This window comes from Rhinoderma darwinii, unplaced genomic scaffold (genome assembly GCF_050947455.1).
Source record: "Rhinoderma darwinii isolate aRhiDar2 unplaced genomic scaffold, aRhiDar2.hap1 Scaffold_960, whole genome shotgun sequence".
Classification (NCBI taxonomy): Eukaryota; Metazoa; Chordata; class Amphibia; order Anura; family Rhinodermatidae; genus Rhinoderma; species Rhinoderma darwinii.
The window spans coordinates 54172-122675 of NW_027464535.1; the positions used below are offsets into that span (position 1 = coordinate 54172).

The 68504-nt window shown below is 49.1% G+C and overlaps 1 protein-coding gene across 4 annotated transcripts; it reads right to left on the bottom strand.

The window, feature by feature from the left end:
- Positions 1 to 10327: 10327 nt before the first annotated feature.
- On the bottom strand, positions 10328 to 48872 carry SRCAP (Snf2 related CREBBP activator protein). Of its 4 annotated transcripts, none has more exons than XM_075849557.1 (32): positions 48701 to 48872; positions 35311 to 35511; positions 35042 to 35227; positions 34541 to 34681; positions 34202 to 34421; positions 33759 to 33970; positions 31403 to 31502; positions 30997 to 31086; positions 24397 to 24504; positions 24119 to 24306; positions 23690 to 23867; positions 23475 to 23611; positions 23187 to 23356; positions 22919 to 23111; positions 22703 to 22839; positions 22403 to 22589; positions 22139 to 22308; positions 21030 to 21202; positions 20796 to 20948; positions 20545 to 20709; positions 20247 to 20471; positions 19953 to 20120; positions 17439 to 19876; positions 17125 to 17339; positions 16842 to 17044; positions 16046 to 16215; positions 15482 to 15678; positions 15232 to 15346; positions 14507 to 14632; positions 13834 to 13995; positions 13675 to 13758; positions 10328 to 13596 (listed from the first exon to the last, which is right to left on the bottom strand). In XM_075849557.1, the coding sequence occupies exons 1-32, from the start codon at positions 48731 to 48733 to the stop codon at positions 10885 to 10887; spliced, it is 9957 nt and encodes a 3318-aa protein (XP_075705672.1). In that variant the 5' UTR covers positions 48734 to 48872; the 3' UTR covers positions 10328 to 10884. The 4 variants fall into 4 exon arrangements, with proteins under 4 accessions (XP_075705672.1, XP_075705671.1, XP_075705670.1 ...); XM_075849556.1 differs by having other exon boundaries at positions 19953 to 20117; positions 33759 to 33973; XM_075849555.1 differs by having other exon boundaries at positions 33759 to 33973.
- Positions 48873 to 68504: the final 19632 nt, after the last annotated feature.

Here is a 68504-nt window from a genome sequence, read left to right on the forward strand (position 1 = left end):
TACCCCACACTGGGAGTCAGATACGACCTGTGCGCAATCTTATACCCCACACTGGGAGTCAGATACGACCTGTGCGCAATCTTATACCCCACACTGGGAGTCAGATACGACCTGTGCGCAATCTTCTACCCCACACCGGGAGTCAGATACGACCTGTGCGCAATCTGAAGTCACATTTCCAGGAAGCGGCAGAGGGCAGAAGTTTATGGGCCTGCTCCAGAGCCGCCAGTATCGTGGTGGGAGTCAGATCGTCACTCCGCCATTTAGTTAGAGGAGTCTGAGATTGTGAGTAATCAGGGGAAACATGAAGGAATTGGTCGTTTCTAGATATTTGGCCCTTCGGGGAGTTGGGACTGGAGAATTTTAGGAGATAATAAGGATTCCATTCCAGGTCTGGCAGTTGTGGTAAAACCTTTTTATAGAACTGTCGACATGAAGAAAACTGAAGTGATCGACGGGTAACTCGGGATATTTACAGCGGAGTCTGAAAGTGTAAGAGCCCGACGGTCGTCCTGATGTACCAGCTGTTTTAGGGAGGTGATTCCCAACGTGTGCCACCTGTGGAAGATTACCCGCGGATTACCTTCCTGATAATGATTAGTGGTAGTGGAGAGATAACAGAGGAGAAAGCTGGTGATGAAGCCTGATCTGCCAGGCTTTCCACGTGGTGACAAGTAGTGGGTTATCTCTCGTCTCCGCAGATAATCCCTCATATGGAAGGTGCAGGAGTCCCGACAAAGCCCGTCCAGAAAATAATCCGGGGTCCAGATGGTACGAGGTATGATGAGAGGCGCTGCCCAGCCAGACCGAGACATAACGGAACAAGGCCGCCAGGTCATACTGCCTAATGTCGGGGAAATTAATGCCCCATTGGCTCTTGGTTGTTGTAGAATCTGGTAGGCAATGCGGGATCCCCCCCCCCCCCCACACACGAATGTCCTGTATAAATAGTTAATGCGTTTTTCATCTTTTGGGGTGAGATATATTGGGAGGGTGTGGGGAATATACAGGAGACGAGGGAACTCCGTCATGTAAAGTAGATTGGCCTTCCCGAGGTATGAAGGGTGAAATGTCTCCAATCTGAGTCACTTCTAATTCCTCCATATAACGCACTATAATAAGTCTGGGGAGTTTATCAGGGGGTCTGGAGATTTAGACTCCTAAATATTTGATCGCCTGAATGTTCCATTTAAATGGAAAGGCGGCCGCCCAAAGGGGTCTAGAAGGCCCTCGCAACAACAGTGCCTCTGTCTTGTCTCCATTCAGATAGTATCCCGATAATCGGCCCACCCGCTCCAGTTCTTTAAGAAGGGGGTTTAGTGCCCGCAACTACCAACAGGATGTCATCCGCAAAAGCGGCTACTTTTAGCTCTAGGTCCCGGATAATAAAGCCCTGAAGAGTTGAGGTTTTGGAAAGGTGACACAATAAGGGATCTATGGAAAGATTAAACAGAAGGGGGAAGAGGGCATCCCTGCTTGGTGCCTCTAAAAATATCTATAGCGTAGAGTTATGCCCATTGACCGCCACACAGGTCACCGCCCCCACATGAAGGGACTGGATGAATTTGGTTAAAATAGAACCCATCCCCATACGGACCAGCACCTCATCCAAAAAAACGGCCATGCCACATATCAAACGCTTTCTCGGTGTCGAGACTCATTAACAGTCACCGGCTGCGAGGGATCCTGCGCAGCGACCGTAGCGGCTATGGGAGATCTGATATTTTTTTATGCAAGTCCTACCTCGTGTAAAACCCGTCTGAGCATCAGACAAAAGATCAGGAAGGAGCATTGCGACCCATCCGCCAGTATTCTGGCCAGCAGCTTGTAGTCGTGGTTGAGTAACCAGAGAGGACGATATGATTGAGTCAGGGAAAGATCTTTATGTGGTTTGGGTAAAAGCACTGTGCGCGATTCCATGAAACGGTCAATGGGCATGGAATGCAAAAACGCGTCATTATATAAATTAGTCAAAACGGGGATCAGCTGAGGCGCCAATATTTTATAGTATTCCAATGAAAATCCGTCTTCCCATTAGAGGATGTCGCAATAGCTCGCCGCACCTCATCCTCCTGTATCTCTGCATTCAATAAGGCTTGATGCTCTACAGAGAGTGGGGGGGGGGGGGGGGGGGGCAATTCAACCGTGTCCAGAAAGGAGTTAATGTCTGGGGGAGAGGCCGGGGCCGCCCTATAAAGATCCTCATAATAATCAGTAAAAATGTTTGCTATTTCTGTTGGGTCAGTAGAGACAATGCCTGTAAGGGGACTACGTAGGGACAATATAGGCTTGTAGGGGTGCTTTTGTTTTGCGAGGGTCGCGAGTAGTTTGCCGGTTTTATTCCCCCATCTATAAAACCTGTTATCCGTGGATCTAACCTGCCAATGTGATTCAGTGCGGATAAAAGCGTCTAACAAATGTTTTGCAGTTTGGTCAATCTGTTGGTTGGGCGAGGTGGAATCATCTATATGGGTTCTTTGGGCCACTAGTAGATCCTTGTATAGGGCATCAAAACGGCTTTCCGTATTCTCCGCTTATGAGACAGATATCCTGTAATATGCCCTTTCATCACTGCCTTGGACGTCGCCCACAGGAGCGGTACATTGTCCACATGGGGGGGGGAGTTCTCATCCAGATAGTGGCCCCAGTGCAGGCAGGGATATTGTTTGAATTCCTCGGATTCTGCCAAGTAAGCGGGAAACCGGCAGATTCTAGTTTTTGGTGAGGAGTGTGAGATCGATAGGGTCATAGTGATCGGGGCCTGGTCCGACATGGTGATGGAGTGAATCCGGGAGGAAGAGTGGGAGTCGAACAGGGACGTTGATATTATGAAATAATCTATGCGTGAGAATGAATTATGAGCAGCCGACTGACGTGTATTCCCGCGCTCCCTCATCCAGCGCCCTCCAGGGATCACAGACACTGAGCGAATCCATGAAGAGAGCAAGAGAGGAGGCGGCAGCCAGAGACTGAGGGGTAGGAGGGGACCTATCCATGGCGGGACATTGCACCAGGTTGAAATGACCCCCGATAATTAGGCTATGTCTAGGGAGACCCAATATTAGTTGAAGAATTTCTGGATAAAATTCCTGCTGGTCATGATTGGGAGCATAGAGATTGAGCAACAAATAAGGGGCATCAGCTGTCTATACATGTAAGATGAGGTCTCTACCCTGCATGTCGCTGATAGAACTCTCCAGTGTGTGGCGCAAGCCCTTTCTAAAAAGGATCGCCCCCCCCCCCCCCAGAAGAGGAAGAATGCGAAGCTGAGTAACAATCAGACAACCCGGGGGCCATCAATCTGCTCTGAGTGCCCGATCTCCAATGAGTCTCCTGCAAGAAGAGAATATCAGGTGAGAGCCGTTTAAAGGACGGGTGTCGCGGGAATTTTTTTTTTTTTATATCCATTTGCTTTTAGTATGTTATTAAAATACATTTTATTTATTTGTGTGTGTTTTACTTTTTTCCTTCTTTTTCTTCCCTATGGGGGCTGCCATTTTTTTTTTCATCTCTGTAGGTGTTGATTAACGGCACATACAGACATGGAATACGGCACATACAGGGACGGAACACGGCACATACAGGGACGGAACACGGCACATACAGGGACGGAACACGGCACATACAGGGACGGAACACGGCACATACAGAGACGGAACACGGCACATACAGAGACGGAACACGGCACATACAGAGACGGAACACGGCACATACAGGGACGGAACACGGCACATACAGGGACGGAACACGGCACATACAGGGACGGAACACGGCACATACAGGGATGGAACACGGCACATACAGGGATGGAACACGGCACATACAGAGACGGAATACGGCACATACAGAGACGGAATACGGCACATACAACCCCATAGAGAACGTGAACGGGAGCCGTTCCATTCTCTGCAGTGTACGCCGTCTGTGTGGGAACAGCGCATGCACCGCTCCCACACAGTCCAAAAGGAAGGTCTTCAGCCGAGCAACATCCGGCGCCATTTTCATGTGGATCGGAAGCCGCGGCCAGACAGTAAGATGACTACTTGCGGTCGCGGCTTCCGGACATGTGTTCAGACGCAAGGACTAGGAGCGGCGGCAGCGGCAGGTAAGTTATGTCTGTGTATGTTCGTGTTCTACTGTGTGATTACCACTGTATGTAAACCTACTACACTGTGCAGTCGCTCAAAAAATGGCGGCACACAGTGTAGGAGGTTTGAACATTCGACCCCCTCCTTTCTCCTGGAACTAGCCAGGATAAAAGGAGGGGGGATTGTGTGAGGACACTAGAGCGAGTGTGTTTTCTCAAATTTTGCAGCATAAAGCAATGAGGTTTCTTTACCACATGCCAATGCTGCAATTTTGGGAATTGCTCCCTCTAGTGGCTAACACATGGAAATTTTATAAATTAGAATCTAATTTATAATATTTCCTGACTTGTGAAAAAATGTAAAAAATTAGAACAATGTGTAATCATGTATATAATAACTATTTAACTAAAAAAATAATAATAATAATTTCTAGCGACACATTCCCTATGAGGTGATTCAGCACCTTCTTACTCTTCAAGGGCGTATTCAGGCCGTCCACATCCAGGAGAGGAATCGGATATGCGGAGAAGTGTGATATGTGTCAGGAAGGTGCGTATGTGGGGTACTCATCCCGTGTCACGGAGTTGGATCCAGGTCAGATTATTAAACATCCGGCTGCACCCCGCAGTCCCAGGAAAGCCGCGGTCCCAGCCTAATCCCAGTGGTGTGTGTAGCGGCAAGGACCAGGCCCCGTCATCTGCAAGAGAAAGGAGTTTAGCACAAGCGAGAATGGTAAACACAAAACAAACATGTAAACAACGTCGATGGCGAACCCGGGAGCGGGTAACAGGATATTTCCCATCAAAGAGGTAGAACGGCTACGAGTAACAATCGTTAAACTAGAAGAACATAAAGCGCGTCCATATACCAAGTGCGCGAGCATTCCTCGTACAAAGATGTGAATCATCCAGCGCCATTTTCCTCCAAGTGAAGTCGTCTTCTGGCCTGCACAGGATCCTCAGAGAAGAGCGGGCTCATACACTTCTATTGAGTCCGTCGTCCGCTACATTGATTTCTGGGAAAAAGCAGAACAGAAACGTAGCGGCGGAGCGCTCACACGATCACTTCTGCCGATTTGTTCTAGCGATTGGTGGGGGTCTCAGTGCTCGGACCCCCCCAATCAAAACTTCTGACATGTTACTATGACGCAAGAAGTTCGTTGAACGTTTAGTTACACTTTAACACTCTATGAAAGCCGCCGACCAATCGAACGGTCTCTAAGCCCCGGGGTTTAATGCACTTCATAGAGACCGATTCTACATTTCATCTTCCCAACAAATACCAGATTCCTCTCATCGCCTCTCAAGACCCTTCTACGTGGGCCAATGATCGGGTGAATGAGCATTTATATGATTATTGTTCTGTGTAAACAATCATTCATCGCGGATGACATTTGGTCGTTACTTGGCCGCACAACGCCCCATGTAAACTGACAGATGTGCTGCCGACATGACGAGCGATCATAGCGACTCATCCACATTTTACCATCATTGCTGTTTGAAGAGAACAAGTGATATTGTTGATCGGCGCGGATTTTAATGTGGGAAATACAGACGATATCTTCCCGTGTAAAACCACCTTTACTTTTAGAGGATCAGTGGACACCCCGGTCATGTCCTGAAACTTTCCTACCAAAACACGCTAGACAGACGGCTCCTCCTCATTATGGTCTGAACAGGTTGAACCCAGGATGAATGTGAACAGTTCTGTAGAAATCAGGCGGAATTAGAACATATATTGGAAGATCCTTCTCCGTGATCTACAGGATACCCCACCGCCTAGACCTGCGATTACTTACCGGAGGGATAGACGCCTGGTGAGAAAACATCACGAGTCACTCCAAGCAACAGGCACACGGCTTGATAAGAAACGCTTTCGATGTGGTAGGTGCAGGACCCGTAGAACGAGACGCAACGTGACGGACATGTGCAATACATTGTAATTCATTATACATAAAGGAACACCCCGCTCGCCACACATTCCAGAGCTCCATCAGGGTAACTGGGACCATCTCAGCTTTGGAGGTGTTGAATTTGTGCAGGAACTGGGAGTTGAGGCAATTGGGACAAAATGATTCTTCAAATAGATCAAAATGGATTTCCCAGATGGACTTGAAACCTTGACATTTGCTGGTTGTGGCGACCTCTGCCCGCTACACACATGATCTGTACCCGGTCAGTAATACCGAATTATCAACACATATGGTGGTCCTTGTCAATCACATAACCGACCCTCTATGGACATCACGATACGCACCAGATTGGCTTTTACCTGGAGTAGAACATCATTTTAAATATGCGCTGTTTGGTATTCTCTTTACATACCTGGATGCCGTCCGGTAACTTACTGATGGATTTTAGCATTATCTATATATATATATATATATATATATATATACACACACACAACTAATAACTATATACAGTGAACAGCGCCCCCTAGTGATTAGTATTCATGCTGCATCGGGCTGGGGGGTGCCAAGGATGCAATGTAATGGGGATCACTTTACAGGGCACATGTTTTAGGAGGAGTGCTCTGTAGAGGGACATTAGAGGCTGAAACCTTATAGAACATATAGAAGCTTTACATGCGGCCATATATTGCTTTACAGGCTGCATTAGATAAAGAGACCCATCACCTGCAAACTCCAGTACACGGCTCGGCCAGCACATCAGAGGTTAATCCGGGCAGATCATGTTTGACAAATAAATACAACTTACTGGACATTAGTGGAGGCGCGCGCGCGCGGGTGTCCGAACACGGATGGAAACATTGCAATCGGCTGAGGTTTATCCGATATGTGATGACGCGACGTGTGTGTGTGTGTCTGTGTTTAGGGCCTGTTCACATCACCATTCATTTCCATTGAGGGATTCCGTCGGAGGTTTCTGTCGCGTTAGTCCCTCAACGGAAAGGCACATGGACACCACAGCTTCCGTTTCCCTCACAATTGAGATCGATGGTGACGGAAACATTGCTAAAGGTTTCGGTTTTTCACCGTTGTGATGGGTTTCCGCTGTTATGACACAACCAATAGTCGACTGTGCTATTAATTCCGTCAAAAACGACAGATCCGTCACAACGGTGATGTGAACGCGGCCGGGTGACATTTTATTGTTTACGGTCCCTGTAATGGAGATTGCGCAGTTTCAGTTTTAAACGTTTCCATTAAGAGGTTCGATTTTAGGGACATGGTTCTTTCAGTGATTACAATATATATCGGAGTGTCCTACAGTATTATTTATGTTCTCGGTTATTTATTTTTTTATTTCTTAACGAACATTTTCTCCTAAAACAGGCCCGGTCTGTAACTGCCCATAATCAAAACCAATACAAGCCAAGGACATGTCAGAGATGAGATTACGAAGAGAGGGGGAGAAGAGACAGAGGGGGGGGGGGGGGGATAATCCAATACTCTTAAGTAGAGATCACTCCTCCGCTGTCATTATTATCACAGGCAGGATTACACTGACAGGTAACACCTATATATAGATAACACAGGATCCACCATTCATAATAGACTGATCCTTCCTGTTCTGTAGAGATCACTTCTCAGTACAGCAGTCATTATCACAGGCAGGATTACACTGACAGGTAACACCTATATATAGATAACACAGGATCCACCATTTATAATAGACTGATCCTTCCTGTCTGTAGAGATCACTTCTCAGCATCATCTCATTATGATCACAGGCAGGATTACACTGACAGGTAACACCTATATATAGATAACACAGGATCCACCATTCATAATAGACTGATCCTTCCTGTTCTGTAGAGATCACTTCTCAGCTGTCATTATCACAGGCAGGATTACACTGACAGGTAACACCTATATATAGATAACACAGGATCCACCATTCATAATAGACTGATCCTTCCTGTTCTGTAGAGATCACTTCTCAGTACAGCAGTCATTATCACAGGCAGGATTACACTGACAGGTAACACCTATATATAGATAACACAGGATCCACCATTTATAATAGACTGATCCTTCCTGTTCTGTAGAGATCACTTCTCAGCATCATCTCATTATGATCACAGGCAGGATTACACTGACAGGTAACACCTATATATAGATAACACAGGATCCACCATTCATAATAGACTGATCCTTCCTGTTCTGTAGAGATCACTTCTCAGCTGTCATTATCACAGGCAGGATTACACTGACAGGTAACACCTATATATAGATAACACAGGATCCACCATTCATAATAGACTGATCCTTCCTGTTCTGTAGAGATCACTTCTCAGCTGTCATTATCACAGGCAGGATTACACTGACAGGTAACACCTATATATAGATAACACAGGATCCACCATTCATAATAGACTGATCCTTCCTGTTCTGTAGAGATCACTTCTCAGCTGTCATTATCACAGGCAGGATTACACTGACAGGTAACACCTATATATAGATAACACAGGATCCACCATTCATAATAGACTGATCCTTCCTGTTCTGTAGAGATCACTTCTCAGCTGTCATTATCACAGGCAGGATTACACTGACAGGTAACACCTATATATAGATAACACAGAATCCACCATTCATAATAGACTGATCCTTCCTGTTCTGTAGAGATCACTTCTCAGCAGTCATTATCATCACAGGCAGGATTACACTGACAGGTAACACCTATATATAGATAACACAGAATCCACCATTCATAATAGACTGATCCTTCCTGTTCTGTACAGATCACTTCTCAGCTGTCATTATCACAGGCAGGATTACACTGACAGGTAACACCTATATATAGATAACACAGGATCCACCATTCATAATAGACTGATCCTTCCTGTTCTGTAGAGATCACTTCTCAGCTGTCATTATCACAGGCAGGATTACACTGACAGGTAACACCTATATATAGATAACACAGAATCCACCATTCATAATAGACTGATCCTTCCTGTTCTGTAGAGATCACTTCTCAGCTGTCATTATGATCACAGGCAGGATTACACTGACAGGTAACACCTATATATAGATAACACAGAATCCACCATTCATAATAGACTGATCCTTCCTGTTCTGTAGAGATCACTTCTCAGCTGTCATTATGATCACAGGCAGGATTACACTGACAGGTAACACCTATATATAGATAACACAGAATCCACCATTCATAATAGACTGATCCTTCCTGTCTGTAGAGATCACTTCTCAGCATCATCTCATTATGATCACAGGCAGGATTACACTGACAGGTAACACCTATATATAGATAACACAGAATCCACCATTCATAATAGACTGATCCTTCCTGTCTGTAGAGATCACTTCTCAGCATCATCTCATTATGATCACAGGCAGGATTACACTGACAGGTAACACCTATATATAGATAACACAGAATCCACCATTCATAATAGACTGATCGTTCCTGTCTGTAGAGATCACTTCTCAGCATCATCTCATTATCACAGGCAGGATTATACTGACAGGTAACACCTACATATAGAGAACACATTCATTATAGGCTGATCTGCTACATACACTGTGACCTCCCTGCCCTCTCCAGGACATCACTGTGTAATCACAGACTGACCAGCTACATACACAGACTTCGCTGCCCTCATACTATAGTGAACCTTTAAGTTCCGTTAAGGTAGAAGCTTGAGTGATCCAAGTATTGTGGCCATAGTTCAGACGGTAAAACATAGGTGGATTATAAGCGTCAGAATCAGGCCCAACCTGCTACAAAGAACGTGCACGCAATCCATCATTTACAGAAAGGTTATTTAGCATTAAGGTTAAGGCCAGTGAAATGGCAGCGCAGAGTAAAATGAAGCAGCCAAGGACAGCAATAGGATGGGCAAATAGATTCTATCATGAAGGAAACCGTCTGCTGCTACAAACCAGCAGACAATGCTCAGCGCTGGGTCGTACAGCAACCAGACCCCCAGGAGCGTCTCATGTCCTTCCTAGGATGTTACAACTAATGCTGCTCCAACTGCAAGACACCCGACCTGATGTTACATAAGCCACAGAGGAGCAGAGAACAGGATTGGTTGTATTTTGTAAACGGCAATCCATTTTTCTACTTAAACTCTTGAGTTGCGTTGCGTGGACAAAGCTCTAAACCCATCCACTGCCGTCCAGGTAATACCCTGGTGGCCACGAATAACTTTACAGTGATGACATCACAGCACACCCGACACCACTCACATCACTTACACGCTGCGCCAAATGAGAGCTCTGAGCAAGGAAGGCGGCGAGGACATTTGGGAGAGGAAGGCGACACAACAACTTTATTCCAATGATACAACAGTCAAAAATATAGAATTTCATGTGCATTGCTAGTTCTAGGAATCAGACCAGACTGTGCTAAAATAATAGTAAAATGATACAAACAGTTCATGATAGATTCCCTCTAGCAAGATACAGACGCCATCCAATGGTGTTGCCGCTCGCCCTGACAGAGGGGCCTCGTCACACACAACGCACTTTACTCAACACTTTATTTTCATGAAAGAAATACAGGAACTTCTGTAGAAACAAGTCCAGAGCCCACGACATGCCCGGCCCCCGGGGACCCCTGTCTAATACTGCCCAGAACACAGGTCAGAACACAGAATTTGATCCCCGCAATGAAATGTAGGCCCGTCCTCCCCATCCTCTTTGCATAGATTGTGATTCTCAGTACCGGAGCTGCAGTTACACAGACAACACTTTGCCGGTCCCAAAACTTTTTGGGGCTCTTTTTCCTGTTCCCCAAGTTGTATGTCAAGGAGGCTTCTCACCAAAGAAAACACATTGGCCACTCCCGAGTGCAGTCAGTCACGTTTTGGCCTTTCTGCCTCTGTGGCTATTTGGAGAATTAAGGAGAGGGGAACGTGAGGAGCGGGTGTTACTGGCAGGGTTGGCAGTGAGGGAGCTGCGCAGAACACGCTCCGCAGGAGGACAAGGACGCTTTCTGCTCTCGCTGGAGCTGCCGTGTGGCGAGGAGGGCGGGCTGGGAGGACTCGCACTAGCAGGCTTCCGTTTTTTATTGAGAGGTTTCCCCTCGATAGGAGCACCACGGGGAGAACGTCCACGGGGAGATTTGGAAGATATAGCAGGAGGCACCTGGCTTGTGGTCTGTAGTCTAGTCCTGGCACTACGTGTCAGAGGGATTCTTACAGTGACCTCCTCATCGGAGGAGTCGTCCGTGTCTGCGAGGGAAGAGCTCTGCTCCCGCATGTCCAAGGTTTCAGCCTTAAGTGGTTTGCATTTTCTCTGTAGAGAAGTCCTCGTGACTTGGGGACTGGGGGATCTTTCTGGAGAACTGTCTAGCGTGTCATTTAGGAACACGGGACTGGAGTTGACTTTGAGCACAGGACGAGGCTTGGGTGGGCGGCCACGTTTCCGCTTTGGTGGGGACACCGGCTCCTCAACACCACTGCTGCTTGTACCCTCAGCGGGCACCACCGGAATGTTGGAAGATTCACTGGGAATGATGAGATCAGCAGAGGGACCGAGCGCCGCCGAGGATGCCGAGTCAGTAAGTTTGTGATCAAATTTACCGTGAGCAGAGATTGAAGACGAGTTTCCCTGCTTTGTATCCAACTTTGAAATCTCAGGTGCAGAGTCTCTGTGAAGAACCATGGAGGATGTGAGTGAAGCAACATCAATGGGGTCTACACACTTTTTGGAGGATAATGAGGGCACAAATAGGGGCTCTTCACGTGTTTTGAGGGATGCTGGTGAAGCAACACAGGGAGGTGCTTCAAGTCTTTTGGGCGACGCAGGGGAACCAACAATAGGAGACACTTCACGCTTTTTCGGGGGTCGTCCCCTCTTCCTTTTCTCAATAGGGGATCCACTTTCACTGTCAGAGTTCACCTTAAAAGGAAAATTTGGACTGCCATGTCTTTGGACTCCTGCAGAAGTTACTAAATCCCTTGTGGCTCCTTGTAGAGCAGTGTCCAGGTCAGGAGATGTGTGAGGAGAGGCGTCTACAAGGGTCACATCAACAGGGACACTGGTTGGGGACATGTCTGCTCTTGATTTGGGGGGCCTTCCTCTCTTTCGCTTTGGTGGAGGACTCCCCGTCTCAGAAGTCTCTTCAGATATGCGATCATGGGAAGGGCTATGAAGCTCAGGTGTAGGATTCTGACAGTCCTTCTCAGTGACTGGCTGAGGCCCCCTTCCTTTGATTTGGCGACGGGGAGTGGGAAGCCGTTCTTCTACCACAGTAACGAGACGTCCTGGCAGCCGTCTCAGCACTTTTGCTGTGGGTGAGGCCTCTGTAGCCCCAGCAAGTGTAATCTCAGAGTCTGCAAAGACTTTCCTGCGAGGTGTGCGGGGCAGTGCAGGTTCTTCTGGCTCCGCTCCCACAGGGCTGCCCGGCACCGCTCCCACAGGGCTGACCGGCTCCGCTCCCACAGGGCTGACCGGCTCCGCTCCCACAGGGCTGCCTGGAACCAGCTCTCCTCCCACAGGGCGGACCGGCTCCACACCCACAGGGCTGCCTGGAACCGCCTCCGCTCCCACAGGGCTGCCTGGAACCGCCTCCGCTCCCACAGGGCTGCCTGGAACCGCCTCCGCTCCCACAGGGCTGCCTGGAACCGCCTCCGCTCCCACAGGGCTGCCTGGAACCGCCTCCGCTCCCACAGGGCTGCCTGGAACCGCCTCCGCTCCCACAGGGCTGCCTGGAACCGCCTCCGCTCCCACAGGGCTGCCTGGAACCGCCTCCGCTCCCACAGGGCTGCCTGGAACCGCCTCCGCTCCCACAGGGCTGCCTGGAACCGCCTCCGCTCCCACAGGGCTGCCTGGAACCGCCTCCGCTCCCACAGGGCTGCCTGGAACCGCCTCCGCTCCCACAGGGCTGCCTGGAACCGCCTCCGCTCCCACAGGGCTGCCTGGAACCGCCTCCGCTCCCACAGGGCTGCCTGGAACCGCCTCCGCTCCCACAGGGCTGCCTGGAACCGCCTCCGCTCCCACAGGGCTGCCTGGAACCGTCTCCGCTCCCACAGGGCTGCCGGGAACCGCCTCCGCTCCCACAGGGCTGCCGGGAACCGCCTCCGCTCCCACAGGGCTGCCTGGAACCGGCTCCGTACCTGCTACATTTTCCGTCACGATTACCTCAGCATCTTCCTTCTCAGGTTCAAAATCGACAACAGTGTCCTTCTCAGACAAACTACTAGGAGGCAATGAAGGGGTTAGTGCGCCCATTGTAAGAGTCAGGTTGGTCATGGTCTCTGCACTTGGGCAGACCGCCTCTGGTTCTGGAGTCGCTGGATTGCTCCGGTCATGCACTTCCTCCTCTTTCTGGGATGGGGGTGCAGTGTCTGGAATGGTCGGGCTCTCCGCCAGGTCCACACTTTCAGTTGGTCGGCTTCCTCTTAGTCTTTCACTCATGCGAACCCCAACACGTTCATGGGTTCTGTTGGGCACCGGAGTTTTCACTTTACGATTTCTCCGGGTATCTTCATCCCATTTCTCTTCGGTGATCAGTCCCACCTCATCTTTAGCAAGGAAAAGGTCTTTTCGGGCGGCTTCTACCTGCTCCTAAGGAGAAAATAGTCAAACATTAGAATAAGAGGGGTTGGGAGATTTGGCCAGCGAGGATGTGGTGCCGTTACTTACCTCTGCCTGCTTCAGCTCCTCTTTACTGACTTCTTCTATTGAAGCTTCCAGATAGTACATGGCGTACCTCTCAATAGGCGTCAGCTGGCGGGGAGACATCCATGTGTTAATACTGTGGTCATATATTTATCATTTCCTTGCTGCCAGGGTCAGACTCACCTGTTCCACCAAAGCCGATATCTCCTGCTCGGCACGGCTCTGCTCCTCTTCTTCTGGCTCCAAAGGAACATTTTCATTAAACTCTGCAAGATCTGCGACCTGTTCTGCCCGAACCAAAGAAGCAGCCAGAGTGTCCTCCTCATCCTCGGCACCACACAAAGCCTGCAGAAAGGCACGGACACAAGAGAGTAGTAAGAGCGTGTCAGACGGCGGCCGCGGCCCACTCTACACGAGACACTACAAGGCGCGCGGTCTCTGCGGTGAACTCTCTAATACACAGCGGGGCAGATTCACCATTGATTTATCAAGCAGAATATCTGGCCAATCCCCAACCAGAGTCCAACTTGAATTTCTTATACTATTACTGGAAAAATGACAGCTGCCGTCATGATAGAAATGTATGGGGACGAGTGATCGGAGTAACGAGCGATCGTCCCCATACTAGATCCTTGTGAAAGGAGCAAATGAGCGCCGATCTACCAGCTGTCTCATTGGCCGGCGCTCGTTCACATGGCCCAGGAGGGGATGTGTCACAGGACATTTTGGGGTAAGCGAGCCTTTTAGTCAAAGTTACCGGACTTGTCTCCCTGAAGCCCCATCTCCTGCTACGTGGCATTGTGTTTTATCAGATGATGTTACACGGAGGATGAGGGGAGACGACGGCCCTATTTACCTGCTCCAGTATGTGGGCTTGTCGGGATGTGGCCCCGTCTTCTGTACTAGGGTCTGGGGACGCATTGCGGACTTCAGCTTCTTTGCGAGGCGCATCTTCCATGTCAAACAGCTCCCTGATGGTGTGCTAAAGAAAGAAAACATGGCGATCTACCAGGTCCAATCCAAGCAGCAGTCAAACGAATGGAATGCAGAGCAGTGGACACTTGTGGGTCCCTATGAATCCCATCCAACTGTATATACGGCATGAATAAGCGCAGGGAGAATGAGAGAAACCAGAAGAAAGACACAAAAGGCGGCAATAGATTCTACACCAAGTGTACACAGTGGTGGAAAGCATCTGACCTCCCACGCACGCCCCATCTGACCTCCCACGCACGCCCCATCTGACCTCCCACGCACGCCCCATCTGACCTCCCACGCACGCCCCATCTGACCTCCCACGCACGCCTCATCTGACCTCCCACGCACGCCCCATCTGACCTCCCACCCACGCCCCATCTGACCTCCCACGCACGCCCCATCTGACCTCCCACGCACGCCTCATCTGACCTCCCACCCACGCCCCATCTGACCTCCCACCCACGCCCCATCTGACCTCCCACCCACGCCCCATCTGACCTCCCACGCACGCCTCATCTGACCTCCCACCCACGCCCCATCTGACCTCCCACCCACGCCCCATCTGACCTCCCACGCAGTCTGGCTGGTCAGTCATGGCGTTACCTGTTTGAAGTAGGCGGTGGTGAAGTTTCCACCCTCGATGGCCATGTCTCCCAACAAACGCTTTTGCTGGGCTTTCTTCAGAATGTTTTCTTCCACCGTTCGCTCACTGACCAGCCTGCAAAAAGAAGGGATGTGGAAACAGACGCAAATTACAGACAGCAACCAAGTAAGACAACAGATGTCACGACTGAGGAGCGGATGAAAGGCGGGAAGGTAAAGGACACAAGGGGGACAAGACGGCATGACACACCTATATATGTGGACGTCCCGGGTCTGCCCAATGCGGTGACAGCGGTCCTGAGCCTGTGCATCCATTGTGGGATTCCAGTCACTGTCATAAAAGATTACAGTATCGGCCCCTGTGAGGTTCACTCCTACCCCCCCACTGCGTGTAGAAAGAATGAAGCAGAAAATACGCCTGTCCATGTTGAACCGTTCCATAAGCACCTAGAAACAGAAGGAAAAAGGTGTCGGCGGAGGCCCCCGGTATCAGAGGAGGCCCCCGGTATCGGCGGAGGCCCCCAGCCCCCGGTATCGGCGGAGGCCCCCAGCCCCGGTGTCGGCGGAGGCCCCCAGCCCCGGTGTCGGCGGAGGCCCCCAGCCCCGGTGTCGGCCCCCGGTGTCGGCCCCCAGCCCCGGTGTCGGCGGAGGCCCCCAGCCCCGGTGTCGGCGGAGGCCCCCAGCCCCGGTGTCGGCCCCCAGCCCCGGAGTCGGCGGAGGCCCCCAGCCCCGGTGTCGGCGGCACTGCTCTCCTTATATTCACCACATCCTTGCTCCCCACTATAGATGACTACTCTAGCTCTGGCTTCATTACCTGTCTCTGCTCCACACGTGTGGATCCATCGAGGCGCAGATAAATATGTCCATGATAATTCAGGAACTGCTCCAGCACGTCCAACATTCGTGTCATCTGAGTGAATAGGAGAACACGATGGCCGCCAGATTTCAGCTGACGCAGCAGACGGTCCAAGGTTTGTAGTTTTCCTGCATACAATGATATGTATTGTGAGGACTCCTATTTGGGGAGAAGAGTCTCCGACGCTGGAGCCTCGGCTGAGCGGGATGTAAGGGGGTCCTCGCGGGAAACGTTAGTGTCTGGGGTCACACAAGATTAATATCTGGACAGTAGGATAGAACTCTGCTCTCCCCATAACGATTGCCGCCGGTCATTGTCTTATAGAGATCATTCAGATCTATGGACCACACAACTAGAAATGGATATTGCTGGGAATAATTCCTCCGTCTCTACATTTAACCACTTCCCGCACTTTGAGGTAACAGGAGGGCAGTGTCGTGCGGGGTCACAGGCGGAGGACGGTCCATACCCTGCAGGTTACAGCGGACACGCCGCTCCAAGATAACATGGGTGAATGTTAGAAAAAAAAAGCACAGAAGCCCTCAAACCGCTATAATGGAAAAATGAAATATAAATGTTATGTCCTTGGAAGCCACGGAAAAAAAAAAAAGCTGCCTGGTCCTTAATCACCGGTGTGTGTGCTGCAGCATGTGGTGTGTGCGGGGTCATCTATTTTACCTCTGGAGTGGGCCGACCCTCCACAGAATCCTTACACCCCTGTATATAGGATCACACGGGGGGGGGACACACTTACCACAGTCATACTGTATGAGACGAAGATCAGGGAACTGGGTCCTCATATTGGAGATGATGCGATGAAGGCAGCGGGTGTGCGGGGTCAGCTCCTGGGACAACGTATCTTTAAAGACTTGCTCTTCCAGGACCAGGGAGGGTGGAGGGTGAGAGGTGTGGAGAGTAATCTGCGGGGCCTCCACAGGAGGCATAGCAAATATAAACCTAGGAAGACCAAACCCATGCATATGAGGAACACGGCCCCATCGCTGACAAGCGTTCCCCTACTGCCCCTCGCTACCCACCTCTCAATGACGGGCGCCAGCTGCTCCAGGCGCTGCTCTGCGGTGAAGCTGCATCTAGTGACAGCGCAGGTCTGCTGGCGGGCCGGCTGCACGGAGCACACACGCAGCACCTCCGTCCCGTAGACTGGAGCCAGGGCGCTTCTCCTCTCATTCAGATGAAAGATCCTTTCCAGTCGCTCCAGTTTCTGTTTTCTACGTCGTTCCTCTAGCGGCTCCTGCCCAGACATCACAGTCAGTAATTACATGTCCGCTACAGCACAACCAGCGCCACGTCCCACCCCACCAGCCACTACATGCAGGAGGGTTTCACTCACCAAGTAAAAAGGAGAGCGAGGTGGAGGCGGCAGCTGGCGTCGCGGCTTCACACACGTAGATAGCGCAGCATTGTACGATGGCCGAGGATCATCTCCTGTTGTGTTGTCAGACTCTGACGCCGAGCCCAAGGTCACACTAAGTGATGGGGGGTCGGCCACAGAGAGGGACAGGGACGGCTCCTGGGCACTGGCTGATAGACGGGCAGAGCTGGCAGGTGGGGGCTTAGTGTATGTTGTGGTGGAGGCCGCCTGCACACACGCAGCAGAGGGAGCTGCAGTAACGGCCCCCGGAGAGGATGACAATGGGACAGGCTTAGCGGACACAGTGGGAAGAAGCGCGGTGGCGGCCGGTGACTGCAGCATCGGAGCAGTAAGTAGAGGGACGTGAGAATGAGCAGAAACGCCTAATGAAGGGGAAGAAGCCGTCAGTGTCAGGGGAGCAGAAAATGAGATGACCAGGGGATGGGTGGCTGAAGGAGGGGGCAGCAGTGAGGTGGGGTCTAAAGGCTGGGCACAGGCAGACATAGAGGACAAGTCGGGGGCTGGAGACGGCACCAGTAACAAGGAGGCTGGATCAAAGGAGGACGCCGGCAGAGAGGACGTAGCAAGAGGGGTGGAGGCCGGGAACAGGGGTGAAGGCATAGGGGTGGAGGCCGGGAACAGGGGTGAAGGCATAGGGGTGGAGGCCGGGAACAGGGGTGAAGGCATAGGGGTGGAGGCCGGCATTGAGGGCATGGGCACTGGAGCAGATGCTGGCATCATTGGGGACTGTGTGGACAATGAAAAAGAGGATTGTGGAGCTGGAATCCTGAGAGACAAACAGGTCAGAGGAGCCGGAGATAAGCCAGAAATGAGCGGCTGCACAGAGGACACCAGAGGAGAGACATCTGCCGGCTCCAAAGCAGGGAACACGCTGACCGCCGGGGGCAATAGAGCCTGGGCGTCAGCTGACAACATGGCGTGGGCATCAGATGGCAGCGTCGTGATCATGTCCGGCAGAGGAGGAGAGGTAAAGGACAGTGGAGATGAAGCTACTGAACTGACAGAACCGCAAGTGGTAAATGTCAGCGAGGTGACGGGCGCAGAATGCCTCAACGATGCCAGGGCGATGGGAGCCGGCAGGAGGATGGAGTGTGAGGACGCCGGGTAACAGGATGGTCCAGTAGTTGCCAACAAAGGAAGGGGAGATGCCGGAGGGACGGAGAGCACACGGGAGGACGGGGAGGCTGCCGGAGGCGCGGATGGAGCATTAATTATAGGGACCTTCGCAGATGCTGCCAGGAGAGGAATGGAGCCCGAGGCCGCCATCAACGGACATGACGCTACAGAGGGCAGTTTAAGAGACGTATTAAGTACCATAGGCGGCAATGAATCCGACGCAGAGGCTTCTAGAAGAGGCACGGGGGCAGGATCGGGGGACAGGATAAAAGGCTGGTTAACAGGCGTCTCCAGCATAGAGGCTGCGGCTGACACAGGGGCCGCCGGGACAGATGACAAGGGGAGGGGGGAGCCTGTAGGAGTGGATAAATGACCAGGCCCTGATACAGACATTATAGGGGATGGCATAGACACAACTGCCCGTGGATTCTGGGATGGAGCGTCAACAGACAGAGAAGCGGGCAATGAGCTCAGGGTGGGGGAGGAGACGGGTAGAGGGGCAGTGAATGGCACAGGTGCTGCCAATAAGGGTAGAGGGGCAGCCACTGAGGCTGCCGGGAAGGCGCTGGCACTGGGAGGAGTGTACAGGACAGGAGTGGGACCACCGTTGTTTGCCGTCAGAGGGGAGAGAGTCAGTAGAGAGAGCGGACTGGTCAGGAAACGAGTCGGGATAGGATAAGGGCTGGACACGGTGGCAGGTGCAGAGTTTGCTAGAAGGGCAGGCACTAAGCTCAGGTTGTACGTGGGGGTGGCAGGGGCCATTTTCGTCATGCTGGAAGTTGGAGAAGGAGAGTTTTGGGTGAGATTAACATAGAGGGTAGTGTCTGCAGAGGTGGTGGGGGCTGTGACACACTGCGACGCCTGCCCAGCTGTGGGCTCTGACCTCAGAGGCACATTACCATTGTGTACATAGTGCGTGTCCAGGCTGCCGCCGCTGCCATCTGGATTGTGCACTGCTTTTAGGAGAGCAGCACTCAGAGCGGTGTCCGGACATGCAGCGTGCGCGGAGGTGCAGTTGGAGATGGTGAAGTTTTGGGCGGGGGCAGGAGAGCAGGTGAGAAGAGCAGGAGGTTGTGTGAGTCTGGGAGACGAGTGGTGGTTTGTCAGCTGCACAGCTGCAGAGGTGGTCAGCAGCCGCAGGGCCACACCAGACACCGGGGGCTCCTCTGCCATAGGCTGAGCAGGATTGGGAGACGAGAGCCGTGCAGTCAGCGCTGGACTGGACATCATCAGTAGCGGGCTGGTTGTCAGAGTCAGGGTGGAGGTGGAAACGACTGGAGCTGCACAAAAACACAAATCCCAGTCAGGCTTCAGTTACTCCCGGATCTGACAGCAGAACGTGCGTCCGCTACATACCTGCTCGCTGCTCGCCGGTCCCTTCTCGGACAGCAGAATGATCAGCGGAGGGACCGGGAACAACTCTGAGAAGAGGGCGCACGGGTGCAGTGGCCGGCTGGCACTGAGGAGATGCCGGGATCTCTCTGCTGGACTGTCTCACCACAATCTTTACCATGCCCGCGGCTGCTGCGAAGACAAAAGAGCAAGACCTGATACAACCGGAACCATCCCCCCCCCCTCCTCCGCAGGACAACAGCGCTGCCATTTCATTATAAAGGAAGATCTATTATGTGTAGCCCAGCAGTCACTTACCCTGCCCAGGAGACACTGCCGGGAGACTGGCGCTGTTCAGAAGCGTGTGCTGGAGAGACTGCACCGACAATGCCTGGACCCCGGCGTTACTGTGTACCAGCTGAGGCATGGGCTGAGCGGGTGATGCTGCCACCTGCTGTGCCAGGGCCTGGATCAGAGCGAGCTGGGCCGGCTGGCTGAGCAGATGATGTTGTCCACCAGAGGAGACAAGGTGAAGCACGTTCCCTGTAACAGACAAGTCAGAACCTGCAGAGCCACAACACAGAGTGGGCGGAGCCGCAAACACCTGTAAGCTTACCCAGCATTGGCCGAGGTTGACCCACTCCGAGAGGCCGCACCTGAGTGCCACTTAACGTGAGTTTGGCGCCCTGAAGCTGCAGTGTGAGTGGTTTTGTGACCGACTGACTTTGTAGGGGACGTCCACCAAGAGATGCCAACTGTGCCAGGCTGATGACTTCTCCAGCTAAGAAACAAACACAAGATAATGATTACTAAGCCGATAAGTAGGTCAGGAGCGCACCCGCAGCAGAAGCGGTCACAGCTACTCACAAGGCAGCCGCGCCTGCATGTCAGGGGTTAAGATGAGCCTCTGTGGGGCGCTGCACATGGGCGGAACGGTCTGCACGGGAATCGCCTTCCCTGCCCCGTTGGACATTGGAGTCCCAGATGTTGTAGGTGGACATGACTGGACAGGGAGCGGAGCTGTAAGTATTAAATGAACTCGTGGTCAGTAACAGTGAGCCAATGTATAACATAGAGAAGCCCAGGCGTAGCTGGTCTCACCCCTCAGGGCTGGCGCAGGTGGAGCGGACACAGTACAAGGACTCGACGTCAGTGGTGGAGGAGCAGCTGTCTGGGGTGTGGGGGAGGGGAGCACGTCCGGACACTTCTGAACAGGCCGAGAATTGTTGACTACGACTACAGAGCGTGGATCCGGCTTAACAGGCTGCAGCATTCTAGAGGGGAGAGAAACATGTCAGCAGACCACAGAGGAGGGGAGAGAAACCTGTCAGCAGACCACAGAAGAGGGGAGAGAAACATGTCAGCAGACCACAGAAGAGGGGAGAGAAACATGTCAGCAGACCATAGAAGAGGGGAGAGAAACATGTCAGCAGACCACAGAGGAGGGGAGAGAAACCTGTCAGCAGACCACAGAGGAGGGGAAAGAAACCTGTCAGCAGACCACAGAGGAGGGGAGAGAAACATGTCAGCAGACCACAGAGGTGGGGAGAGAAACAGGTCAGCAGACCACAGAAGAGGGGAGAGGAACATGTCAGCAGACCACAGAGGAGGGGAGAGAAACCTGTCAGCAGACCACAGAGGAGGGGAAAGAAACCTGTCAGCAGACCACAGAGGAGGGGAGAGAAACATGTCAGCAGACCACAGAGGTGGGGAGAGAAACAGGTCAGCAGACCACAGAAGAGGGGAGAGGAACATGTCAGCAGACCACAGAGGAGGGGAGAGAAACATGTCAGCAGACCATAGAAGAGGGGAGAGAAACATGTCAGCAGACCACAGAGGAGGGGAGAGAAACATGTCAGCAGACCACAGAGGAGGGGAGAGAAACCTGTCAGCAGACCACAGAGGGGAGAGAAACCTGTCAGCAGACCACAGAGGAGGGGAGAGAAACCTGTCAGCAGACCACAGAGGAGGGGAGAGAAACATGTCAGCAGACCACAGAGGAGGGGAGAGAAACATGTCAGCAGACCACAGAAGAGGGGAGAGAAACATGTCAGCAGACCACAGAGGAGGGGAGAGAAACTTGTCAGCAGACCACAGAGGAGGGGAGAGAAACCTGTCAGCAGACCACAGAGGAGGGGAGAGAAACATGTCAGCAGACCACAGAGGAGGGGAAATACATGAGGAACATTACACAGGTGAGCTCCACACACCTGTTCACCTTCATCTTGAGCGGCCGAGGTCTAGGAGGCGGCTCTGGGGACTCCACAATCTCTTGGATCAGGGAGCGCGACTGCTTGTACTGGGGCAGGAAAACATCCCGCTCGTACCGACTGACTCGCCCCTCCATGTTAATGAGGTCAAACATAGACATGTCCAGATTCTGAGGATACAGAGGGAGAGAGGCCGTTGTAGCCCCCACAAATCTGCCACAATTGATACCACATCAGTCCCCGTCCCCTAGGCCCTGTACCTGCCTCGAGTGGGGGGCGCTGCAGAGCATGAAGTACCAAGGAAGGGACCGTGTAGCAGATGCCTCTGGTGATGAAGGGCGAGTGGATGGGACGAGGGTCAAATAGATTGGGGTGATTACAGACCTTGCGGAGCTGCATGAGAATGTTAATCACACTCATGAAGTGGCCGCTCGCCAGAGTCTCCCGTGTCCTACAATCAAAAACGCAGGAACAATCCATTACTGATGAAGGGGACACATGGAAGAGAACATTAGTAATTCCTCCAGGTGAGGGGACAGGTTAAGGATCCGCTCGATTACTTACGCGGCCTGTGACATGAAGTCATCATACAGAAAGCGCTGACGCATGGACAGTCGGCAGTAGATGACGTGCTCGTATTTTTTGGGCATCTGCTTTTCCACATCCACCTTAATCCTGCGCAGGAGGAACGGCCTTAACACCTGTGGAGAACATGGGGAGCTCAGCACACAAGGTCACATCCCGAGAAGAGCAAACGTCAGCTCCTGCGGGCTCCCAAACCTTGTGAAGTCTGCGCACCAGACCCTCGTTGTACTCCTGACTGCCCTCAATCATGCCGGTCAAGGGATTCGAGAACCATTCCTTAAACTCTCGGTGAGACTGGAAGACGTGCGGCATCAGGAAATGCATGAGCGACCACAGCTCCATCAGGGAGTTCTGCAGGGGGGTCCCGGTGAGCAGCAGCCGCCTCTGACTGGGGAGAACAGAGATCTTAGAATAAAGAGTCAGGAGCGACTCTTACCTTGCACCGCGTTCACACACATCTCACCTGTTGAAGTTCAGGAGACTCTGCCAGCGCTGAGACTTAAAGTTCTTGATGTTTTGAGCCTCATCCAGGATCAGATACTTCCAGTTCTTCCTGCGGAAGGCCTGGTGATCTTGAAGAACGAGCTTGTAGGAGGTGATGCACACATGGAAAGCGTTGGCTTTGGTCCACCCCTAGAAATGTAAACCAGGCTGTAAGCGCGGCTGACCGACTACGCGCAGCGCGGCTGACCGACTACGCGCAGCGCGGCTGACCGACTACGCGCAGCGCGGCCCCAAACCAGGCACCCACCTGTCTTTTAAGTTTTCGTTCTTTCTGGGAGCCGTAATATGTCAGTATTTTAAAACTGGGACACCAACGTTTCAGCTCCATTTCCCAGTTCAAAATGACGCTGGTGGGAACGATAATCAGATGAGGACCCCAATTACCTATAAAACACAATAAAGAGATGTGCGGGGTGCTGGGAAACAAACTGCAAGACCCCAGCGATGCCCCAGGACACCCACCGCGTTCACAGGCCAGGTGAGCCAGGAGGGAGATGGTCTGAATGGTTTTCCCAAGTCCCATCTCATCGGCCAGAATCCCATTCAGCTTCTTCTCATACATGGTCACCAGCCACTCCAGGCCGATATGCTGGTACTCCCGGAGGTCCCCGCGCAGCAGAAATGGAACCGCCGTCTTCACCTGGAAGAAAAGGCAAATACAGGTCACAATGACAACGGAGGCCGAAGAAGAAACGGTAAATACAGGTCACAATGACAACGGAGGCCGAAGAAGAAACGGTAAATACAGGTCACAATGATGACGGACGGCAGGGCACATGAGGAGCGCCAGAGGTTCAGAATGAATGAAGCTGCAGCACTGCCCCCTCCAGGACGGAGGAACACACGGGCTGGCTCAGCAGTATAATGATCCCACATTCCCCGGAGCGATACCTGAGTGGTCGCCAGCGTATATCCCTTTGGTTGCAGAGATTCGGCCGTCGCTGCGATATCTGTGATCTCTTTCTTGGTTTCGGGAGGCTCGTGCTGCAGGCGGTCACTTCCAGGGTCATCCTCATCCAGTTTGACAAGAAACTCCACTCCGTCAGATTCACAGTCAGAGGAGTCACAACCCGAAGAGTCTAAAAGTAAGAGATGACAAGATAAACCCTCCTCAGACACCCCGTCTTCTCACACGGCGGTCCCTCCACGTCCGGCACGGAGCCGCTCACCATAGTCCTCCTGAGTCCCCGCACTCTCATGCTCGCTCTGACTAGCATTCTCCTGCTCTGATGGCAGCACAGAGTATTTCAGTAGTAGTTCATCTAAGGACATCTCCCCTGTAGAAATTACATAGTTACTTAGATTGAATAGATAAAAAGAAATATAAAAGAGGTCTCCATCTTGTTCAGCTCTTCTCAGGCCAATAATACGTCATGAACAGCTGTAATATTTATAAACCCAGTCATTACACCGGCAACTTATATTAAGGTTATAGTATCTGTCCTTACATTGTGGTCCAAGAGTCCGTAGTGTGACCGCTCTTACCGTAAACCCTCCCTCCACATGTAGAGTCCATAGTGTTACTGCTCTTACTGTAAACCCTCCCTCCACATGTAGAGACCATAATGTTACTGCTCTTACTGTAAACCCTTCCTCCACATGTAGAGACCATAGTGTGACTGCTCTTACTGTAAACCCTCCCTCCACATGTAGAGACCATAGTGTGACTGCTCTTACTGTAAACCCTTCCTCCACATGTAGAGTCCATAGTGTGACTGCTCTTACTGTAAACCCTTCCTCCACATGTAGAGTCCAGTGTGACCGCTCTTACTGTAAACCCTCCCTCCACATGTAGAGTCCATAGTGTTACTGCTCTTACTGTAAACCCTCCCTCCACATGTAGAGACCATAGTGTGACTGCTCTTACTGTAAACCCTTCCTCCACATGTAGAGTCCATAGTGTGACTGCTCTTACTGTAAACCCTCCCTCCACATGTAGAGTCCATAGTGTGACTGCTCTTACCGTAAACCCTCCCTCCACATGTAGAGTCCATAGTGTGACCGCTCTTACTGTAAACCCTCCCTCCACATGTAGAGTCCATAGTGTGACTGCTCTTACTGTAAACCCTCCCTCCACATGTAGAGTCCATAGTGTGACTGCTTACTGTAAACCCTTCCTCCACATGTAGAGTCCATAGTGTGACCGCTCTTACTGTAAACCCTCCCTCCACATGTAGAGTCCATAGTGTTACTGCTCTTACTGTAAACCCTTCCTCCACATGTAGAGTCCGTAGTGTGACTGCTCTTACTGTAAACCCTCCCTCCACATGTAGAGTCCATAGTGTGACTGCTCTTACTGTAAACCCTCCCTCCACATGTAGAGACCATAGTGTTACTGCTCTTACTGTAAACCCTCCCTCCACATGTAGAGTCCGTAGTGTGACTGCTCTTACTGTAAACCCTCCCTCCACATGTAGAGTCCATAGTGTTACTGCTCTTACTGTAAACCCTCCCTCCACATGTAGAGTCCATAGTGTGACTGCTCTTACTGTAAACCCTCCCTCCACATGTAGAGTCCATAGTGTTACTGCTCTTACCGTAAACCCTCCCTCCACATGTAGAGTCCATAGTGTGACTGCTCTTACCGTAAACCCTCCCTCCACATGTAGAGTCCATAGTGTTACTGCTCTTACTGTAAACCCTCCCTCCACATGTAGAGTCCATAGTGTGACTGCTCTTACTGTAAACCCTCCCTCCACATGTAGAGTCCATAGTGTTACTGCTCTTACCGTAAACCCTCCCTCCACATGTAGAGTCCATAGTGTTACTGCTCTTACTGTAAACCCTCCCTCCACATGTAGAGTCCATAGTGTGACCGCTCTTACTGTAAACCCTTCCTCCACATGTAGAGTCCGTAGTGTGACTGCTCTTACTGTAAACCCTCCCTCCACATGTAGAGTCCATAGTGTTACTGCTCTTACTGTAAACCCTCCCTCCACATGTAGAGTCCATAGTGTGACTGCTCTTACTGTAAACCCTCCCTCCACATGTAGAGTCCATAGTGTGACTGCTCTTACCGTAAACCCTCCCTCCACATGTAGAGTCCATAGTGTTACTGCTCTTACTGTAAACCCTTCCTCCACATGTAGAGTCCATAGTGTTACTGCTCTTACTGTAAACCCTCCCTCCACATGTAGAGTCCATAGTGTGACCGCTCTTACTGTAAACCCTCCCTCCACATGTAGAGTCCATACTGTGACCGCTCTTACTGTAAACCCTCCCTCCACATGTAGAGACCATAGTGTTACTGCTCTTACTGTAAACCCTCCCTCCACATGTAGAGACCATAGTGTTACTGCTCTTACTGTAAACCCTTCCTCCACATGTAGAGTCCATAGTGTTACTGCTCTTACTGTAAACCCTCCCTCCACATGTAGAGTCCATAGTGTGACCGCTCTTACTGTAAACCCTCCCTCCACATGTAGAGTCCGTAGTGTGACTGCTCTTACTGTAAACCCTCCCTCCACATGTAGAGTCCATAGTGTGACTGCTCTTACTGTAAACCCTCCCTCCACATGTAGAGTCCATAGTGTGACCGCTCTTACTGTAAACCCTCCCTCCACATGTAGAGTCCATAGTGTGACCGCTCTTACTGTAAACCCTCCCTCCACATGTAGAGTCCGTAGTGTGACTGCTCTTACTGTAAACCCTCCCTCCACATGTAGAGTCCATAGTGTTACTGCTCTTACTGTAAACCCTCCCTCCACATGTAGAGTCCATAGTGTGACTGCTCTTACCGTAAACCCTCCCTCCACATGTAGAGTCCATAGTGTGACTGCTCTTACCGTAAACCCTCCCTCCACATGTAGAGTCCATAGTGTTACTGCTCTTACCGTAAACCCTCCCTCCACATGTAGAGTCCATAGTGTGACCGCTCTTACTGTAAACCCTCCCTCCACATGTAGTCCATAGTGTGACCGCTCTTACTGTAAACCCTCCCTCCCTCCACATGTAGAGTCCATAGTGTGACTGCTCTTACCGTAAACCCTCCCTCCACATGTAGAGTCCATAATGTTACTGCTCTTACTGTAAACCCTTCCTCCACATGTAGAGTCCATAGTGTTACTGCTCTTACTGTAAACCCTCCCTCCACATGTAGAGACCATAGTGTGACTGCTCTTACTGTAAACCCTTCCTCCACATGTAGAGTCCATAGTGTGACTGCTCTTACTGTAAACCCTCCCTCCACATGTAGAGTCCATAGTGTGACTGCTCTTACCGTAAACCCTCCCTCCACATGTAGAGTCCATAGTGTGACTGCTTACTGTAAACCCTTCCTCCACATGTAGAGTCCATAGTGTGACTGCTCTTACTGTAAACCCTCCCTCCACATGTAGAGTCCATAGTGTGACTGCTCTTACTGTAAACCCTCCCTCCACATGTAGAGACCATAGTGTTACTGCTCTTACTGTAAACCCTCCCTCCACATGTAGAGTCCGTAGTGTGACTGCTCTTACTGTAAACCCTCCCTCCACATGTAGAGTCCATAGTGTTACTGCTCTTACTGTAAACCCTCCCTCCACATGTAGAGTCCATAGTGTGACTGCTCTTACTGTAAACCCTCCCTCCACATGTAGAGTCCATAGTGTTACTGCTCTTACCGTAAACCCTCCCTCCACATGTAGAGTCCATAGTGTGACTGCTCTTACCGTAAACCCTCCCTCCACATGTAGAGTCCATAGTGTTACTGCTCTTACCGTAAACCCTCCCTCCACATGTAGAGTCCATAGTGTGACTGCTCTTACTGTAAACCCTCCCTCCACATGTAGAGTCCATAGTGTTACTGCTCTTACCGTAAACCCTCCCTCCACATGTAGAGTCCATAGTGTGACTGCTCTTACCGTAAACCCTCCCTCCACATGTAGAGTCCATAGTGTTACTGCTCTTACTGTAAACCCTCCCTCCACATGTAGAGTCCATAGTGTGACCGCTCTTACTGTAAACCCTTCCTCCACATGTAGAGTCCGTAGTGTGACTGCTCTTACTGTAAACCCTCCCTCCACATGTAGAGTCCATAGTGTTACTGCTCTTACTGTAAACCCTCCCTCCACATGTAGAGTCCATAGTGTGACTGCTCTTACTGTAAACCCTCCCTCCACATGTAGAGTCCATAGTGTGACTGCTCTTACCGTAAACCCTCCCTCCACATGTAGAGTCCATAGTGTTACTGCTCTTACTGTAAACCCTTCCTCCACATGTAGAGTCCATAGTGTTACTGCTCTTACTGTAAACCCTCCCTCCACATGTAGAGTCCATAGTGTGACCGCTCTTACTGTAAACCCTCCCTCCACATGTAGAGTCCATAGTGTGACCGCTCTTACTGTAAACCCTCCCTCCACATGTAGAGTCCATAGTGTGACTGCTCTTACTGTAAACCCTCCCTCCACATGTAGAGACCATAGTGTTACTGCTCTTACTGTAAACCCTCCCTCCACATGTAGAGACCATAGTGTTACTGCTCTTACTGTAAACCCTTCCTCCACATGTAGAGTCCATAGTGTTACTGCTCTTACTGTAAACCCTCCCTCCACATGTAGAGTCCATAGTGTGACCGCTCTTACTGTAAACCCTCCCTCCACATGTAGAGTCCGTAGTGTGACTGCTCTTACTGTAAACCCTCCCTCCACATGTAGAGTCCGTAGTGTGACTGCTCTTACTGTAAACCCTCCCTCCACATGTAGAGTCCATAGTGTTACTGCTCTTACTGTAAACCCTCCCTCCACATGTAGAGTCCATAGTGTGACTGCTCTTACTGTAAACCCTCCCTCCACATGTAGAGTCCATAGTGTGACTGCTCTTACCGTAAACCCTCCCTCCACATGTAGAGTCCATAGTGTTACTGCTCTTACTGTAAACCCTTCCTCCACATGTAGAGTCCATAGTGTTACTGCTCTTACTGTAAACCCTCCCTCCACATGTAGAGTCCATAGTGTGACCGCTCTTACTGTAAACCCTCCCTCCACATGTAGAGTCCATAGTGTGACCGCTCTTACTGTAAACCCTCCCTCCACATGTAGAGTCCATAGTGTGACTGCTCTTACTGTAAACCCTCCCTCCACATGTAGAGACCATAGTGTTACTGCTCTTACTGTAAACCCTCCCTCCACATGTAGAGACCATAGTGTTACTGCTCTTACTGTAAACCCTTACTCCACATGTAGAGTCCATAGTGTTACTGCTCTTACTGTAAACCCTCCCTCCACATGTAGAGTCCATAGTGTGACCGCTCTTACTGTAAACCCTCTCTCCACATGTAGAGTCCGTAGTGTGACTGCTCTTACTGTAAACCCTCCCTCCACATGTAGAGTCCGTAGTGTGACTGCTCTTACTGTAAACCCTCCCTCCACATGTAGAGTCCATAGTGTTACTGCTCTTACTGTAAACCCTTCCTCCACATGTAGTCCATAGTGTGACCGCTCTTACTGTAAACCCTCCCTCCCTCCACATGTAGAGTCCATAGTGTGACTGCTCTTACCGTAAACCCTCCCTCCACATGTAGAGTCCATAGTGTGACTGCTCTTACTGTAAACCCTCCCTCCACATGTAGAGTCCATAGTGTTACTGCTCTTACTGTAAACCCTTCCTCCACATGTAGAGTCCGTAGTGTTACTGCTCTTACTGTAAACCCTCCCTCCACATGTAGAGTCCGTAGTGTGACTGCTCTTACTGTAAACCCTCCCTCCACATGTAGAGTCCATAGTGTTACTGCTCTTACTGTAAACCCTTCCTCCACATGTAGAGTCCAGTGTGACCGCTCTTACTGTAAACCCTCCCTCCACATGTAGAGCCCATAGTGTGACTGCTCTTACTGTAAACCCTTCCGTCCGCTGGTCCTTTGTACAGTCCGTGTGCCGGCTCTTTGTACTGACCACATATACATGTTAATAGGATCACCTCTGAGCTGATGTTTCTAATCTTTCATTGTAAGAGCCCAAAACTGAATCCCAATATTCTAGATGAGGTCTTACAAGGGATTTATAGAGGGGCAACATTACATATAATGGGGGCGATCTTAGTTTACAGCAGTTAATGTGTCTCGTTACAGAGCCTGAAATCCTACTTGGCTTTGCATCAGCTGCTTGACCTTGAGTAGCGGCTGCTCAGCTATCTGTAACAAGGCCTTCGCTTGTCCTGCTCAGTTGTCTCCCTTATAATCAGAGGTGGTAATAAGGCCTGTCCGGTCTCATGTATACTTCTATGTGTGAGACCGGACGCTGTACTGAGAGGCGCCGCAGCGCTACAGAAGTGTGCGGGGGGGGGGGGGGGGCAGGAGAGCCAATGAGAAAGCTTCTTACTCGCAGCCAATGGTCTGCTTGGTCAGGGCGCAGGGTAAGAGCCGGCTGTGGACTCCAGTCATGTTCTGCTTTTTTCCTTGTGTTGTCTCATGGTTTTTATTACTAAAGAGAAACTTTACGTCATCGACATTTATCTTTTCTGTCTATTTTTGAGGCATTTACAGAAAAACTCCCATGAAATGTTTGATTTCTTTGCCCGTTTGTAATGGGCATCTTGTGATATTTATTTCCCCACCGAGCGTCCATCTTTCAATACATGGGCTCCGTTTGGCCTCCCGCGCAGTCACGTGATCTGTAAGACGACTCGACGATTCACACAGCGTCTCATGTATGGGCCGGGAGCCAGTTTGTCCATGTAAGTCTATGGCACTCACATAGAGAGACCGGCTTCTCTACCAGTAGGGACAGGAGAATTGTGTAGGCGGGGGGTCCCCGTATACAGAGCTCAGCCATGACACTGATGGGCACACGTACCTTCTGTAGCCAGCTGGGAGAGCTCCTTGGCATGATCCTGCCGTCCCGCCATCTCCTCCTCTGCTGCAATGGTGTCCTCCTCATCCTCCGCTGCACACAGACAACGTACACTCAGCACTTACACCAATGTTACAACACACAGAACAAGTCGTTCCATCACATATTACACCCCATTACATGAAGGCACATCTCGTGGCACAGCTCGTGGCACAGCTCGGAGAGATACAGAAAGGAAAGTATTAAAAGTTGTGTTCCCTGAACTAGACCTGGCACAGTAGTGTTAATGGTGAGGTCTGACGGCTGACACGGGGAACCAGCGGTGCCCATTGTGTGGCTGCTCCCCCTCCATTGACATGACTGGGACATCGGGAGACTGCAGCCATTTTACAGCTTGCTTGGCGCTCACCTTCATCCTCATTGGCTGTGAACTCATCATCTTCCTCCTCCACCTTTTCTTCTGCCTCCTCTTCCTCCTCATCTGTGTCTTCATTACTGGAAACTGGATCCTTAAAAAGAAAATGAATCAATCAACAGGCCGCCTACAGGTCTCGGAGCTGCCACTCACCCCTAACCGATCCTATGAAAGCCGATACTGCTGCCATGTGCTGTACAAGTGGGGGACACTGCACAGTAACTGCGAACTCCAGTAAATCAGGGGCAAATGTGAACACACAAAAGGAGTAGAAAGACAGATGCTACAACAGAGAGGAGAGCGCACACACAGTGATAGGAACACGAGGAGAGAGAGAGAGGAGAGCGCGCACACAGTGATAGGAACACGAGGAGAGAGAGAGAGGAGAGCGCGCACACAGTGATAGGAACACGAGGAGAGAGGAGACTGCGCACACAGTGATAGGAACACGAGGAGAGAGAGAGAGGAGAGCGCGCACACAGTGATAGGAACACGAGGAGAGAGAGAGAGGAGAGCGCGCACACAGTGATAGGAACACGAGGAGAGAGGAGACTGCGCACACAGTGACATGACACGAGGAGAGAGAGTAGAGCGCGCACAGTGATAGGAACACGATGAAAACGCGCACACAGTGATAGGAACACGAGGAGAGCGCGCACAGTGATAGGAACACGATGAAAACGCGCCCACAGTGATAGGAACACGAGGAGAGCGCGCACAGTGATAGGAACACGAGGAGAGCGCGCACACAGTGATAGGAACACGAGGAAAACACGCACACAGTGATAGGAACACGAGGAGAGCGCGCACACAGTGATAGGAACACGAGGAGAGAGGAGACTGCGCACACAGTGACATGACACGAGGAGAGAGAGAGTAGAGCGCGCACAGTGATAGGAACACGAGGAAAACGCGCACACAGTGATAGGAACACGAGGAGAGCGCGCACACAGTGATAGGAACACGAGGAGAGCGCGCACACAGTGATAGGAACACGAGGAGAGCGCGCACAGTGATAGGAACACGAGGAGAGCGCGCACACAGTGACATGGCACGAGGAGAGAGAGGAGACTGCGCACACAGTGACATGACACGAGGAGAGAGCGCACACAGTGACATGACACGAGGAGAGAGGAGAGCGCGCACACAGTGACATGACACGAGGAGAGAGCGCACACAGTGACATGACACGAGGAGAGAGCGCACACAGTGACATGACACGAGGAAAGAGAGGAGAGCGCGCACACAGTGACATGACACGAGGCGAGAGAGGAGAGCGCGCACACAGTGACATGGCACGAGGAGAGCGCGCACACAGTGACATGGCACGAGGAGAGAGAGGAGACCGCGCACACAGTGACATGACACGAGGAGAGAGAGGAGACCGCGCACACAGTGACATGACACGAGGAGAGAGAGGAGAGCGCGCACACAGTGACATGACACGAGGAGAGCGCGCACACAGTGACATGACACGAGGAGAGAGAGGAGAGCGCGCACACAGTGACATGACACGAGGAGAGCGCGCACACCGTGACATGACACGAGGAGAGCGCGCACACAGTGACATGACATGAAGCGAGAGAGGAGAGCGCGCACACAGTGATAGGACACAAGGAGAGAGAGGAGAGCGCGCACACAGTGATAGGACACAAGGAGAGAGGGGAGAGCGCGCACACAGTAACATGACACGAGGAGAAGGAAAGGAGAGAGAGTGTGTAGAGGGGGCACACCGTGACAATTTTTGAAGAACATTTGTGAGGTCAGACACTGATGTTGGGGGAGGGCGCTGGGCTCGTAATCTCCGTTCTTGTTCATTATAAAGGTGTTGGATGGGTTTGAGGTCAGGACTATGTGCGGCCATTCAAGTTCTTCCACCCAAAACTCCCCCGACCAACCAAGTCTTTATGGACCTTGTGCACTGGGGTACAGTTATGAGGAACTGCGTGGCGAGGGGCTGCACTTTATACACCTGTGGCAATGGGACTTAATAAAACACCAGCATTTAATAATTAAGAGGAGGGGGCGAATACTTTTCTCCATATAGTGTATATGTCCAGAGGAACAGAAGACACGTGAGGATCGCAGACCGCATTTCACCAGAACCACCTGATACCTGCAGTGTACAGCATGGTGGTGGAGATATTCTGTCCTTACTTTTTCACCTCTCCACCGCCTCTGATGTAGATAAGATGTTCTTCCTATATGTAAGTACATCGGCCGCCTCGTTCAGATCAACCCTCTAAAGCCATTTTTAACTGCAACTTTAGTTGTCTCAAAGAGGTTTGACTGACAGAATCTCTGCTCCCCACATGACAGAACATGGTGGTACTACCTGGAGCACACGTACCTGATTGGGAGAGTCATCCTGCAGGACCTGCGGGGGGAGGTTCTGCAGCAGCTCGTCCAGGGGAAGCTCGCTCTCCTGTTTGAGAAGCTCCAGCTCCAGACGATGCGCCTCAGCATCATTCCCCTCCTGCTGCTCCTCTATCTCGATGGTCTCCTCATCGTCGTCCTCCTCATCTTCAGCTTCACGAGGGAGAAAGTCACCATCTCCTGCCGCTGCTTTAAGACAGAGTAAAATAGTTGGTCAGCCCTCCAGACCCCCCAATCACAGGACATGTCCCTCTCAATGCGTCTCAGCAATCACCATAACGGACACCGACACGACAGAGAGAACTTTCTATGGCACCAGCTACCAAATCCAAGCCTACAGTGCCGGGCAGGGACCTGTGTTATCAGTGCGTTGTGTTGTCCCTTGGTAGATAAACTGGGACCACTCGCTCCGCTCACCTTTCTGGCAGATGGACGGGGCTGGACTGGTCCTGAGGGAGCCGCCCTGAGACGATCCAACACACGAGGAGCTGGTCTTGCTGACAGGAATGGCTTCACTTAGACTCTGGCTGAGCAGGTCGGAATATTTCTCTGTCTGGCCAACAATAAAGTCCAGCTGCAGGTCCAGAGCCTTCTTCCTCTTCTCCTCCAGACGGGACTGTTGCTTAAACTGCACCACCTGAAACACAGAGGCTGCTTAGCCAAGGCGTGGACCAGGTCTGGCGGGGATGGCAACGCTAGTCAGCGACCGCGGGGAACACGAGCAGAGTAATGATGAGCACATGAGCAGATCCCCACCTTCTCCACGTTACTCCAGAACTGCCGCACTTCCTTGGCAATGGAGGTAGCGATGCGCCTCAGCTTGGCCTGTTCTTCTCTGCGGGCCCGCTCCTCCTTCTGCTTCAACTCCTCATGGTGACGAACCACCATTCTTACAACCTGCAGCAGACACACCGTTATAAAAGAGTAGACAAGAGAGAGCCAAAATCTGCCATTATATTACCCTGGGATGTGGAGCGGCAGCAGTCGCCAGGCACATGACTAACATGCGGAGGCCGTAGTGGCGGTAATCCGAAATCCTCGCTGCATGTCCCTCCCTGTGTGTCAGCAATCACCAGAAGGGACACTGACACGACACAGAGAACTTTCTATGGCACCAGCTACCAAATCCAAGCCTACAGTGCCGGGCAGGGACCTGTGTTATCAGTGCGTTGTCCTGCCAGTCCCACCCACGACTGTCTACCACCAGCCAGGAGAGCTGGAGCAATGATGTTACAAATGGCCCTCCTGGTCACTCACCTTCCTGGCCACGTTTCTCTTCCAGCGCCGCTCTTGCCCAAAGTCCGCCGACAGCCATTGCATCTCCTCACACAAATAGTCCCAATGGACTTTCGGACGAGTGGGTTCTGGAAACTTGGAAAGACGACGCGGGGTCCAAAAGCCCTCCTTACGTAGCTCTGCTATTCTGTTCTCTATCTCGGCTTCCTGCTCGACAAATGGAGAAAGAATAATTAACAGTAATAGTGACAGCTGGTGACAGCGGCGTGGCGGGCGGTCACTGCACTCACGTGTTTCGCCTGCTCTGCAATCTCTGTGTGATTGTCCCATTTCTGTCCCGCTGAACCGTCCTGCTGGTTCCCATCCAGTCCATCATCGGTGGGGGAGCCGGGGCATATATCCCCGATGTCACCGGAAAGGTCAAACGGAGACAGCTCCCCGCTTGAGTCCGGAGAATTCGGGGGGTTGACGCTAGTCAATACGTCCGATGCCTGTAGGAGAGAGGGGCACTCAGAAGGGGGGACATCCATTTGTCACAATTCTCACTGTGTCCCCGATTTTTCTGACTTCCTCTCAGTGGGGGATTTCTGGGTGTTTGTGGCTGGTGTAGTGAGGGAGGGGTCTCAGCACAAGGTGGGGACCGCAGATAGCCCAAGAGAAAACACAAGAGCACTGGAATGATAACGCAGATATGAAGCCGATAATACAAAGGGCAAGTATCGAAAATAAACGCTCCCTATAGTTCAGAGTCACAGGACAAGGGTCAGGAAATCCCTGCAGACCATCGCTCCTAGTCATGAAGAAAAAACACAGGCTTTTTGGAGTACTCACTGTAACACCCTTTTCTCGTCCAGTTCGTTGGGGGACACAGACTATGGCCACTAGGGGGCGTGACACTAAAAATTGAATATAAGTGGCCCCTCCCACATGATATGCCCCGCCCACAGACAGCTATTCAGTCTGTCCGCAAGCAGATACAAGGTAAGAGGTAAATCAAAACTATGGAGGAGAATTCCTCAAACTGACGACCATGAACAAAAAAACCTTGATAAACACAGTGGGGGGGAGCCGTGTCCCCCCATGAACTGGACGAGGAAAGGATTTTACAGCAAGTACTAAAAAAAATCCTGTTTTCTTGTTTGTTACATTGGGGAACAGACCCCCAGGGGTGCGAAGAGCAGTCCCCAGGGGTGGGAACAAAAGACGGACTTGGTCACCTATTTCACAGATCCCTGCAAAAACATTGTGACCCAGGGAGGAGTCTACAGAAGCAAAAGGTGCCCACCTGAGAGAACCCGACAAAAGTGAGCAGAGATAGTGTGCCGTGACCCAAAAAGTGGGAACCTTTCCCCGAACCAGACACGCCTCATGAACAATCATTATAATCCACTGAGCAATGGTGGCCATCATTCGGGAGGACGAACAGGGAATCTGACCTTCAGAAAGAAGCAGTGACAGAAAGGTAAGTCTGGAGGCGCGGACAACATCCAGGATGTGGAGGGAACATTCTCTCAGATGACAGAGTAGGATAAAACCCTCATTCATGTGGAAGGCCGAAACAACTTTAGTCAAAAGAGATGAGAATCACCTTGTCTTGACAAGAGTCAGAAATGGAGTACGGCAAGAGAGCCGCCAACTCAGAGACCCTACGGCGGCACGAGAGTGTCCACGGCGCAGGCCTCGGGAGATGAAGCAGGGGACTTGTCGTTTGAACCTGGAGGCCATCACGTCCATATCCGGATGAACCCGCTTGAGACAAATTTGGTCTAAGACATCATGGTGAAGAGACCACTCCCAGGAAATCCACATTTTCGTGTCTGAGAAAGTCCGCGATCCAGTTGTTGACCCGGGACTGTGAACCGCCGTGTGAGCTGGCATGTAAGCTTTCACCCAGATCAGGATCCTTGAGGCCTCGATCATCACCGCCACGCTAGGAGTGCCGCCCTGGTGAATATGATAAGCCACAGCCGTGGCATTGTCCGTTTGAACCTGCACCGAGTGTCTGGCCAGCGATTATGTCCATTGCAGTAGGCACAGGAAAATGGCTCTCAATTCCAGAAGGTTGATGGGAAGGGAGGCTTCCTGTGGGGACCACAGCCCCTGAGCCGTGAGGCTCCGAAAAGTGCCCCCCATCCCGACACTGGCAAACGTGGAGAGGATCAGAAAGTTCAGCAGGAGGAAGGAGCACCCCTGGGGAATGGCCGGGGAGGTTATCCACACCGAAGCGAGTGACGGACTGCGAGGGGGAAGGATGAACTTTAGATCCAGCGATTACAAGGAATGGTCCCACCAGGAGAGGATTGCGCGTGTGGAACTGAGCTAAATGAATGGTCTCGATTAAGGCAACCATGGTGCGAAAACCCGCATGCAGAGTCGCAGTTAAGTCGGCACAGCTGACTGTAAGGAACGAGTCCTGTCCTGAAGAATCAAGAGATGCTCCGGAGGAAGGAAAACCTTCCCAGAGCGAGTGTTGAAGGTGACCCCCAAGAACACGATCTGCTGGGATAAACAGGGAAGATTGGATCGGTTGATAATCCAACTGAACTGAGTGTCCAAAGTGATCTGGAGAGCCATCTCGTTGTCATCCCTTGAGGTAGACTTTATCAGAATAACGTCCAGGTACGAGGTGATCGACACTCCCCTGGTGCAAACGAGTGCCATCACGACAAAGAGTATCTTCGTAAAGACTCTTGGGGCCATTGCCAGGCCGAATAGAAAGGACAAAAAATTGGTAATGACTGCAAAGCACAGGATGCACTGGTGAGTAATACAGATGGGGATACGCCTTCCCAATGTCCACAGAAGAAAGAAATTCTCCCTGTTCCATGGAAGCAATGACCGGTGGAAGAAATCCCATGTGAAAATGACAAACTCAAACATGCGCGTTGAGACACTTGAGGTCCAGGATGGGCCAAACCGCACTTTTTGTGGGCTGACAAAAAGGTTGGCATAGGAAACACCGGAACCTTTGGCTCGAGGGTACCGGAACGATAACCCCTTGAAAAAGCAGAGAATTGATTGGTCGAAAAAAATGGCCACCCTGTAGGGGTACTCAAACAGCGGACTGAAAGAAACGCTCTGGAAGACTGGCAAATTCGATTTTGTATCCAGATGATACCACTCCTGATCCCAGGTGTCCGAAATGTGAGTGACCCAGACGTCGTTGAAACGCAGAAGCCTGCACCTCCCCAGAGGTGAATCAAGTTGGGTCGCACCTTCAGGCGGAAGGGGCCTTGCCGGCTCCAACATTTGCAGGTTGAGGTCTAGGACGCCAGGAGAAGCGAGCCTTGAAGGAAGGTTTGGCCTCCTGATCCTGGTGAGGCTGTGACCAGGAGTACGTGGTGTTGGAGAACCAATGAAAGGAATGAAAACGAGTACCCGCCTTTTTGACAGGAGAAGTGTTAGGGCCTATTTTGAGGAAGATGGGTGCTCTTGCCATCCATAGCCTCTGAGATATCTCATCCAATCTAGGTCCAAAGAGACTGGAACCTGCAAAAGGGAGCGCTAGGAGGCTGAATCTGCAGGTCAAGCGTCCAGTCAGGTAGTCCTGCGGACATCGACAGAAGGAGCTGAAGCCCGAGCCACCAGATGGGCAGTGTCAAGGGAAGCCTAATAGATACTTGGACATATTGAAGAGAAGGTGAGATGGATCTACCAGCTCCGGAGGAGGAGGACCCGAGAGTAGGCGATTGCAGAGTTTGTGCACCCATTCACTGATCGCTCTGTTAACCCAAACAGATGCGAAAAACGGGTCGGAGGGCATCGCAAAAGTGGTTTTAGCAAAGGAGTCCACACGGCGATTCAGAGGATGTTCGAAGGAAGTGAAGTAGTGGCCTTCAGTAAATGAGAAAACAGAGGATGCACAGCCGGACACCTAATCCACGTGAAAGAACTCCCATCTTGAAAGGGGTAAAAAAACAGCTAGAGTGAGAAGACTTCTTGTCCGGGTGCTCCATTCCTTAAGGACAAACAAGACCATCAAGCTCCAAATGGACTGGAAAAAGTGCCGGGGAACCTTGAGGCTGCAGGAAAGAAATGGAGTCAGTGGAAGGTGCAGAATCCGTGACCTGAAGTGCGTGACAGACCCCTCTAATAAGTACTTACACCGAGCTGGGGAGGGGGCTAGAGCCCTTACCAAGTAATTCAGAGTCAGGAGAAGATAATTGGGCCTCAGACAATACCTTTCTAGGGGAAGCACCAGATCGGAGAAGGTGAAACAGAAGAGAACGGTGAGAATGAGGGCAGACAAGACGAGATAGTGACGATCGCCGGGTTATCAACTGTCCGGAGAAGGGAATTAGCCCGTTCCAGGTCCAGACCCATCATATCAGGCGTAAGCAAAACTGGGGGTGGCGGGGCACAGAAGCCTGGCGAGGAGGCCGGCACACCGCTCAATGAAATAGACTGACCTAAACCACATATTGTATTGCACTTGGAGCAGGAATAATAAGCTGCAACGGTCGTGGGGCGTGATGGGTCATCCTTAGGGCTCGTTCAGGCGAATGTGAATAACATCCGTGTGCTGCATGGAAATCACGGCCAGCACACGGACCCATTGATCTCAGTTCACACATGCAGGAGTTGTCACACAGCGAGTGTCGGTCCTGTGAATATCACACACCGCACGGGGGTGCTCATCAACTGAAAATAAAAGGACAGCGCAAAGGACAGCGCGAAGGACCGCGGGAAGGACCGCGCGGAGGACAGCGCGGAGGACAGCGCGGAGGACAGCGCGGAGGACAGCGCGGAGGACCGCGGGAAGGACAGCGCGAAGGACCGCGGAGGACTGTGTGAATGACCTTTCCAACTGCTGACAGTTCCTTCAGACATTTCTCTTGACCAACAGCCCTGAAAAGACCGATCCCCCAGCCTTAGGGTCTAGCATCGGTCGTAATGACTGGGGGGCTGCAGAGTTTTCAGGGGACTCCTACTGACAGATTCCCCCGGTCTAACCCCCAGGACTGAGACAGGAGGGTTTACTCTGAGATTCTGATCTGTCCTTCCAGAAACCACGCTGACTGAATTTCCCCACTGTAAATCTCGAGTGGCTCTGAGCCCAAGGAACTGAAGGAACAGGAGCTGTTAGGGACCCCAGAATAGCCATGACTTTTCTTAAGGACAAAACAGGTTTCTGAATTAGGGCCCTCACCTGGTCCTACTGAACTTTCACCATCTTTTCTTCTGGAAGGAGGCAAATCTGATGGCCGAGTTAAGGATGGTCCCCAAAAAGGACTGATATTTGGAGGTAGTCAGTCTTGACATTTTGGGGTTTACAATGAATCGCAGGTCGGACAGGATGGAGAGAACCTGATGCACTAGCGGTCTCTTTCTGCGCTCCCCACGATCAGGACATCGTCCAGACAATGTCCTGATATCAGCCACTACATTGCCTTACAGTTTGGTGAAAATCCAGGGCACCATAGAGATCCCAACGGTAGGGACCGGGTATTGAAAATGACAAAGGGAGCCCTTGATCACCACCGCCACCCTCAATCATTTCTGACGGTCTAAGAGGATAGGGACATGATAGTGGAGTCTGTCACATAGATTACCGCCATCCGGGACTGGGGAAACAGGAGATTCACAGTAGATTTTATGGTCTTCATCTTGAATCTTTTGAACTTCAAGAAGTGATTTTGGTCTTAAATTTATGATGGTCCTGAATGACCGGCCTGTTTATATTGACCAAAAACAGATGGGAGTAAAACAGCTATCGAATTTTAAAAATAAAAACATAAATCAGGGAAGGAGGCGGCGGCGGGAACCAGCCCACCGCACCCCCCACAGAACCCATCGTATCTATGCGGGGACAGGGGAGTAATAGGAAGGACATGAAGGAGCGCGGCTCCCGCCCACACCAGACACCCACCGGGACCCCGACCACATCTCACACGGGTGCAGTCCCCAGGACCCCGACCACATCTCACACGGGTGCAGTCCCCAGGACCCCGACCTCCTCTCACACGGGTGCAGTCCCCAGGACCCCGACCTCATCTCACACGGGTGCAGTCCCCAGGACCTCGACCTCATCTCACACCTGTGCAGTCCCCAGGACCCCGACCTCCTCTCACACGGGTGCAGTCCCCAGGACCCCGACCTCATCTCACACGGGTGCAGTCCCCAGGACCCCGACCACATCTCACACGGGTGCAGTCCCCAGGACCCCATCTCACACGGGTGCAGTCCCCAGGACCCCGACCACATCTCACACGGGTGCAGTCCCCAGGACCCCGACCACATCTCACACGGGTGCAGTCCCCAGGACCCCGACCACATCTCACACGGGTGCAGTCCCCAGGACCCCGACCACATCTCACACGGGTGCAGTCCCCTGGACCCCGACCACATCTCACACGGGTGCAGTCCCCAGGACCCCGACCTCCTCTCACACGGGTGCAGTCCCCAGGACCCCGACCTCCTCTCACACGGGTGCAGTCCCCAGGACCCCGACCTCCTCTCACACGGGTGCAGTCCCCAGGACCCCGACCTCATCTCACACCTGTGCAGTCCCCAGGACCCCGACCTCATCTCACACCTGTGCAGTCCCCAGGACCCCGACCTCATCTCACACGGGTGCAGTCCCCAGGACCCCGACCTCATCTCACACGGGTGCAGTCCCCAGGACCCCGACCTCATCTCACACGGGTGCAGTCCCCAGGACCCCGACCTCATCTCACACGGGTGCAGTCCCCAGGACCCCGACCACATCTCACACGGGTGCAGTCCCCAGGACCCCGACCACATCTCACACGGGTGCAGTCCCCAGGACCCCGACCACATCTCACACGGGTGCAGTCCTCAGGACCCCGACCTCATCTCACACGGGTGCAGTCCCCAGGACCCCGACCACCTCTCACACGGGTGCAGTCCCCAGGACCCCGACCTCCTCTCACACGGGTGCAGTCCCCAGGACCCCGACCACATCTCACACGGGTGCAGTCCCCAGGACCCCACCCACATCTCACACGGGTGCAGTCCCCAGGACCCCACCCACATCTCACACGGGTGCAGTCCCCAGGACCCCACCCACATCTCACACGGGTGCAGTCCCCAGGACCCCGACCACATCTCACACGGGTGCAGTCCCCAGGACCCCGACCACATCTCACACGGGTGCAGTCCCCAGGACCCCGACCTCCACTCACACGGGTGCAGTCCCCAGGACCCCGACCACATCTCACACGGGTGCAGTCCCCAGGACCCCGACCACATCTCACACGGGTGCAGTCCCCAGGACCCCGACCACATCTCACACGGGTGCAGTCCCCAGGACCCCGACCACATCTCACACGGGTGCAGTCCCCAGGACCCCGACCACATCTCACACGGGTGCAGTCCCCAGGACCCCGACCACATCTCACACGGGTGCAGTCCCCAGGACCCCGACCTCATCTCACACGGGTGCAGTCCCCAGGACCCCGACCTCATCTCACACGGTTGCAGTCCCCAGGACCCCGACCTCATCTCACACGGGTGCAGTCCCCAGGACCCCGACCTCATCTCACACGGGTGCAGTCCCCAGGACCCCGACCATATCTCACACGGGTGCAGTCCCCAGGACCCCGACCACATCTCACACGGGTGCAGTCCCCAGGACCCCGACCACATCTCACACGGGTGCAGTCCCCAGGACCCCGACCACATCTCACACGGGTGCAGTCCCCAGGACCCCGACCTCCACTCACACGGGTGCAGTCCCCAGGACCCCGACCACATCTCACACGGGTGCAGTCCCCAGGACCCCGACCACATCTCACACGGGTGCAGTCCCCAGGACCCCGACCACATCTCACACGGGTGCAGTCCCCAGGACCCCGACCACATCTCACACGGGTGCAGTCCCCAGGACCCCGACCACATCTCACACGGGTGCAGTCCCCAGGACCCCGACCTCATCTCACACGGGTGCAGTCCCCAGGACCCCGACCTCATCTCACACGGGTGCAGTCCCCAGGACCCCGACCTCATCTCACACGGGTGCAGTCCCCAGGACCCCGACCTCATCTCACACGGGTGCAGTCCCCAGGACCCCGACCTCATCTCACACGGGTGCAGTCCCCAGGACCCCGACCACATCTCACACGGGTGCAGTCCCCAGGACCCCGACCACATCTCACACGGGTGCAGTCCCCAGGACCCCGACCACATCTCACACGGGTGCAGTCCCCAGGACCCCGACCACATCTCACACGGGTGCAGTCCCCAGGACCCCGACCACATCTCACACGGGTGCAGTCCCCAGGACCCCGACCACATCTCACACGGGTGCAGTCCCCAGGACCCCGACCACATCTCACACGGGTGCAGTCCCCAGGACCCCGACCACATCTCACACGGGTGCAGTCCCCAGGACCCCGACCACATCTCACACGGGTGCAGTCCCCAGGACCCCGACCACATCTCACACGGGTGCAGTCCCCAGGACCCCGACCACATCTCACACGGGTGCAGTCCCCAGGACCCCGACCTCCTCTCACACGGGTGCAGTCCCCAGGACCCCGACCACATCTCACACGGGTGCTGTCCCCAGGACCCCGACCACATCTCACACGGGTGCAGTCCCCAGGACCCCGACCACATCTCACACGGGTGCAGTCCCCAGGACCCCACCCACATCTCACACGGGTGCAGTCCCCAGGACCCCACCCACATCTCACACGGGTGCAGTCCCCAGGACCCCACCCACATCTCACACGGGTGCAGTCCCCAGGACCCCGACCACATCTCACACGGGTGCAGTCCCCAGGACCCCGACCACATCTCACACGGGTGCAGTCCCCAGGACCCCACCCACATCTCACACGGGTGCTGTCCCCAAGACCCCGACCACATCTCACACGGGTGCAGTCCCCAGGACCCCGACCACATCTCACACGGGTGCAGTCCCCAGGACCCCGACCACATCTCACACGGGTGCAGTCCCCAGGACCCCGACCACATCTCACACGGGTGCAGTCCCCAGGACCCCGACCACATCTCACACGGGTGCAGTCCTCAGGACCCCGACCACATCTCACACGGGTGCAGTCCCCAGGACCCCGACCACATCTCACACGGGTGCAGTCCCCAGGACCCCGACCACATCTCACACGGGTGCAGTCCCCAGGACCCCGACCACATCTCACACGGGTGCAGTCCCCAGGACCCCACCCACATCTCACACGGGTGCAGTCCCCAAGACCCCGACCACATCTCACACGGGTGCAGTCCCCAGGACCCTGACCACATCTCACACGGGTGCAGTCCCCAGGACCCCGACCTCATCTCACACGGGTGCAGTCCCCAGGACCCTGACCACATCTCACACGGGTGCAGTCCCCAGGACCCCACCCACATCTCACACGGGTGCAGTCCCCAGGACCCCGACCACATCTCACACGGGTGCAGTCCCCAGGACCCCGACCACATCTCACACGGGTGCAGTCCCCAGGACCCCGACCACATCTCACACGGGTGCAGTCCCCAGGACCCCGACCACATCTCACACGGGTGCAGTCCCCAGGACCCCGACCACATCTCACACGGGTGCAGTCCCCAGGACCCCGACCACATCTCACACGGGTGCAGTCCCCAGGACCCCGACCACATCTCACACGGGTGCAGTCCCCAGGACCCCGACCACATCTCACACGGGTGCAGTCCCCAGGGCACCTGTTCATGGAACCAGACCGTTGGTTCAAAGCATTTCCGGATTTGTATTTGGATGTTTTGCGGGTGTAATGCAATGAAGGTTTAAAAAAATGGTTGGACCTGTAATTCCTTATGGAGAGGCCTCCACCCCGTCCATTGTCAAGAGATAGGATCATTTATCCAAGAATAATTTGAAAGGTGGGGGCTGATTAGCACGCCAGGTCTGTAGTATGGCCTTCGTCCCCGCCGCCGCCACATAATGTAACAATTTGTGTGCCCCGGGGGAACACCCGTGAACTTCAGGGTCCATGTACCCAAACACCGCCCCCCAGTATCGTATCAGGGACAAGATTGGTGAGGTGAGTAGTAGTGAATGTGCAGGCACGACCACAAACAAATGGTAGAGATTGGCTGCGGGTGACATTTGAAGCAGCACGATGATTCATAGATACCAATCTTATACCCCACACTGGGAGTCAGATACGACCTGTGCGCAATCTTATACCCCACACTGGGAGTCAGATACGACCTGTGCGCAATCTTATACCCCACACTGGGAGTCAGATACGACCTGTGCGCAATCTTATACCCCACACTGGGAGTCAGATACGACCTGTGCGCAATCTTATACCCCACACTGGGAGTCAGATACGACCTGTGCGCAATCTTATACCCCACACTGGGAGTCAGATACGACCTGTGCGCAATCTTATACCCCACACTGGGAGTCAGATACGACCTGTGCGCAATCTTATACCCCACACTGGGAGTCAGATACGACCTGTGCGCAATCTTATACCCCACACTGGGAGTCAGATACGACCTGTGCGCAATCTTATACCCCACACTGGGAGTCAGATACGACCTGTGCGCAATCTTCTACCCCACACCGGGAGTCAGATACGACCTGTGCGCAATCTGAAGTCACATTTCCAGGAAGCGGCAGAGGGCAGAAGTTTATGGGCCTGCTCCAGAGCCGCCAGTATCGTGGTGGGAGTCAGATCGTCACTCCGCCATTTAGTTAGAGGAGTCTGAGATTGTGAGTAATCAGGGGAAACATGAAGGAATTGGTCGTTTCTAGATATTTGGCCCTTCGGGGAGTTGGGACTGGAGAATTTTAGGAGATAATAAGGATTCCATTCCAGGTCTGGCAGTTGTGGTAAAACCTTTTTATAGAACTGTCGACATGAAGAAAACTGAAGTGATCGACGGGTAACTCGGGATATTTACAGCGGAGTCTGAAAGTGTAAGAGCCCGACGGTCGTCCTGATGTACCAGCTGTTTTAGGGAGGTGATTCCCAACGTGTGCCACCTGTGGAAGATTACCCGCGGATTACCTTCCTGATAATGATTAGTGGTAGTGGAGAGATAACAGAGGAGAAAGCTGGTGATGAAGCCTGATCTGCCAGGCTTTCCACGTGGCGACAAGTAGTGGGTTATCTCTCGTCTCCGCAGATAATCCCTCATATGGAAGGTGAAGGAGTCCCGACAAAGCCCGTCCAGAAAATAATCCGGGGTCCAGAGTGTACGAGGTATGATGAGAGGCGCTGCCCAGCCAGACCGAGACATAACGGAACAAGGCCGCCAGGTCGTACTGCCTAATGTCGGGGAAATTAATGCCCCATTGGCTCTTGGTTGTTGTAGAATCCGGTAGGCAATGCAGGATCCCCCCCCCCCCCCCCCCCACACACGAATGTCCTGTATAAATAGTTAATGCGTTTTTCATCTTTTGGGGTGAGATATATTGGGAGGGTGTGGGGAATATACAGGAGACGAGGGAACTCCGTCATGTAAAGTAGATTGGCCTTCCCGAGGTATGAAGGGTGAAATGTCTCCAATCTGAGAGTCACTTCTAATTCCTCCATATATTAAGTCTGGAGATCTGAGCTCACAAGTATTTATATGTGCCACGCATCTCCTAGAGAAACGGGGGACAAAATGATGTTTTTTATGTATGTCAGAAGTGTGAACACGGTCCCGTCCCGCGGCAGCGCAGGCGTCTTTCACACCGGCGATACTATACATTCACCTCTCCCTCGCCACAGGATCGGAAGATTAAATGGAAAGCAACGCTACGGTTAGAATTACCACTGATTTCAAGAGTAATTTTCACGTTTCAGTTGCTTTCCGTTTGTCTCCGAGTCTGCAGAACTTTTGTTTCTGTAAAAAATAACAAAAGGGAAACCTGGCGAGCGGCAACAAACGAGAAACGGACACAAAAGAATTACCATTGAAATAAATGTTTATTCTAACGGAACCGTTGCTTTCCATTTAATCTTTCGATCCTCTCTTGCTCTGACGGAGGAGAGGTAAACGTATAGTAGCGCTAGTGTGGAAGACCCCCATCAATGCACACCCTGCACCCAACCACAAGTACACAAGACCACCAACCACAAGTGTACAAGACCACCAACCACAAGTACACAAGACCACCAACCACAAGTGTACAAGACCACCAACCACAAGTACACAAGACCACCAACCACAAGACCACCAACCACAAGACCACCAACCACAAGTGTACAAGACCACCAACCACAAGTGTACAAGACCACCAACCACAAGTGTACAAGACCACCAACCACAAGTGTACAAGACCACCAACCACAAGTGTACAAGACCACCAACCACAAGTATACAAGACCACCAACCACAAGTATACAAGACCACCAACCACAAGTGTACAAGACCACCAACCACAAGTACACAAGACCACCAACCACAAGACCACCAACCACAAGTACACAAGACCACCAACCACAAGTGTACAAGACCACCAACCACAAGTGTACAAGACAACCAACCACAAGTACACAAGACCACCAACCACAAGTGTACAAGACCACCAACCACAAGTATACAAGACCACCAACCACAAGTACACAAGACCACCAACCACAAGTGTACAAGACCACCAACCACAAGTACACAAGACCACCAACCACAAGTACACAAGACCACCAACCACAAGTGTACAAGACCACCAACCACAAGTACACAAGACCACCAACCACAAGACCACCAACCACAAGTACACAAGACCACCAACCACAAGTGTACAAGACCACCAACCACAAGTGTACAAGACAACCAACCACAAGTGTACAAGACAACCAACCACAAGTACACAAGACAACCAACCACAAGTACACAAGACAACCAACCACAAGTACACAAGACCACCAACCACAAGTGTACAAGACCACCAACCACAAGTGTACAAGACCACCAACCACAAGTACACAAGACCACCAACCACAAGTGTACAAGACCACCAACCACAAGTATACAAGACCACCAACCACAAGTACACAAGACCACCAACCACAAGTGTACAAGACCACCAACCACAAGTACACAAGACCACCAACCACAAGACCACCAACCACAAGTACACAAGACCACCAACCACAAGTGTACAAGACCACCAACCACAAGTGTACAAGACAACCAACCACAAGTGTACAAGACAACCAACCACAAGTACACAAGACAACCAACCACAAGTACACAAGACAACCAACCACAAGTACACAAGACCACCAACCACAAGTGTACAAGACCACCAACCACAAGACCACCAACCACAAGTACACAAGACCAGGTACACAAGACCACCAACCACAGGTACACAAGACAACCAACCACAAGTACACAAGACAACCAACCACAAGTACACAAGACAACCAACCACAAGTACACAAGACCACCAACCACAAGTGTACAAGACCACCAACCACAAGTACACAAGACCAGGTACACAAGACCACCAACCACAGGTACACAAGACAACCAACCACAGGTACACAAGACCACCAACCACAAGTACACAAGACCACCAACCACAAGCACACAAGACCACCAACCACAAGCACACAAGACAACCAACCACAAGTATACAAGACCACCAACCACAAGTATACAAGACCACCAACCACAAGTATACAAGACCACCAACCACAAGTACACAAGACAAACAACCACAAGTATACAAGACCACCAACCACAAGTACACAAGACAACCAACCACAAGTATACAAGACCACCAACCGGCATCTGCCTCCGAGCAGCACAGGGCTCCATTGTGACGTGTCTACCGGACGCTTCTGTCTCTCGATACTCCAGTAAGGGGATTGTGACTTGCTGCAGTGCATGCTGGGATGCTGCCTCATCCTGGGCCGGACTCTCCAGCCTCCAGTCTCAGCCTCCAGTCTCACTTTAAGCGCTACAAGAAGAGAAATAAGCCGGTCATTGACAAGCTGTACCTGCACGTGGAGTACATGGAGGGGCATCAGGCACATACAGACCTTCTACAGACAGGGAAGGCTCCTCAGAACATGAATTATTGCTTCAATCGAGGGCTTATGTTTAACATATTTAAAGGGAAGGTGTCATGAAATTATTATTTTTTTTATCATATTGCTTTTAGTATGTTATTAAAATAAATTGTATTACTTTGTGTTCTTGTGTTGTACTTTTTACTTCTCTATGGGGGCTGCCATTTATTTTTTAATCTCTGTAAGTGTTGATTAACGGCACATACAGAGACGGAATACGGCACATACAGAGACGGAATACGGCACATACAGAGACGGAATACGGCACATACAGAGACGGAATACGGCACATACAGAGACGGAATACGGCACATACAGAGACGGAATACGGCACATACAGAGACGGAATACGGCACATACAGAGACGGAATACGGCACATACAGACATGGAATACGGCACATACAGAGACGGAATACGGCACATACAGACATGGAATACGGCACATACAGAGACGGAATACGGCACATACAGACATGGAATACGGCACATACAGAGACGGAATACGGCACATACAGACATGGAATACGGCACATACAGAGACGGAATACGGCACATACAGACATGGAATACGGCACATACAGACATGGAATACGGCACATACAGACATGGAATACGGCACATACAGACACGGAATACGGCACATACAGACATGGAATACGGCACATACAGAGACGGAATACGGCACATACAGACATGGAATACGGCACATACAGAGACGGAATACGGCACATACAGACATGGAATACGGCACATACAGGGACGGAATACGGCACATACAGACATGGAATACGGCACATACAGAGACGGAATACGGCACATACAGACATGGAATACGGCACATACAGAGACGGAATACGGCACATACAGACATGGAATACGGCACATACAGAGACGGAATACGGCACATACAACCCCATAGAGACCGCGCACGGGAGCCGGTCCATGCTCTGCAGCGTACGCCGTCTGTGTGGGAACAGCGCCTGCGCCGCTCCCACACAGACCAAAACAAAGCTCATTCTCAGAGCGAAATCCGGCGCCATTTTCATGTGGACCGGAAGCCGCTGCCGGACAGTAAGAGGACGACTTCTGGCCGCGGCTTCCGGACATGTGTTCAATGAAGCGAAGGTGCGCGTGTGCGTACGTGCGCGTGTGATGTGCGCCTATTATGTGCGCGTATTATGTGCGCGTATTATGTGCGCGTATTATGTGCGCGTATTATGTGCGCGTATTATGTGCGCGTATTATGTGCGCGTATTATGTGCGCGTATTATGTGCATGTGATGTGTGTATGTGATGTGTGTATGTATTATGTGCGCGTATGTGATGTGTGTGTTATGTTCGTGTATGCTCGTGTTATACTGTCTGCTGAGCCCTGTATCTAATCCTCCTACAATGTGCAGTCGCTCAGAAAATGGCGGCTCACAGTGTAGAAGGTTTGACGATTCAAACTCCTCCTTCTCCTGGCACTAGCCAGAATAAAGGAGGGGGGATTGTGTGAGGACACTAGAGCGAGCGTGTCTACCCCAAATTTGCAGCATAAAGCAATGAGGTTGCTTTACCACATTGACCATGCTGCAATTTTGGGAACTGCTCCCTCTAGTGGCCAACACATGGAAATGTTATAAAATAGAATCTCATTTATATTATCTCCGGACTTGAGAAAAAACTAAAACAACTAAAACAATGTGTAATCATTTATATACGAACTATTTAACTGAAGAAAAAAAACATTTCTAGCGACACATTCCCTTTAAAGGGGGTTGTCCACTACTGGACCACGGATGGCCTATCCACCGGATAGGTCATTAGTATTTCATCGGTGCGGGTCCAGCTGCCTCCGGATGTTATGGCCTATTATGCAACTCCCACTCTTCACACACTGATAGCAACACCGCAGAAGAAATGCTAGCACAGGCTTCCAATATCCGTAGTTTCAGTTGCTGCACATCTCGTATCTTCACAGCATAGACAATTGCCTTCAGATGACCCCAAAGATAAAAGTCTAAGGGGGTCAGATCGGGAGGCATTTCTTCTGCGGTGTTGCTATCAGTGTGTGAAGAGTGGGAGAAGAGGTTTGCATTGACAATCCAACACAATGGGCAGCACTTTGAACACATTTTATAAGTGGTCAGAAACTTGTAAATAACTCATGAAAGAATAAAGTAACGTTAAAACCAAGCACACCATTGTTTTTCTTGTGAAATTCTCGATAAGTTTGATGTGTCACATGACCCTCTTCCCATTGAAAAAACTAAAGTTGGATACAAAATGGCCGACTTCAAAATGGCCGCCATGGTCAACACCCAGCTTGAAAAGTTTCCCCCCTCCCATATACTAATGTGCCACAAACAGGAAGTTAATATCACCAACCATTCCCATTTTATTTAGGTGTATCCATATAAATGGCCCACCCTGTAGACTGATCCTTCCTGTTCTGTAGAGATCACTTCTCAGCATCATCTCATTATGATCACAGGCAGGATTACACTGACAGGTAACACCTATATATATAGAGAACGCAGGATCCACCATTCATAATAGACTGATCCTTCCTGTTCTGTAGAGATCACTTCTCAGCTGTCATTATCACAGGCAGGATTATACTGACAGGTAACACCTATATATAGATAACACAGGATCCACCATTCATAATAGACTGATCCTTCCTGTTCTGTAGAGATCACTTCTCAGCATCATCTCATTATGATCACAGGCAGGATTACACTGACAGGTAACACCTATATAAAGATAACACAGGATCCTCCATTCATAATAGACTGACCCTTCCTGTTCTGTACAGATCACTTCTCAGCAGCCATTATCATCACAGGCAGGATTACACTGACAGGTAACACCTATATATATAGATAACACAGGATCCACCATTCATAATAGTCTGACCCTTCCTGTTCTGTACAGATCACTTCTCAGCAGCCATTATGATCACAGGCAGGATTACACTGACAGGTAACACCTATATATATATAGATAACACAGGATCCACCATTCATAATAGTCTGACCCTTCCTGTTCTGTACAGATCACGTCTCAGCAGCCATTATCATCACAGGCAGGATTACACTGATAGGTAACACCTATATATAGATAACACAGGATCCTCCATTCATAATAGTCTGACCCTTCCTGTTCTGTAGAGATCACTTCTCAGCTGTCATTATCACAGGCAGGATTACACTGACAGGTAACACCTATATAAAGCTAACACAGGGTCCACCATTCATAATAGACTGACCCTTCCTGTTCTGTACAGATCACTTCTCAGCAGCCATTATGATCACAGGCAGGATTACACTGACAGGTAACACCTATATATATAGATAACACAGGATCCACCATTCATAATAGTCTGACCCTTCCTGTTCTGTACAGATCACTTCTCAGCAGCCATTATCATCACAGGCAGGATTACACTGATAGGTAACACCTATATATAGATAACACAGGATCCTCCATTCATAATAGTCTGACCCTTCCTGTTCTGTAGAGATCACTTCTCAGCTGTCATTATCACAGGCAGGATTACACTGACAGGTAACACCTATATATAGATAACACAGGATCCACCATTCATAATAGACTGATCCTTCCTGTTCTGTAGAGATCACTTCTCAGTAGTCATTATCACAGGCAGGATTACACTGACAGGTAACACCTATATATAGATAACACAGGATCCACTATTTATAATAGACTGATCCTTCCTGTCTGTAGAGATCACTTCTCAGCATCATCTCATTATGATCACAGGCAGGATTACACTGACAGGTAACACCTATATATAGATAACACAGGATCCTCCATTCATAATAGACTGACCCTTCCTGTTCTGTACAGATCACTTCTCAGCAGCCATTATCATCACAGGCAGGATTACACTGACAGGTAACACCTATATATATAGATAACACAGGATCCACCATTCATAATAGTCTGACCCTTCCTGTTCTGTACAGATCACTTCTCAGCAGCCATTATGATCACAGGCAGGATTACACTGACAGGTAACACCTATATATATAGATAACACAGGATCCACCATTCATAATAGTCTGACCCTTCCTGTTCTGTACAGATCACTTCTCAGCAGCCATTATCATCACAGGCAGGATTACACTGACAGGTAACACCTATATATATATATATATATATATATATATATATATATATATATATATATATATATATATGATAACACAGGATCCACCATTCATAATAGACTGATCCTTCCTGTTCTGTAGAGATCACTTCTCAGTAGTCATTATCACAGGCAGGATTACACTGACAGGTAACACCTATATATAGATAACACAGGATCCACTATTTATAATAGACTGATCCTTCCTGTCTGTAGAGATCACTTCTCAGCATCATCTCATTATGATCACAGGCAGGATTATACTGACAGGTAACACCTATATATAGATAACACAGGATCCACCATTCATAATAGACTGATCCTTCCTGTTCTGTAGAGATCACTTCTCAGCTGTCATTATCACAGGCAGGATTACACTGACAGGTAACACCTATATATAGATAACACAGGATCCTCCATTCTAACGATCGCTGGTTGAAGTCCCCTCGGGGGACTAATAAAAAAAGTAAAAATGAGTTCCAGTCTTTTTTCTGCGTAAACAAAAATAAAAAGTTAAAAAAAAAAACCCTTTTCCCATTATCCCCCTATAGCATAGTCTAAAATTAAATAAATAAACATAATTGGCATCGCCGCGCCTGTAAAAGTCTATTACAATATATCGTTATTTAACCCGCACGGTGAACGTCGTACTGGTATCAGTAAAAACGACAGCTCATCCCGCAAACAATAAACACGCAGACCGCGTAATCCACGCAAAAATCTAAAAGTTACGGCTCCCGGAATTTGGCGAAACAAAATACATTTTCTTTTCTACACTTCGGTTTTTCCTTGTAAAAGTTATAAAATACAGAAAAAACGACACATATTTGGTATCGCCGAAATCGTATTCACCCGCAGAGTAAAATTAACTTGTTGTTTTAATTGCACAATAAATTCCGTAAAAACGGCATGTAAAAAACCATGGAGGAATTGGTGTTTTTTTATTTTCTACCCCAGAAATATTTTTTTTCCCGTTTCCTAGCACATTATATGGCGAAGCAAATGGTGCTACGAAAAACTACAACTCGTCCCGCAAAAATCACGCCCTCCTAGTACTATAGCGACGGGAAAAAAAAGGCGTGATGGCTTCTCGAAGGTGGGGAGAAAAAACGAAAATGAAAATCTGAAAAAGGGGTGCGGCGGGAAGGGGTTAAAGGAACACACGGAGTAAAACGTACGTCCTGCACCCTCAGGCCCTGCACTCGGCATAACACACAACCAGCTTTGCTTGGGGAGTCCCAACATCATCGGTCCCATCAGGACAATGCCGGGACATATGCCCTATTAGGCCTGTGGAGGTCACATGTTCACACAGTACCCCGCGTATATCCGGGCCACATCCCATTATAGTAACTTACGCTTGTGAAAGTTACCATGGAAACCTCAGAGCGAGCACAACATGACAGCAGCCGTGAGATCAGACCCCGAAAACAGAACAGGTAGAAAGTGAGCGCTAACCTCCGTGTATGGCATTCCTATAGACTCCTAATGTCCAGCCCGTCACACTGTACAGAGAAACGGAAACATGGGGGGAGGGGAACGAGGATACATGACCTCTCACCTCTACTCAGTGTATAGGAACGATACATGACCTCTCACCTCTACTCAGTGTATAGAAACGAGGATACATGACCTCTCACCTCTACTCAGTGTATAGAAACAAGGATACATGACCTCTCACCTCTACTCAGTGTATAGAAACGAGGATACATGACCGCTCACCTCTACTCAGTGTATAGGAACGATACATGACCTCTCACCTCTACTCAGTGTATAGAAACGAGGATACATGACCTCTCACCTCTACTCAGTGTATAGAAACGAGGATACATGACCTCTCACCTCTACTCAGTGTATAGAAACGAGGATACATGACCTCTCACCTCTACTCAGTGTATAGGAACGAGGATACATGACCTCTCACCTCTACTCAGTGTATAGAAACGAGGATACATGACCGCTCACCTCTACTCAGTGTATAGAAACGAGGATACACGACCTCTCACCTCTACTCAGTGTATAGAAACGAGGATACATGACCTCTCACCTCTACTCAGTGTATAGGAACGAGGATACATGACCTCTCACCTCTACTCAGTGTATAGAAACGAGGATACATGACCGCTCACCTCTACTCAGTGTATAGAAACGAGGATACACGACCTCTCACCTCTACTCAGTGTATAGAAACGAGGATACATGACCTCTCACCTCTACTCAGTGTATAGAAACGAGGATACACGACCTCTCACCTCTGCTCAGTGTATAGAAACGAGGATACATGACCTCTCACCTCTACTCAGTGTATAGAAACGAGGATACATGACCGCTCACCTCTACTCAGTGTATAGGAACGAGGATACACGACCTCTCACCTCTGCTCAGTGTATAGAAACGAGGATACATGACCGCTCACCTCCGCTCAGTGTATAGAAACGAGGATACACGACCTCTCACCTCCACTCAGTGTATAGAAACGAGGATACACGACCTCTCACCTCTACTCAGTGTATAGAAACGAGGATACACGAACTCTCACCTCTACTCAGTGTATAGAAACGAGGATACACGACCTCTCACCTCTACTCAGTGTATAGAAACGAGGATACACGAACTCTCACCTCTACTCAGTGTATAGAAACGAGGATACACGACCTCTCACCTCTACTCAGTGTATAGAAACGAGGATACACGACCGCTCACCTCTACTCAGTGTATAGAAACGAGGATACACGACCTCTCACCTCTACTCAGTGTATAGAAACGAGGATACACGAACTCTCACCTCTACTCAGTGTATAGAAACGAGGATACATGACCTCTCACCTCTACTCAGTGTATAGAAACAAGGATACACGACCTCTCACCTCTACTCAGTGTATAGAAACGAGGATACACGACCTCTCACCTCTACTCAGTGTATAGAAACGAGGATACACGAACTCTCACCTCTACTCAGTGTATAGAAACGAGGATACATGACCTCTCACCTCTACTCAGTGTATAGAAACGAGGATACAGGACCGCTCACCTCTACTCAGTGTATAGAAACGAGGATACACGACCGCTCACCTCTACTCAGTGTAAAGAAACGAGGATACATGACCGCTCACCTCTACTCAGTGTATAGAAACGAGGATACATGACCTCTCACCTCTACTCAGTGTATAGAAACGAGGATACAGGACCGCTCACCTCTACTCAGTGTATAGGAACGAGGATACATGACCGCTCACCTCTACTCAGTGTATAGAAACGAGGATACATGACCTCTCACCTCTACTCAGTGTATAGGAACGAGGATACATGACCTCTCACCTCTACTCAGTGTAAAGAAACGAGGATACACGACCGCTCACCTCTACTCAGTGTATAGGAACGAGGATACATGACCGCTCACCTCTACTCAGTGTATAGGAACGAGGATACATGACCTCTCACCTCTACTCAGTGTATAGGAACGAGGATACATGACCTCTCACCTCTACTCAGTGTATAGGAACGATACATGACCTCTCACCTCTACTCAGTGTATAGGAACGAGGATACATGACCTCTCACCTCTACTCAGTGTATAGAAACGATACATGACCTCTCACCTCTACTCAGTGTATAGGGTGGACAGGACCCCTTATTTTCTACACAGGAAAGAGGCACCGTCTGACGCTCTGTCCTAGAGGTGGGACAGATCACGCACGCCTTTAGAAAGCTCTTCGCACTGTTTCGGGTCTGCCTGATGCCCATCCCTCTCATTTGCAATCTCGGGAACGTGGATCTCCCAGGGACAGCGCACACTGGATAATCTATACACCTACATATACACCTACATATACACCAGAAAATAATAGCATCTCACTGGTGACCGAGTGCAAGAACAACCGGGCAGAACGACAGCGACCAAACGAAAGCCAAGCGTAAAACATGCGCAACGATCTCTCCAAGTATGAGAAGAAGAGGCGCCAGGTCCAGGGGATACCGCGAGCCCACCCCCTCCACTACAGGCCAACCCTCATGAGCAGCGTGCGGATGGGAGCTGGTGCTTTTCTATATAGTCTACCATCTATATATACACATTATATACCACCTCCAGTCCTCCATCTATATACACATTATATACCACCTCCAGTCCTCCATCTATATATACACATTATATACCACCTCCAGTCCTCCATCTATATACACATTATATACCACCTCCAGTCCTCCATCTATATACACATTATATACCACCTCCAGTCCTCCATCTATATATACACATTATATACCACCTCCAGTCCTCCATCTATATACACACACATTATATACCACCTCCAGTCCTCCATCTATATACACATTATATACCACCTCCAGTCCTCCATCTATACACACACATTATATACCACCTCCAGTCCTCCATCTATATACACACATTATATACCACCTCCAGTCCTCCATCTATATACACACATTATATACCACCTCCAGTCCTCCATCTATATACACACATTATATACCACCTCCAGTCCTCCATCTATATACACATTATATACCACCTCCAGTCCTCCATCTATATATACACATTATATACCACCTCCAGTCCTCCATCTATATACACACACATTATATACCACCTCCAGTCCTCCATCTATATACACATTATATACCACCTCCAGTCCTCCATCTATATACACATTATATACCACCTCCAGTCCTCCATCTATATACACATTATATACCACCTCCAGTCCTCCATCTATATACACACATTATATACCACCTCCAGTCCTCCATCTATATACACACACATTATATACCACCTCCAGCCCTCCATCTATATACACACACATTATATACCACCTCCAGCCCTCCATCTATATACACACACATTATATACCACCTCCAGTCCTCCATCTATATACACACATTATATACCACCTCCAGTCCTCCATCTATATACACATTATATACCACCTCCAGTCCTCCTATACACACATTATATACCACCTCCAGTCCTCCATCTATATACACACATTATATACCACCTCCAGTCCTCCATCTATATATACACATTATATACCACCTCCAGTCCTCCATCTATATATACACACATTATATACCACCTCCAGCCCTCCAGCTATATACACACATTATATACCACCTCCAGTCCTCCATCTATATACACACATTATATACCACCTCCAGTCCTCCATCTATATACACATTATATACCACCTCCAGTCCTCCATCTATATATACACATTATATACCACCTCCAGTCCTCCATCTATATATACACACATTATATACCACCTCCAGTCCTCCATCTATATATACACACATTATATACCACCTCCAGTCCTCCATCTGTATACACACATTATATACCACCTCCAGTCCTCCATCTATATACACACACATTATATACCACCTCCAGTCCTCCATCTATATACACATTATATACCACCTCCAGTCCTCCATCTATATACACACATTATATACCACCTCCAGTCCTCCATCGATATACACATTATATACCACCTCCAGTCCTCCATCTATATACACACATTATATACCACCTCCAGTCCTCCATCTATATCCTCCAGTCCTCCATCTATATATACACATTATATACCACCTCCAGCCCTCCAGCTATATATACACACATTATATACCACCTCCAGTCCTCCATCTATATACACACATTATATACCACCTCCAGTCCTCCATCTATATACACACATTATATACCACCTCCAGCCCTCCATCTATATACACACATTATATACCACCTCCAGCCCTCCATCTATATACACACATTATATACCACCTCCAGCCCTCCATCTATATACACACATTATATACCACCTCCCGTCCTCCATCTATATACACACATTATATACCACCTCCAGTCCTCCATCTATATATACACATTATATACCACCTCCAGTCCTCCATCTATATACACACATTATATACCACCTCCAGTCCTCCATCTATATACACATTATATACCACCTCCAGTCCTCCATCTATATACACACATTATATACCACCTCCAGCCCTCCATCTATATATACACACATTATATACCACCTCCAGCCCTCCAGCTATATATACACACATTATATACCACCTCCAGTCCTCCATCTATATACACACATTATATACCACCTCCAGTCCTCCATCTATATACACACACATTATATACCACCTCCAGTCCTCCATCTATATACACACATTATATACCACCTCCAGTCCTCCATCTATATACACACACATTATATACCACCTCCAGTCCTCCATCTATATATACACACATTATATACCACCTCCAGCCCTCCAGCTATATATACACACATTATATACCACCTCCAGTCCTCCATCTATATACACACATTATATACCACCTCCAGTCCTCCATCTATATATACACATTATATACCACCTCCAGTCCTCCATCTATATACACATTATATACCACCTCCAGTCCTCCATCTCTATATACACACATTATATACCACCTCCAGTCCTCCATCTATATATACACACATTATATACCACCTCCAGCCCTCCATCTATATATACACACATTATATACCACCTCCAGCCCTCCATCTATATACACACATTATATACCACCTCCAGCCCTCCATCTATATATACACATTATATACCACCTCCAGTCCTCCATCTATATATACACACATTATATACCACCTCCAGTCCTCCATCTATATATACACACATTATATACCACCTCCAGCCCTCCATCTATATACACACATTATATACCACCTCCAGTCCTCCATCTATATATACACATTATATACCACCTCCAGTCCTCCATCTATATATACACACATTATATACCACCTCCAGTCCTCCATCTATATATACACACATTATATACCACCTCCAGTCCTCCATCTATATACACACACATTATATACCACCTCCAGTCCTCCATCTATATATACACATTATATACCACCTCCAGTCCTCCATCTATATATATATATATATATATATATATATATACACACATTATATACCACCTCCAGTCCTCCATCTATATATACACATTATATACCACCTCCAGTCCTCCATCTATATATACACATTATATACCACCTCCAGTCCTCCATCTATATATACACATTATATACCACCTCCAGTCCTCCATCTATATACCCACACATTATATACCACCTCCAGCCCTCCATCTATACACACATTATATACCACCTCCAGTCCTCCATCTATATACACACACATTATATACCACCTCCAGTCCTCCATCTATATATACACATTATATACCACCTCCAGTCCTCCATCTATATATACACATTATATACCACCTCCAGTCCTCCATCTATATATACACATTATATACCACCTCCAGTCCTCCATCTATATATACACATTATATACCACCTCCAGTCCTCCATCTATATATACACACATTATATACCACCTCCAGTCCTCATCTATATACACACATTATATACCACCTCCAGTCCTCATCTATATACACACATTATATACCACCTCCAGTCCTCATCTATATACACACATTATATACCACCTCCAGTCCTCCATCTATATACACACATTATATATCACCTCCATTCCTCCATCTATATACACATTATATACCACCTCCAGTCCACCATCTATACACACATTATATACCACCTCCAGTCCTCCATCTATATACACATTATATACCACCTCCAGCCCTCCATCTATATATACACATTATATACCACCTCCAGTCCTCCATCTATATACACATTATATACCACCTCCAGTCCTCCATCTATATACACATTATATACCACCTCCAGTCCTCCATCTATATACACACATTATATACCACCTCCAGTCCTCCATCTATATACACACATTATATACCACCTCCAGTCCTCCATCTATATACACACACATTATATACCACCTCCAGTCCTCCATCTATATACACACACACATTATATACCACCTCCAGTCCTCCATCTATATATACACACATTATATACCACCTCCAGTCCTCCATCTATATACACACACACATTATATACCACCTCCAGTCCTCCATCTATATATACACACACATTATATACCACCTCCAGTCCTCCATCTATATACACATTATATACCACCTCCAGTCCTCCATCTATACACACACATTATATACCACCTCCAGTCCTCATCTATATACACATTATATACCACCTCCAGTCCTCCATCAATATATACACACATTATATACCACCTCCAGTCCTCATCTATATATACACACATTATATACCACCTCCAGTCCTCCATCTATATATACACATTATATACCACCTCCAGTCCTCCATCTATATACACACACATTATATACCACCTCCAGCCCTCCATCTATATATACACATTATATACCACCTCCAGTCCTCCATCTATATACACATTATATACCACCTCCAGTCCTCCATCTATATACACATTATATACCACCTCCAGTCCTCCATCTATATACACATTATATACCACCTCCAGTCCTCCATCTATATACACACACATTATATACCACCTCCAGTCCTCCATCTATATACACACACACATTATATACCACCTCCAGTCCTCCATCTATATATACACACATTATATACCACCTCCAGCCCTCCATCTATATATACACACATTATATACCACCTCCAGCCCTCCATCTATATACACACATTATATACCACCTCCAGTCCTCCATCTATATATACACATTATATACCACCTCCAGTCCTCCATCTATATACACATTATATACCACCTCCAGTCCTCCATCTATATACACACACATTATATACCACCTCCAGTCCTCCATCTATATACACACACACATTATATACCACCTCCAGTCCTCCATCTATATATACACACATTATATACCACCTCCAGTCCTCCATCTATATACACATTATATACCACCTCCAGTCCTCCATCTATACACACACATTATATACCACCTCCAGTCCTCCATCTATATACACACATTATATACCACCTCCAGTCCTCATCTATATACACATTATATACCACCTCCAGTCCTCCATCTATATATACACACATTATATACCACCTCCAGTCCTCATCTATATATACACACATTATATACCACCTCCAGTCCTCCATCTATATATACACATTATATACCACCTCCAGTCCTCCATCTATATACACACACATTATATACCACCTCCAGTCCTCCATCTATATATACACACATTATATACCACCTCCAGTCCTCCATCTATATATACACATTATATACCACCTCCAGTCCTCCATCTATATACACACATTATATACCACCTCCAGTCCTCCATCTATATACACACATTATATACCACCTCCAGTCCTCCATCTATATATACACATTATATACCACCTCCAGTCCTCCATCTATATATACACATTATATACCACCTCCAGTCCTCCATCTATATATACACATTATATACCACCTCCAGTCCTCCATCTATATATACACATTATATACCACCTCCAGTCCTCCATCTATATACAGACATTATATACCACCTCCAGTCCTCCATCTATATATACACATTATATACCACCTCCAGCCCTCCATCTATATATACACATTATATACCACCTCCAGTCCTCCATCTATATATACACATTATATACCACCTCCAGCCCTCCATCTATATACACACACATTATATACCACCTCCAGTCCTCCATCTATATACACACATTATATACCACCTCCAGTCCTCCATCTATATACACACATTATATACCACCTCCAGTCCTCCATCTATATACACACATTATATACCACCTCCAGTCCTCCATCTATATACACACATTATATACCACCTCCAGTCCTCCATCTATATACACATTATATACCACCTCCAGTCCTCCATCTATATACACACATTATATACCACCTCCAGTCCTCCATCTATATACACACATTATATACCACCTCCAGTCCTCCATCTATATACACACATTATATACCACCTCCAGTCCTCCATCTATATACACATTATATACCACCTCCAGTCCTCCATCTATATACACATTATATACCACCTCCAGTCCTCCATCTATATATACACATTATATACCACCTCCAGTCCTCCATCTATATATACACATTATATACCACCTCCAGCCCTCCATCTATATATACACACATTATATACCACCTCCAGCCCTCCATCTATATATACACACATTATATACCACCTCCAGCCCTCCATCTATATATACACATTATATACCACCTCCAGCCCTCCATCTATATATACACATTATATACCACCTCCAGCCCTCCATCTATATATACACATTATATACCACCTCCAGCCCTCCATCTATATATACACACATTATATACCACCTCCAGTCCTCCATCTATATACACACACATTATATACCACCTCCAGTCCTCCATCTATATACACACATTATATACCACCTCCAGTCCTCCATCTATATACACACATTATATACCACCTCCAGCCCTCCATCTATATATACACATTATATACCACCTCCAGCCCTCCATCTATATATACACATTATATACCACCTCCAGCCCTCCATCTATATACACATTATATACCACCTCCAGTCCTCCATCTATATATACACATTATATACCACCTCCAGCCCTCCATCTATATATACACACATTATATACCACCTCCAGTCCTCCATCTATATATACACATTATATACCACCTCCAGTCCTCCATCTATACACACACATTATATACCACCTCCAGTCCTCCATCTATATATACACATTATATACCACCTCCAGTCCTCCATCTATACACACACATTATATACCACCTCCAGTCCTCCATCTATATATACACACATTATATACCACCTCCAGTCCTCCTATACACACATTATATACCACCTCCAGTCCTCCATCTATATATATACACATTATATACCACCTCCAGTCCTCCTATACACACATTATATACCACCTCCAGTCCTCCATCTATATACACATTATATACCACCTCCAGTCCTCCATCTATATATACACATTATATACCACCTCCAGTCCTCCATCTATATATACACACATTATATACCACCTCCAGTCCTCCTATATACACATTATATACCACCTCCAGTCCTCCATCTATATACACACACATTATATACCACCTCCAGTCCTCCATCTATATACACACATTATATACCACCTCCAGTCCTCCATCTATATACACACATTATATACCACCTCCAGTCCTCCATCTATATATACACATTATATACCACCTCCAGTCCTCCATCTATATATACACACATTATATACCACCTCCAGTCCTCCATCTATATATACACATTATATACCACCTCCAGTCCTCCATCTGTATACACACATTATATACCACCTCCAGTCCTCCATCTATATACACACATTATATACCACCTCCAGTCCTCCATCTATATATACACATTATATACCACCTCCAGCCCTCCATCTATATACACACATTATATACCACCTCCAGTCCTCCATCTATATATACACATTATATACCACCTCCAGTCCTCCATCTATACACACACATTATATACCACCTCCAGTCCTCCATCTATATATACACATTATATACCACCTCCAGTCCGCCATCTATACACACACATTATATACCACCTCCAGCCCTCCATCTATATACACATTATATACCACCTCCAGTCCTCCATCTATATACACACACATTATATACCACCTCCAGTCCTCCATCTATATACACATTATATACCACCTCCAGTCCTCCATCTATACACACACATTATATACCACCTCCAGCCCTCCATATATATACACACACATTATATACCACCTCCAGTCCTCCATCTATATACACACATTATATACCACCTCCAGCCCTCCATCTATATACACACACATTATATACCACCTCCAGCCCTCCATCTATATACACACATTATATACCACCTCCAGTCCTCCATCTATATACACATTATATACCACCTCCAGCCCTCCATCTATACACACACATTATATACCACCTCCAGCCCTCCATCTATATATACACACACATTATATACCACCTCCAGTCCTCCATCTATATATACACATTATATACCACCTCCAGTCCTCCATCTATACACACACATTATATACCACCTCCAGTCCTCCATCTATATATACACATTATATACCACCTCCAGCCCTCCATCTATATATACACATTATATACCACCTCCAGCCCTCCATCTATATATACACACACATTATATACCACCTCCAGTCCTCCATCTATATATACACATTATATACCACCTCCAGTCCTCCATCTATATACACATTATATACCACCTCCAGCCCTCCATCTATATATACACATTATATACCACCTCCAGTCCTCCATCTATATATACACACACATTATATACCACCTCCAGTCCTCCATCTATATATACACATTATATACCACCTCCAGTCCTCCTATACACACATTATATACCACCTCCAGTCCTCCATCTATATACACATTATATACCACCTCCAGTCCTCCATCTATATATACACAGTATATACCACCTCCAGTCCTCCATCTATATATACACACATTATATACCACCTCCAGTCCTCCATCTATATATACACATTATATACCACCTCCAGTCCTCCATCTATATACACATTATATACCACCTCCAGTCCTCCATCTATATATACACATTATATACCACCTCCAGTCCTCCATCTATATATACACACATTATATACCACCTCCAGTCCTCCATCTATATATACACATTATATACCACCTCCAGTCCTCCATCTATATACACACATTATATACCACCTCCAGTCCTCCATCTATATACACACATTATATACCACCTCCAGTCCTCCATCTATATATACACATTATATACCACCTCCAGCCCTCCATCTATATACACACATTATATACCACCTCCAGTCCTCCATCTATATACACACATTATATACCACCTCCAGTCCTCCATCTATATATACACATTATATACCACCTCCAGTCCTCCATCTATACACACACATTATATACCACCTCCAGTCCTCCATCTATATATACACATTATATACCACCTCCAGTCCTCCATCTATATACACATTATATACCACCTCCAGCCCTCCATCTATATATACACATTATATACCACCTCCAGTCCTCCATCTATATATACACATTATATACCACCTCCAGTCCTCCATCTATATATACACACACATTATATACCACCTCCAGTCCTCCATCTATATATATACATTATATACCACCTCCAGTCCTCCATCTATACACACACATTATATACCACCTCCAGTCCTCCATCTATATACACATTATATACCACCTCCAGCCCTCCATCTATATACACATTATATACCACCTCCAGTCCTCCATCTATATATACACTACATTATATACCACCTCCAGTCCTCCATCTATATACACACATTATATACCACCTCCAGTCCTCCATCTATATATACACACACATTATATACCACCTCCAGTCCTCCATCTATATATACACACATTATATACCACCTCCAGCCCTCCATCTATATATACACACACATTATATACCACCTCCAGTCCTCCATCTATATATACACATTATATACCACCTCCAGTCCTCCACCTATATACACATTATATACCACCTCCAGCCCTCCATCTATATATACACATTATATACCACCTCCAGTCCTCCATCTATATATACACACACATTATATACCACCTCCAGTCCTCCATCTATATATACACATTATATACCACCTCCAGTCCTCCTATACACACATTATATACCACCTCCAGTCCTCCATCTATATACACATTATATACCACCTCCAGTCCTCCATCTATATATACACATTATATACCACCTCCAGTCCTCCATCTATATATACACACATTATATACCACCTCCAGTCCTCCATCTATATATACACATTATATACCACCTCCAGTCCTCCATCTATATACACATTATATACCACCTCCAGTCCTCCATCTATATATACACATTATATACCACCTCCAGTCCTCCATCTATATATACACACATTATATACCACCTCCAGTCCTCCATCTATATATACACATTATATACCACCTCCAGTCCTCCATCTATATACACATTATATACCACCTCCAGTCCTCCATCTATATATACACATTATATACCACCTCCAGCCCTCCATCTATATACACACATTATATACCACCTCCAGTCCTCCATCTATATACACACATTATATACCACCTCCAGTCCTCCATCTATATATACACATTATATACCACCTCCAGTCCTCCATCTATACACACACATTATATACCACCTCCAGTCCTCCATCTATATATACACATTATATACCACCTCCAGTCCTCCATCTATACACACACATTATATACCACCTCCAGCCCTCCATCTATATACACATTATATACCACCTCCAGTCCTCCATCTATATACACATTATATACCACCTCCAGCCCTCCATCTATATATACACATTATATACCACCTCCAGTCCTCCATCTATATATACACATTATATACCACCTCCAGTCCTCCATCTATATATACACACACATTATATACCACCTCCAGTCCTCCATCTATATATACACATTATATACCACCTCCAGTCCTCCATCTATACACACACATTATATACCACCTCCAGTCCTCCATCTATATACACATTATATACCACCTCCAGCCTCCATCTATATACACATTATATACCACCTCCAGTCCTCCATCTATATATACACACATTATATACCACCTCCAGTCCTCCATCTATATACACACATTATATACCACCTCCAGTCCTCCATCTATATATACACACACTTATATACCACCTCCAGTCCTCCATCTATATATACACACATTATATACCACCTCCAGTCCTCCATCTATATATACACACATTATATACCACCTCCAGTCCTCCATCTATATACACACATTATATACCACCTCCAGCCCTCCATCTATATACACACATTATATACCACCTCCAGTCCTCCATCTATATACACACATTATATACCACCTCCAGTCCTCCATCTATATACACATTATATACCACCTCCAGTCCTCCATCTATATATACACATTATATACCACCTCCAGTCCTCCATCTATATATACACACATTATATACCACCTCCAGTCCTCCATCTATATATACACATTATATACCACCTCCAGTCCTCCATCTATATACACATTATATACCACCTCCAGTCCTCCATCTATATATACACATTATATACCACCTCCAGTCCTCCA

What these genes read in the sequence shown, in the direction of transcription:
- SRCAP (XM_075849555.1), bottom strand. Translation starts at nt 48,733, where the DNA reads ATGGAGCCCTGTGCTGCTCGGAGGCAGATGCCG. An exon ending in CCCGTCCATCTGCCAGAAAG is followed by an intron (nt 33,974 to 34,201) that starts GTGAGCGGAGCG and finishes TCTGTCTTAAAG; the next exon opens with CAGCGGCAGGAGATGGTGAC. An exon ending in ACCTGCGCCAGCCCTGAGGG is followed by an intron (nt 20,949 to 21,029) that starts GTGAGACCAGCT and finishes TAATACTTACAG; the next exon opens with CTCCGCTCCCTGTCCAGTCA.